The sequence below is a fragment of the Mesoplodon bidens genome (genome assembly GCF_964165515.1).
Source record: "Mesoplodon bidens genome assembly, chromosome: 4".
Classification (NCBI taxonomy): domain Eukaryota; kingdom Metazoa; phylum Chordata; class Mammalia; order Artiodactyla; family Ziphiidae; genus Mesoplodon; species Mesoplodon bidens.
In genome coordinates, this window is record NC_138160.1 from 148,827,549 (window position 1) to 148,895,940 (window position 68,392).

At 54.3% G+C, this 68,392-nt stretch overlaps 5 protein-coding genes across 11 annotated transcripts; 1 reads left to right on the forward strand and 4 right to left on the reverse strand.

The window, feature by feature from the left end:
- The first annotated feature begins 939 nt into the window (after positions 1–939).
- Positions 940–8,556, forward strand: TMIGD2 (transmembrane and immunoglobulin domain containing 2). The gene is made up of 5 exons (XM_081232367.1): positions 940–992; positions 2,856–3,215; positions 7,574–7,603; positions 7,693–7,794; positions 8,128–8,556. The coding sequence occupies exons 1-5, from the start codon at positions 947–949 to the stop codon at positions 8,199–8,201; spliced, it is 612 nt and encodes a 203-aa protein (XP_081088493.1). The 5' UTR covers positions 940–946; the 3' UTR covers positions 8,202–8,556.
- Positions 8,557–9,319: 763 nt separating this feature from the next.
- Positions 9,320–14,677, reverse strand: SHD (Src homology 2 domain containing transforming protein D; the record flags this gene model as incomplete). The annotated part of the gene is made up of 6 exons (XM_081232723.1): positions 9,320–9,724; positions 10,298–10,417; positions 11,542–11,665; positions 12,917–13,105; positions 13,184–13,289; positions 14,381–14,677. The coding sequence occupies 6 exons, from the start codon at positions 14,675–14,677 to the stop codon at positions 9,538–9,540; spliced, it is 1,023 nt and encodes a 340-aa protein (XP_081088849.1). The 3' UTR covers positions 9,320–9,537.
- Positions 14,678–20,208: 5,531 nt separating this feature from the next.
- YJU2 (YJU2 splicing factor homolog) lies at positions 20,209–37,687 on the reverse strand. 4 transcript variants are annotated; one of them, XM_081233666.1, is made up of 8 exons: positions 37,577–37,687; positions 35,502–35,602; positions 33,324–33,468; positions 31,235–31,369; positions 28,503–28,684; positions 26,863–26,983; positions 23,447–23,591; positions 20,209–21,133 (listed from the first exon to the last, which is right to left on the reverse strand). In XM_081233666.1, exons 1-8 carry the CDS (start codon positions 37,598–37,600, stop codon positions 20,832–20,834), a joined length of 1,155 nt encoding a protein of 384 aa, XP_081089792.1. In that variant the 5' UTR covers positions 37,601–37,687; the 3' UTR covers positions 20,209–20,831. The 4 variants fall into 4 exon arrangements, with proteins under 4 accessions (XP_081089792.1, XP_081089795.1, XP_081089794.1 ...); XM_081233669.1 differs by lacking the exon at positions 20,209–21,133 and adding an exon at positions 21,830–22,441; XM_081233668.1 differs by lacking the exon at positions 20,209–21,133 and adding an exon at positions 21,830–22,476 and having other exon boundaries at positions 23,434–23,591.
- A 1,107-nt stretch (positions 37,688–38,794) lies between these two features.
- EBI3 (Epstein-Barr virus induced 3) lies at positions 38,795–46,996 on the reverse strand (the record flags this gene model as incomplete). 4 transcript variants are annotated; one of them, XM_081232826.1, is made up of 7 exons in its annotated part: positions 46,849–46,996; positions 46,643–46,742; positions 45,899–46,019; positions 44,045–44,223; positions 42,235–42,392; positions 40,149–40,293; positions 38,795–39,853 (listed from the first exon to the last, which is right to left on the reverse strand). In XM_081232826.1, exons 2-7 carry the CDS (start codon positions 46,713–46,715, stop codon positions 39,699–39,701), a joined length of 831 nt encoding a protein of 276 aa, XP_081088952.1. In that variant the 5' UTR covers positions 46,716–46,742; positions 46,849–46,996. The 4 variants fall into 4 exon arrangements, with proteins under 4 accessions (XP_081088952.1, XP_081088953.1, XP_081088951.1 ...); XM_081232827.1 differs by lacking the exon at positions 46,849–46,996 and having other exon boundaries at positions 38,795–39,045; positions 46,643–46,831; XM_081232825.1 differs by lacking the exon at positions 46,849–46,996 and having other exon boundaries at positions 46,643–46,831.
- An 876-nt stretch (positions 46,997–47,872) lies between these two features.
- On the reverse strand, positions 47,873–63,406 carry ANKRD24 (ankyrin repeat domain 24). The gene is given in 21 exon segments (XM_081232829.1): positions 47,873–48,191; positions 48,390–48,455; positions 48,684–48,809; positions 50,006–50,173; positions 52,701–54,104; positions 54,281–54,399; positions 54,632–54,704; positions 55,546–55,644; positions 55,734–55,778; positions 56,393–56,500; positions 56,642–56,722; positions 57,344–57,372; positions 57,848–58,035; positions 58,211–58,317; positions 58,500–58,570; positions 60,101–60,158; positions 60,657–60,721; positions 61,731–61,819; positions 61,897–62,027; positions 63,053–63,238; positions 63,241–63,406. Coding segments are annotated over 21 exon segments (3,435 nt in total). The 5' UTR covers positions 63,385–63,406; the 3' UTR covers positions 47,873–48,113.
- Positions 63,407–68,392: the final 4,986 nt, after the last annotated feature.

Genomic DNA, 68,392 nt, shown 5'->3' on the forward strand with positions numbered 1-68,392 from the left:
TTACATTTACTGAAAAGCCAAAGTCTTTTGCCCAAGCGGATGTTCAGCTTCCAATGCCGCCTTTCCCTCCCTAAATCACAACTGAACTCCTATGCATCCCACAAAGCCCCAGGCTCTCACATCTCCTCCAGAAGCCTCTCTGCCTGCCCAGAATCCATAGGGCTAGGAGGAGGCTGGGAGGCACTTCCTGGGAAAGTGTGGGCAGAGCGCCACCGCAGGGGCCTCCCTGTGGTTGACAGGAACAATTCTGCCAAGAACACTGACCCTCTTCTTTCTCGTTGAAAAAAAGGTCACACTGTGGTTGGGGGTGAGACATTGAGGCCTAGGAGTATGCCTCCTCCTCCAGGGTGGGTACTGCCGGCTGTGGGGTGATGCGTGCAGGGCTGGGAGAAAGTCCAGAGCTTGTGAACCCCCTCGACTGGGCCCCCAAACTTCTCCCCAGGCTGTGGAGACGGGGAGCCACCCTACCTGCCGTGGGACTCAAAGCCATCAGCAGAAATCCCTTCCTCTGAACCCCAAAGGAAGACAACTTGGAGGCAAAATAACTGAGGCTAGGATTCTGCCATTCTGTCCCCTGCTCAGGCCTCTGCCACCTGCTCCCCTCCCCTCCCCTTGCCTCACCTGCCCTTCAATGTGTCCCCTCCAGCCTAGGTGTGTTTGTATAGTCTTTTAGAAGGATTTTCACTCACATGATCTCCATCACATACGCATACTGCTTTTCAGATTTAAAAAAAAAAAACTTCTGGGAAACTGAGGCAGGAGGTGACAGGAAGTGGAGCCCCAAGCAGCAGTGGCCACCAGACGTCTGCTGGCTGCCCGGGTGTCACATATACTTCTGTGGTGGGGGTGGAGTGTCACATATGTCTCTGTGGCAGGAAGTCCGTCACGTAGGAGGGGGAGGGGGGGCAGGATGCCAGCTGGGAGAGGGGAGCCTGATGGGCCAGGAATGGGTTCCCTGGGCATGGTGCTGCTCCTCCTGGCACAGTTTTGGGGTGAGTACTTGGGCCTCCCTCCCCTCTATCCCCACCCTGTTGCGACCCATCACCCCAGCTTCCTGCCCCTCCTATACAGAGCCCCTCGAAACCTCAGTCTCTCTGCGCTGCCAAATAGGCCCCATCTCTCTCCCTGATACTCAGAACTTTACAAGGGTTGGAGGGTTCTAGCAAGGATCCTCAGAGGGGCCCGCAGGATAAAATTCACACCATGACCTGCGTACGAGTCTTGCGTGACCTGGCTCCGCTGGCCTCTCTCATCTCCTCTCTCCTCTGCATTCTCTCTCTCCCCCGTGGCCAGCCTGCTGACTCTTCTCTCCTTTTTTCTTTTTTCTTTTTTTTTTTTGCGGTACGCGGGCCTCTCACTGTTGTGGCCTCCCCCGTTGCGGAGCACAGGCTCCGGATGTGCAGGCCTAGCGGCCATGGCTCACGGGCCTAGTCGCTCCGCGGCACGTGGGGTCCTCCTGGAATGGGGCACAAACCCGTGTCCCCTGCATCGGCAGGCGGACTCTCAACCACTGTGCCACCAGGGAAGCCCACTTTTTTCTTTTTTTTATCCCAGCACATCAAGCTTGATCCCACCTCCGGGCCTTTGCACCTGCTGTTCCCTCTGCCTGTTCCCTGGATCTCCTCTCTCTAGCGTCAGCTACAACTGCACCCCAAAGACCAGGAACTTGAAGGGGAGTCTAACAGACACCCCAGACTTCTCATGGCCCAAAGCAAACTCTTTCTTTCCCCTCCAGCCCTGCTTCTCCCTCGGTGTCCCCCATCTTGGCCCAAAGCCTCCACCATTCACAAAGTCCCTCAGGTTAAACCTTGGAAATCTACCACTGTCCCTCTTTCCCTCTCTCTCAATTCAGTTCTTCTTGTAGTCCTTCTGGGGGCAACTTTCAAAATGTATTCAGACTCTGACCACTTCTTTCCAGGGTCCGGCCCACATCACTGGTCTCCTGGACCCTCACTTCCTGGCCTCACCTGATCTCCCTGTGTCATAGTCTGTTCTCACCATGGCAGTCAGGGTGATTTTTTTAAAACTTAAATTGGACCACATTTCCTCCCTGCTCCCCTGGTTTCCCATCACACTTAGGTTAAAAACTAAACTGCTCCCATTTCCCCGCCCCCACCTCTGTACCTCCACCACACCCCACCTCCATGGCCTGCAGGCCTCGAAAAAGCCATCCCCTGCTGACTTCTTGGATCCCACTTCCTCTCACCGGCAAGCTCTTCTCCAGCCACGGGGCCTCCTCACTGTTCCTGAAACTTACCAGGCACGGTCCAGCCCCAGGACCTTCGCACGGCCCATTCCCTCTGTCTGGAGTGCTCTTCCTGCATATCTTCCTTCCCACGACTGACTACTTCTTACCATTCAGATCCCTGTTCAAATGTCACCTCCTCTGAGAGGCCTTCCCTGACCATCCTCTATAAGTAGATCCTCTCACTTCATCCTTATCCCCTATTGCCACTCCCCTTTCCTTCCCTCCATCAGGATTCTCATTTCACGACTTCCAGTGTCTCTCTCTCCCCACAGAACCTCAGCTCCACAAGGGTAGGGATTTTTGTCTTAGTCACCTCTGTGTCTGTGTCTACAGTGGCCAGGACAGGGTCTGGCTCACGCGAGGCAATATTTGTGTGGCTGAGAGCCGGACACGTCACACAGTCCACCTTGAAATCTCGCCAGTGCCAGGAGACTTATCCCCATTTCACAGATGAGGCCATTGAGCCTCAGCAAGAACCTTGCAAAGATCACACAGACAGCAAGCTTTCAGACTCTTACTGCCTCATCCCTGTGGGCTGGCTAATGCAGTAAGTCACACACACTTACACACACTGAGAAAGGCCTCACTCACCTCTTCTGTCCCTCAGCCCTGCAAGGAGCCACAGGCCTGAGTGTGCAGCAGGCACCCAAGTTGCTGCAGGTGAGGCAGGACAGCCAGGTGACCTTGGCCTGCCAGGTGATGCAGGCCCAGGCCTGGGAGCGGCTACACGTTGAATGGACCAAGGATGGTGACATCTTGTGCCAGACACACATCATCAACGGCAGTCTCACCGTGGGTGTCTGCGGGCCTTGGGGCCGTCTCTCCTGGCAGCCGCCTGGCAATCTCACCCTGCAGCTGGACCACGTGAGCCTCAATGACGGTGGGCTCTACGTGTGCTGGGTGACCGTGGAGATCCCTGATTTGGAGGAGGCCCAGGGCAGTGGGACACAGCTCCTGGTGGAGACAGGTATGAGAGCGTGTGCGGGCAAGCCGGGGACTTGGAACTTCTAGAAATCTTAAAACTGTAGAATCTCAAACTCCTAGAAACATAAATTCTGCAAATCAGATTCCTAGGAACAGAAAGTCTGCAGATGCAAGAAGTTTGTAAACCAGACAGCCTCTGTTGCAACAACTCCACTCTGCCGTTGCAGCATGAAAGTCACCAGAGGCAGACCTACAGGAATGGCGGGCCTGGATGCCGATAAAACTTTATTGAAAAAAATAGGCAATGGGCCGTATTTGCTGAGCCCTGTTCCAAGATATCACAATTATAATAACCCTTGAGGGCTTCCCTGGTGGCGCAGTGGTTGAGAGTCCGCCTGCTGATGCAGGGGACATGGGTTCGTGCCCCGGTCCAGGAAGATCTCACATGCCTTGGAGCGGCTGGGCTCGTGGGCCATGGCCACTGAGCCTGTGCGTCTGGAGCCTGCACGTCCGGAGCCTGTGCTCCGCAAGGGGAGAGGCCACAACAGTGAGAGGCCCGCGTACCGCAAAAAAAAAAAACCAAAAAAAAACCCCCTTGAATATATATAATTCTGAATTCTGATTCAAAACAATCCCCTAAAACATGCTATTCAAGTACATCCTACAAACAGAGAAATGCACACACTGTAAGTGGCCAGCTCAATGGATGTCTTAGTCTGTTTGGCCGCTGTTATAACAAAACACTACAGACTGGGTGGCTTATAAACCACAGATTTATTTCTCAGAATTCTGGAGGCTGGAAATCCAAGATCAAAGTACCAGCAAGGTTTTGTTCTGGTGAGAACCCTCTTCATGTTTCACAGCTTGCACCTTCTAGCTATGTCCTCACGTGGAAGAAGAAGCCAGGGGACTCTCTGGGGTCCTTTTTTGGGGGGGGGCATGCCGCATGGCATGTGGGATTTTAGTTCCCCAACCAGGGATCGAACTTGTGCCCCCTGCACTGGAAGCATGGAGTCTTAACCACTGGACCATCAGGGAAGTCCCCTGGGGTCCCTTTTATAAGAGCACTGATCCCATTCATGAAGGCTCTACCCTCGTGATCTAATCACCTCCCAAAGGCCCCGACCTCCAGTTACCATCATATTGGGGGTTAGGATTCAACATATGAATTTTGGAGGGTTGTATACAAACCACAGCAATAGATTCTCACAACCTGAACACACTTGGGTACCCACCACCATGCTCAACACACGTATCTGCTTCCTCATAGATGCCATCCTCATGCCCACCCCACCATCCTGACCTCTAACAGCATAAATCTATTTTAACTGGTTTCACATTTTACTTAAATAGACTCACAGAGTATATTCTGTCTCCGACATCTTTCACTCAACATGATGTCTGGAAGATTCCTCCATGTTGGTGTGTGGAGCAGTGGCTCATCCTTGCTGCAGAGCGGCCTCCATCACAACCAATCATTCCAATTTCCTACTGATGACCATTTGGGCATATTCTGGGTTTTAGCTATTATGAATAAGGCTACTGTGAACAATCTAGAACTTGTCTTTTGGTCAACATATGGACACATTTCTATTGTACCGAGGACAATTCCAGAATCTCAAACCACAAGATAGAATCTTGCAGTTCTAGAATCCTAGGGACATAAATTCTAAGCTCTGAGAATTACAGCATATGTTCTGCATGGGACTGTCACTCCTAAGGAGGCAGTCCTTTGTTCTTGGGAGCAAAGAAAATCTTACTCTTGTTATGTACAAAGCATCTATATGCAGACAGCCCATAAACAGAGTTACAGAATGTCTGCAGTATTAACATTTCATCGGGGAACAAATTAAGGTTCTTAGAAAGTCTACTTAGGGGAGTGATAATGAAAAAAGTTGAGAAACACTGAAATAAAGGAATGGAAGATTCTAGAATCTTAGAGTTGTAGTCTTAAATACTTTATTTACTTATTTTTAATATTAATTAATTAATTAATTAACTTATTTTTGGCTGTGTTGGGTCTTTGTTGCTTGCACAGGCTTTCTCTAGTTGCCCTGAGCAGGGGCTACTCTTCGTTGCGGTGCGTGGGCTTCTCATTGTGGTGGCTTCTCTTGTTGCGGAGCAGGGGCTCTAGGTGTGTGGGCTTCAGTAGTTGTGGCTCGAGGGCTCACTAGTTGTGGCTCGCAGGCTCTAGAGCGCAGGCTCAGTAGTTGTGGCACACGGGCTTAGTTGCTCTGCGGCATGTGGGATCTTCCTGGACCAGGGCTCGAACCTGTGTCCCCTGCACTGGCAGGTGAATTCTTAACCACTGTGCCACCAGGGAAACCGGTCTTAAATACTTTAAAAAGAGAGACTCTTAGATTTTTTTTTCCTAAATATTTATTTATTTATATTTTGGCCGTGTTAAGTCCCAGTTGCAGCACTCAGGTTCTCTAGTTGTGGCGCATGGGCTTAGTTGCCCTGCGGCCCGTGGGACCCTAGCTCCCTGAACAGGGATCGAACTGGTGTCTCCTGCATTGCAGGATGGATTTTAACCACTGGACCACCAGGGGAGTCCCAGAGAGACTCAGAATTTTGCAATCACAAAGTGTGTAGGAGCAGAAAATTCTAGAATTCCAGAATCCAGAATTGAAAACCACTGACTCTCGGGAATTCCCCGGGGGTCCAGGGGTTAGGATTCCACGCTTCCACTGCAGGGGGCACGGGTTCGATCCCTGGTGAGTCGGGGAACTAAGATCCCACAAACCGTGTGGCGCGGCCAAACAAATAAACGAAAAAGAAAGCCATGGACTCTCAAGGCTGGAAGCCACTTTCCCGATCAGCTAAGCCAGCTGCCTCACTTTACAGAGGATAAAGCTGAGGCTCAGCAAGGGCCAAGACACATCCAACCACACACACAAGCCGGGGATGCAGCCAGCTTTCTCCAGAGCCCACCTCATGCATTTCCCCCACTCTGCATGACACCCCATTATAGGCCAAACCATAAGGGCCGGAGACCCAGGTTGACCCGATGGGGTCCTGCTCTCTCTCAGCGGTTCCCGAGGGCCTTGGGCACATGCCTGGCCCATATCAGGCAGAATGAAGCACCACCCGGGCTCCCAGGCCCAAGAGACGCCCATTTGTCTCCAGCTGGCAGGACCCACCCACTGCCTGCCTCCGGGGCGGTGTGTTATGGCTGTCCTGCCTGCCCCCCACCCCTCCAGTGATGAGGGGGCCAATTACCAATTAGCAGAGGCAGGGTAGCAGAGGCACCAGGCTGTGAGTTGTTGGCAGCTGTGAGGGAGCGAGAGTGAGCGGGCACAGGTCCAGCTCCCCACAGCTGGCTTTCCCATCCCTGAACAGCTGCTTGGAACCCTGGGACCACTGCCAACTTTAGAACCTGCAAGATGAAGGGCTTGGGGGCTCTGGGTCTCGTCTTAGTCACAGGAGAAGGCGCCTTTGGCTGGGGTTCATGTCAGTTATACAGACCTGAAAGCACATCCCCATTCTGCCATTCACTTGCTGTGTGACCTTGGGCAAGTGACTTGACCCTTCTGTGCCTGTTTCCTTAGTCATCAAAATTCAGCTAATAGTGCTTTCCTCATCGGATTAGGTGAACTTAAAGTGATTATATCTAAAGAGTTTATTGCAGGGTCTGGACATAGTAAGTCCTCAGTAAACATAAGTTTACTGAAGACTTACTATGTTCTATGATACTGATTATTCAGCAAGACTCAAAAATTCAGGCCCGTGTAAGTTTTTGTTTGTTTTGGTTTGGTTTTTTTCCTTTCCTTTCTTTCTGAAACAGGGAAGGGAGAGGGAAGCTGAGGGGAGAAACACCTTTGTTCAAAGCAGGGCCCAGCTGTTGCTTGTGTGTGTGTCTCCAAGCAAGTGACTCAGGCTCTCTGAGGCTCAGTTTTCTTGGGATTGACACAGTGTAGACGCTCAAAAAACAGGAGCCATGAGGACGATAGATCCCATGATCAGGATGATGGAGCTCATGGTGGTGTTGGTAAAGTTCCTGGTGAAGATGGTGGAGCTCAAAATGAGGATGATGGAGCTCATGTTCAGGGTGATGGGACTAAGGGTGGGGATGATAAGGCTTGTGATGGGAGCGGTGGAGTCTATTATGGCAGCAATGGGGCTCATGACAAGGGTGGTGCAGCTCATGGTGGGGATGATGGAGCTCATGATGAGAAAATCCCGCAGTTACTTCACAATAACCCAGGAAGATAGGAATGATTAGTATCCTTTTTTCAAAAGAGGAAACAGTTCAGAGCAAATCCCTGCCTGAACTCACACAGCATGGCAGGGGCAAGAACCCTGAGGTCCCACACGGGGTAGACGGCTCTTACCCTGAAGGAGTGCAGGAAGCTGGACTCGAAGGTGAGCTCCCCTGAGACGTAGGTTTCTTCTCGGCAGGTGGCTGGCTACTGAACCGGAGCTTCTCAGGTGAGTTCCGCCCACGTGTCCCTCCTCCAGCCCCGCCCCCGTGCCCCGCCCCCAGTCAGACCGCCCACAAACCACCACCGCCTCCCCAGGGCTCTCCTTCGCACTGCTGGTGACTGGGGCCGTGGCCGTGGCCGCTTTCGCTCTGGGCGTCTGGATCTGGGGCCGCCGCCGCTGCCGGAACAGAGACGCAGGTAGGGAACGGCGCAGGTAGCCGCTCGGAGGGCGGACGGTTCCCACGAGCACCGCCATCCACTGGCGACCCCGCCCCCGCGCGGCGGAGGCGGGAACTGCAGCTGCTTGACAAGGATGGAACGCAGACCCTTCTGACTTTGATACCTGCCCCTTTTGGGAGGAGCGAGGGTGAGGCTGAGAGGCAGAGAAGGGGAATAGATGGGGAAGGCTGGCCCCTACACCCATGTTTTTCAGAGGCATAGACAAAGCCTCCAGAAAGTGGGCTGGAGAGGGCCAGGCTCTCTTAAGTGATTCTCCCCTCTTGGTGTCATACCCCCCTCCTTCCAATGCAGGGAATCCAGTCTACAGCAATGCCCTATACCAGCCCCGGAAGGCCCCAAGGAAGAGTGAGGCAAGGCCTGTGTAGGGGAAGGTGCTGGACATCTCCAGCAAGAATCAGAAGGGCCAAAGCTTCTATTCGATCTCTTTCCCCTGGCCCCCCACCCCCAAGTGGCCTCTGGCTCCCAAGTCTTCCTCCAGCCCCAGGCCCAGTCACCCCATCTCTGCAGTTGGAGTCCTCCCTCCTGGCCCAGGCTCCTCTGGGCAGCCAAGGCCAAGAGGATTCCTTGAAGTGGGAAGACGAATCAGAACCCCCAGAGACCCAGAGAGGACCCCCCAGCAGCTACATAAAGATGTGACTTATTCCAAGAGGATCACGAAGTCCAGCAGTTCACCCTGAGACACACCCCCTCCTCATTTCTATGAGGCTGGACCTCTTCCTTGCCCACAGAACACCCAATAAAGGCTCATGAAGAAAGCAAAGCCAGAATTTGTGGCAATTTGGGAGTGCTAAAGAGATCTAAGGAGCCATCAGGGGGGTCTCAGAGGACCACTGTGGTGAGGGGGCTCTGACGACTCGCAAGCCTTCCGCCTCTTATCCTTGGAGAGACATGTCCAATTAGCAGAGAAGTGATGCCCCTGGCTTCAAAACAGTGCCCGGAGCTGGACGCACCACCCCTCCCCAGCTGGTATCTGCCCCCCAGGCAGGCTTGGAGTTGGGTGCGGGGGGAGATCGGGGCTTCCTGGCATTTATCAGCCCCCGGGGTCTCCTGCCCGACTGTCACCTTGAAGTGACACCAGCTGGGCCTGGCTCCCCTCCCCCACTTCTGCTGTTTCCATGGGGACAGATGTCCTTTCTGCAGCATCAGCCCTTGCCCGCCCGCCCGCCCCGGATAGGGAGGAGGGGCAGGGTGGGGGCAGGGTTGGCCTGAGAGCCTCGCCCCCTCCGTTTCTCCATCTTTTTAATCTGCTGGTCTCCATCCACTGTCTCAGGGTTTTTATCTGCCTCCATGCCTCTCTCTCCCTGCCTGTCTCCAGCTCTCTGAATTCTGGTCCCTCCCCGTGAGCCATTCAGGCTCCAACCCCAGCTCCATCCCCAAAACGAGGAGCTGGGGATGCTCTTCCCCCTCCAAGGGTCTGCCTCCCCTCTTCCTTCTGAGGGGCTGAGATCCCCACCTCCCAGAAAGGACACTTGAAACACACAATAACTTATTTATTTTCCAGGCCAGAGGAGGGCTTCGAGACCCAATTCTGATCCGTAGAACCCAGAAGGAGGCTGAGCAGGGCGGCTCTGATGAAGACCCAGAGCCTGGAGGGGCACAGGGGTCTCTCCATACAGCCTTCCCCAGGACTGGAAAGACCTCCACCGTTTGCAGCCACTGATCTGGGTCCTCACAGCCCAGGGCGGGGGCGCTGAGGTTCAGTCAGGGGGTCTGTGAGACCACGGGGTACAGCAGGGCCAGATGCTCAGCGCCCTGCACGGGCAGTGGGCGGGAGCTATAATGGAGCACCAGCTCCGGCACGCTGGGGAAGGGGCCGCTGTACTGACCCAGCACGAACTGGTTCTCTCGGATCCGAGCAAACTTCAGATGCAGGAAGCCCTGGCTGCTCCTGGAGACAGGAGTCAGAGGGGGTTCCCAGCACTCCAGACCCGCCCACACTCTCCAACCCTAAAGCCACCCCCTCATGGCCCCCAGGAGCCCGACGCTGGCATCCCCTAATATTTCTGATTAACAGCCGCTTGGCGTCAAGCTCTTGGCTAGTTGCACACTGCGGGGATGCCTTCCGAACTTGTCCCCTATCAAGACAGGCTGGAGCTCCTACCAGGTGGGGGTCCCTCCCCAGGAACACAGAAGGCACTTTCTCTCCAAACCTCTTGAAACCTTGTGCTACCTGTCCTGGGCTCCTCACTAGTTACCCTCAGTCTAGGGTCCCTGGTTCCCCTCAAGCCCTAGATCTACGGTATGACTTCCTCTCCATCTTCTTGCGTACCTCCAGTGACAGGGAGTTCATTCTCAGTCGGAACCAAGCCGGTGGCCTCTATGGAAGCCCCGCCCCCTGGCCTGGAAGCTCTGTCCATCAGCCCTGGAAGTCCCGCCCACTGGCTGCTGGAGACACACCCCTCTGCTCCGGAAAGCATGCAGTCCTGTGACCCTCTGTCCCTCCAGGGGGCTGCGGTCTCACCTGAGGGATAGGGAGCAGTCCTGGGGGCTGGTCTCGCTGAGCCGCACGAGGTAGCTGCCTTCCTTGCAGAGCGACAGGAGGTTCTCGGCATCTGCCCGGCTCAGCGGGCCGTGAAACCACCTAGGGGGTGGGGACAGAGGTCTCCTGAAGGGCAATCAATCCCCCTTTCCAACACGTCCTGGGGCTGGATGCAGGCACAGCTCTTTCAAGGACTTGCGACGTCCAGGCAAACAAGCGAGACAAATTCCCTTGGATTTCTCAAGAGGAGCCTGATTTTCAGGCAGACAAGGTTCTCCCTGGGAGGGAGCTGAACCCAGGTCAACCTGGAGCTGCTCTTCCAACTCAGCACATACCCCGACCTTGATTTTTACAGCCTCCCTCAGCTGAGTCTCCAAGTGTCCTCAGCCCCTCCCTAATCCCCCAACTCGAATCACTTGCATATCACTTGCATGAGATTCACCACATCCTGTATCCCCAACCCACCTGTACCATTTGTTACATAACATTTTTCTTTAATGTGCTCAAAGAGAAGTTAGCAGTGGGAGCGAAGTGTCAAAGACAGATGAGCACCAAATAGTTGTTTGTATTGAAAGAAAATCCCCTGTGCTTGTGTTAGTTAGGCAGTTCTGTACTGCTTACCTAAGAGGTTTGGGAATGACTGTGATAAACACACCCTGGTACTCACAGGGCTGGGCTCTGGGGGCTCGGGGAGTTCCCTGAGAAGCTCCTAGACTGGAGAGACACAGAGAACACCCAGACTCTCCCAGCTTGTGAGCTTCACCCCAGCCTAAAGTTGGGACCCCTTCAAAATCCTGCTCCTCTCACTTTCACCACAAGATCTCCTGGGGGTGAGAAAGATGTCTCTTTGATCTCAGCCTTATAAACCCCACTCAAGGGAAGGGAGGAAATCCCCTTTTATTCTGTGTGAGGCAGGCACTGTCTTGGAGGTGTTGAGCCCAAGGTTTGGAGAGGTTAAGTGACTTGCCCAAGGCCACACAGCCATAAGATAGAGAAGGGATTTGAACCCAGAATCTGACGCCGGAGGGAATGGAGACGCCATCTGATTCTGCTTTGCACCGAGCTGGGTGTCTGGCCCACAGAAGACACTGTCACCCAGCGAAGATTAGTTGAAAAAATGAATGAAGTGGATGAGTGAAAGTTCCTCCAGCCCCCCTGGCCCGAGGAATCTGTGGCTGGTGTGGGGCAGGGAGGAATTCAAGTGCACCTTCAACTTCCCCACTTACGGCTGTTTTTCCAGAGGCAGGGCCGGGTCCACGCGCTCTGCAGGCTGGGGGCTTCTGGGCGGGAGTCTCCGGAGTTCCTTGGCTGAGCCTGAGGTTCTTTCCCACTCCGGACCGTCAAACTGCACTGGAGAAGGTTTAAAGAGAAAATGGTTAAGTCCCGCCTATCTCGAGGGTGGGGTGGGGGCAAGCCAGTGGAATTTCAGTAGGAAGGAGGTGCCAGCTTAGGGCAACCTATCAGAACCCAGAAGAGGAGGGGTTGGGCTTAAGGCTGGGGCGGGATTGGTATGCAAGCAACCAATTAGCCTTCAGAAGAAAGGGGTGTGGTCATTCTTGAATCTGGTGGCATGGGAGGGTGGGCAGTTCCCTGAGTGATAAATCAGAGAGCAGGGGGTGTGGCTAGAGGGGTGGGTGGGAAGTTCTGCCGGATTTTGGCCAACTCATAGAGCTAGAAAACCACCCTCAATATACAGACAGGTAGACTGAGGCACTGAGCTCCAATTTCCCTCACAGTCATACAACTTCTGGGGCAGATTTGGGTACGCACAACTCTTCCTGGTCCAAGTTATTTTTTTCCTTTTTTTTTTGGCCACACCATGCAGCATGTGGGATCTTAGTTCCCCGACCAGGGATAGAACCCGTGTCCCCTGCAATGGAAGAACGAAGTCTTAAACACTGGACCGTTAGGGAAGTCCAAGTTATTTTATTTCTTAAAGCTGACCTTATTATTCCCTCTTTACAGAAGAGGAAACTGAGGTTCAGAGACTTATCGAAGCTTACCCAACTCAGTTACGAATTGACTCCAGGAAATGCCACCTTCTTCCACAACGGCTACTGTGTAATTGAGCACTTTAGAACTCAATTTACAAGTACCCTATTCGATAGGTACTAGAATGATCCCCATTTTACAGGTAAGGGAACTGAGACTCAGGGAGATAAAGGGATTTGCCCAAGTGACACAAACCCAGATCTAGTCTGACATCAAACCTATTCCTGCACTATACTGAGCAGAATGAGTAGGTTCTATTGCACTCTGAAAGGGGTTTCAGGGAATTCCCTGGCAGTCCAGTGGTTAGGACTCTGCACTTTCACTGCCGAGGGCCTGGGTTCAATCCCTGGTCGGGGAACTAAAATCCCGCAAGCCACACGGTGTGGCATCAATCAATCAATCAATCAATAAATGGGGTTTCAGTCTCCAAGGCAGTTACAGATTCTTCTGGGAAGATTATGACTATCAGTCATTCACACTTCAGTGAGAATTAACAAACTACCAAAGTGACAGGTGATGGGGATTTACTCTGTAAATTGAAACAGGGGATTTGACCAGAGCAGGAAATAGAGGGACACAGGCATTCAGAGGTCAGGGTCAGAGAAGCACCTGCAAACGCCTTGGAGATGTGGTCTTTCTTCCACTCCCAGGGCTGGTCATACTCGTCTGCTGGCCGTTCATCCTCCTGGGGCAGCCGGCTCTGCCGAGGTTTCCACCCTGAAGGAGGCCCATCTCCCAGATCTTGGTCCTGCTCCTCATAGGGAGTGTCATATAGCTGCACCCTCCTGTATGGCAGTTCTGGGAGGCCGAGGACACTGGTCAGCTCCCACTCCCACCTGGGACCCTATCACCTTCCCCCAAGCTCTGCCCACTCACCGCTCATGACTCGCTGGGCATCGTAGGGCTCCATGTAGCCGTCATCCGGGGGTGACGGGTGAGGCTGGGCATCAAAGGGGTCTGAGTACTCGGTGTCGACTTCCAACTGAAGACAGAAAGGAAGGGGAGGGAGTCAAGGGCTCAGGGGGACCAAGCCTAGCTCTGAATACCCCTGCTGGGCGATACTACACCTCTTGCCTGCTGTCTCTGTGTCATCTGATACATCCCCTCCAAGCAAGTAGTTTTCTCTTCCACCCGCGAGTGTTTGCAGATAGAGCTTCCCTTGCTCTCTTCCTCTGTGCTGTTCTGATTCTCCCCGACACAGGTCCTACCTCCCTCCTTCAATCATTTTAATGATTAGGTGCCAGTACTGTTCTAAAGGCTTCACATATATTTACTTGTAGTACCAATACTCAGTAAGTACCTTATCCCCATTTTACAGATGAGGAAACCAAGGCATAGAGAGGGCAAGTGACTTGCTCAGGGTCACACAGCTGATAAGTAAGAAGCAGCGTTTGATCCTAGGTTGTCTGCTTCCCCGAGTCCCTGCTTCCTCCTACCTTTCTCTGTGCCATTAACCACTACCTGACACAGCCTACCGTAACCCTCTTTGAAGCCTTCTCTGTCTCTCCACTGAGGGTTTGGGGTGGACCCCGTGATCCTCTAGGAAAAGTACTGGAAAAAAAAAAAAAGCATGGGCATTGGAGGCAGGTTTGGGTTCAAGTTCTAACAAGCTACAGCCATGTGACGTTGGGCCAGTCGCTTCTCTTCTGTGAGCCTCAGTTTCCACTTCTGTAAAATGGGAGTAATAAGAGAGGAAGGGTGGAGAGTAGTGGTGAGGATGTTTAAGTGCCCGCAGGAAACTGACTCACTCAGATCTGTTTAAGGAAGATCCCTTCAGCTGCTAAGAGGAAGGGAAGCTGTCCAGAGGGATCCAGAAGGGGGGAATCAGGAAGCAGGAGGACAGGGGCACAAAGCCAGTCATAGAGGGAGGAGGACAACCAGTGCTGTGCAGTAAAAAGGGGCAGATATCAAACTCCACCAAGCGGATGGAGGATTGGGGAGTGTCCGGCTGGTGCCCTGGTCTTTCCCTGGGGTAACACATAAAACACGCTCCCCAAAGTCCTGGGGAAACCTAGCCTGGCCGCCCCACCCAGTCTCCTGGGGCCACCCAACCTCTGGGCCTTAGCCACGCACCTCTTCCCGGGGGCTGCCCAGCAAGACCTTGGCTCTGGCCACGTCGACTGCCTCCACCTTGATGAGCCGGTGCTTTGGAGAGTCGTACTTGGTGTCTCCAGGGCCCTTGGAGTCCCCGGGCCCCGCGGAGTCGGTCTCTAGGCGGCCATCTGCATCCTCATAGGGGTCCTCGAAGTCCAGATCCTTCTGTTCCCGGTAGGCCCGCAGGATGTCGCTGTCCGTGTAGTCGGGGGTGGGCGGCTGCGGAGGGGGCCTCCGACCGCCAAAGCTCAGGTAGTCTCGTAGCCACTTGGCCATTTGAGCGCGTGTCACCCCAAACCTGGCCACTGTCAGAAGAGGACCCACATGCCCTCTTCTGGGCCCCCTTCCTCGGCAGAGTCCCCAGGGAGGAGCAGGGGGAGAAGGAAGGGAGGAAGGAGGAGGAGAAAGATCAGGTGTGACCCTTGGCTGGGCTCAGAGGAGGGGGAAAAGGCGGGGGGGGGGGAAAGGAGGAGACAGAGGAGGGAGGAAGGGGGAGGAGAAGCAAAAGCGCACCTTAGCCCGGCTCTGGAAGGACGGCGGGGGAAGGGGGCGCCGCGTAGGGCTCTGAACGCCGAGCGCAGGGTCGTCCAGCCAGAGCGAGGGGCATCCGCGGAGTTTCCGCGGGCAGCGCGCTCTCCTTGCACGGCTCGGCCACCCGTTGCCTCCGGGAAGCTCCGGGATCCCCTCCTGGGGGCGGGGGCGGGGAAAGCGCCGCCTGCGGACGCCCCCAAGCCCTGGCTCAGCCCGGACACCTGGGTTCTCAGGGCAGCGGGCAGGCTCCCCGGGGGCTCGGGCGCCGCGCGCAAAGTTGGGCCGCGGGGACGGTGACCCCGGTGCGGCGCATCCTTTGTTGCGCTCCTCGCCGCTCCGGGGGGAGCCCCAATCCCGCGGCCCCCGGCCCGGCCGCCTCGATCCGGCCCCAGTCGCGGGCACAAAGGAAAATAAAATCTCCAATCCCCCTTCACGCTTTCGGAGAGACTTTAGCCGCAGCCGCCGGCGCGCGCCCGGGAGGTGGGACTTTTGGGGAGGGGGCTCTCAGACGGACGCCCCAGCCCCTACCAGCCCCGGGCCGGGTCCCGGGCAGCGACGTCAAGGCTTCCCCGCCCCCTCCCCTCCCCTCCCCTCCCCCTGCGCTCCCCCCGGAGGTGACTGAGACCTTCAGCTGTTCTGGGGAGGGAGGGGAGCATCTGCCCGGGGAGGGAGGGGGTATGCGGGGCGGGAGGGGCGGGGGCCGAGGCCGCGGCGGCTGGACAGTGACCCGGAGGACCGAGGCTGGCAGGAGCGAGCGAGGAGCACGGGAGGTGGAAACCCACAGGGGCTGACCTTGCCCCGGAGAGCGAGAGGTGTTGAGATGGGGAAGGGGGAGAGGGAGGGGAGGTGGAAATTGGCCGGGAAATGGAGGGCTGGACTTGACCGCGAGCAGGGGTGAAATTGACCAGCAGAGGGGGTGAGCGTGACCACTATTGAGGGTTGAAATTGAACCAGGATCTGGCGGCGAAACTGACCAGGAGATTGGGTGTGTGGAAATTGTTCCAGAGGTCACCGGCTAAAATGGATATTGACGCAGCCGAAGGAAGGGGGGTTTGCAACGGAAGGGACGGGGTTCTGGCTTCCCCTCCCCCAGGAGGGCTCTTCTCCGTCCCCTCTCCCCAGGGGACTAATTGCAGGATGGGGGAAGGGGTTTGGGGCAGCTGGCCAGGGGAAAGGAGATGGTATCTGTGCCTGGAGTGTGCCTTCGGCATCTGTCCCTTTGTGGTTTCTGGGAGTGGAGGCCGGGAGGGGGACAGAAATGAGAGGTGTCTCGCCTAGCCTGGCTGCCTGTTGGCAGCTGCAGCTGTCAGGGGGCGAGGACACTAAAGGATTTGGGGGGAGTAAGAGAGGCAAAGGGAGCTGCTGGCCAGTTCCAGAGCAAACACATTTTTTTTTCTTTCCCCATAAGGGGGCTTGCTCAGTGACCCCTAATAGAAAGAGTAAGAGAGGAGTAGTCAGGAAGGATGGAACCTCAGATTCCCTTCTCCGAGCCCCCTAGGTTGGGCGTGTGGCTTGGAGGGGAGGCAGGACCAGACACAAGTCAGAGCTGACACTGCTGTGAGCTCTCCCCCACTCCGCCCCCCACCAAAGAATAGTGGGGCCTGGGCAATGTCTATGCAGGCCACGCTTTGCTTTCCTGATTTGAAAAATGGGGTTTCTAATAGGAAAAACTCAGAAAGCTGGAGGAAGGATCGTCAGGAGGATGTGGCATTTTTTCCTGATGGGGAAACTGAGGCACAGAGAGGGGATCCACACCCCGCAGCTCATTTCTGCCTGGATGCTGTGATATGGCCTGGCTTGGGGTGGCATTCGACCCCCATCAGGTCTCTTCATGGAATCAGAGGTTCTCCATCTCCCCTCCACTGTTAGCCCCATTTTCCAGATGGGGAAACTGAGGTCCAGAGCCGATGAGGCAAGGCGCCTCACGGCAGCAGGGGCATCCGTATGTCCTCCCCTCCTCTTTCCTGCTTTGGCTGAGTTGGCCTCCACACGAACCTGTTGAACTCGGTCCTCCCTCCCGAAAAGCACTCACACAGACCCCCACCCCACCCCGCCCTCTCTGATCAGCGACAAGGCAGCATCCCTGGGGACTGCCCCGGGAGCACTGGCAGGTAATTGTCCTGTTTTCTGTCAGCTGCAAGGCAATACCCGGCTCGGGGATGAGCTGTTGACAGATCTCATCAAATCCGAGTCCTCTCCCTGTCAGATAAATATGCTATGTCTAAGGTATAAATATTTGAAAGGGGCCTTCTAATTCCGGTGTGTGTCAGGAATAGCAATTAGAGGCCCTGGAGGCAGAATCAAACGGCGTTTGACTTTCCTGCGCTTTTGAGCTGGCTTCTCCTGGGGCTGCCCCCACTCCCACTGCAGGAGCAGGGAGGGGGCTTGAGGAGGGGCGGGAGATGGTGGATGAGGGTTAGAGCCAGGCTGGAGGTCCTGTGGCCCTGCAGTGGTATGACCTTGAATAGCCAGTAACCTCTTGGGTTTTGCCTTTCGGATTGGGGGAGGAGGGAGCAAGAGAGCAAAGCCAGGAGGCGGGGACTGCATGAACAAAGGCAAGAAGGTGAGTGGTCTGGGGGTCCTGGGCTGAGGGGACCTCTTTTCCCCCAGTATTCAGGGTCTGAAAGACGATCTATCAGGGTCTCCTCCACCAAGGTCTCCTCCTGGGTAGCGCTGGGTTTCTGGAACCCCAGCCCACCTGACCTTGAGTAAGTGACCTGGCCTGTTTTCCCATCTATGAAATGGAACAACAGCTAACCTCTGTTGAGTGCTTACTGCCTGGCACTGTTTTGGGTGCCTTAAAAATTTTTTTTTTTAATAAATGTATTTATTTTTTACTTATTTATTTTTGGCTGCATTGTGTCTTCGTTGCTGCGCACGGGGCTTTCTCTAGTTGCGGCGAGTGGGGGCTACTCTTCGTTGAGGTGCGCAGACTTATTGCAGTGGCTTCTCTTGTTGCGCAGCACAGGCTCCAGGCGCATGGGCTTCAGTAGTTGCGGCACTTGGGCTCAATAGTTGTGGCTCACAGGCTCCAGAGCACAGGCTCAGTACTTGTGGCGCATGAGCTTAGTTACTCCACAGCATGTGGGATCTTCCCGGACCAGGGCTCAAACCCGTGTCCCTTGCATTGGCAGGCGGATTCTTAACCACTGCACCACCAGGGAAGCCCCTGGATAGTATTTTCTTGTATGGCATACAGTAAGTGCTCAATATATGCTTAGGGTGGATGGGACCTCAGGAAGAAGCCATAGGAGGTCCCCGGCTGGGGGCTGTGCCTGCTCTTGTCTCACGGATCCCCATGTCTGCAGGGGAGATGGGAGCCAAGGCACCAGGACAGGAGGGAACCAAGTGGGGATGACCCATGGTGGGGCCTATAACCTCCTGATCTGATGGAGGAGACACGGCCCTGATTTAGGGGCTCCTAGTCTGATAGGAGAGATGACCTCTGCTCTCAGAAGCTCCTGGACACAGCCCTGCCTTCAGCTCACAGTCTGATGGGAGAGACATGGTCCTGCCCTCAGAAGCCCCCAGTCTGACGGAGGAGATGTGTGCAAGCGTTAACAGGCTCCCAGTTGGAAGGGAGAGGCACGGCTCTGACCTTAGGAGCTTCCAGTCTGTTGGAGGAGGCATAAGACTGACCTTCGAAGTACCCAGTCTGACACAGGAAATATGTGCTTGCTTTCAAGGGCTCCCCGTCTTAACACTGGCCTTCCAAGGCCCCAACCTGATGGGGGAAGCACAGACCATTCCCTGGAAGCTCCCAGTCTATAGGGTGTGGTGATCGAAGGTTTAGCCCTGGAGCCTCGCAGTTTCAAAGCCAGGTCCAGCCCCTCACCCACTCTGAGCCCTTGGCCAAGGAGCCTCCTGCCATCTGTAAAATGGGGCGGTGGGTAAGGGAGCATGTGCCCGAGGGCGTGGGTTTCAGAGCCCTGGCATGGAGGGAGCTTGGGGCAGCGCTTGGCCCTCAGTGAGAGCTTGGGAAGCAGGAGCGGCCCCTTGTCTCCTTTGTGAAGCCCAGGCTCAGGAGGGAGGGGGTTCCTGCATAGGGGAGACCACCCCCCCAGTCCCTCTGATGTGCTCCGGCAGCCAGGCAGCCCCCAGGGGAGCTGATGGCGGAGATTCCGGATGAGGCCTGACAGCTCCCAAGGACCAGATGACAGACATGGAACTCGTGGGGAATGGGGGCTGTTGGCAGCGAGCGGGGAAGGGCAGGCTCCAGAGAGCAAAAAGGGGGTGTGGATCTCGGGGTGGCGGGCTCAAGGCAGGGAGCGAGGGGGCGTGCAGGCTGAGGCCCTGGAGGGTCAGCACACACAAGAGACCCCCTGCCCAAAGTGTTGCTGTGCTGTCCCTCTGCCTGCTCGGCCCTGGGAACCCCTGTAAGAAAATTGGGGGCCAGGAGCCAAACTGTTCCCAGGACATGGGTGGGAGAACAAAGCGTAAAAGCCTGCAGGGAAAATAAGAATTAAAGAAACAATTCCAGTGCACTGTGGAGGAAAGGGGAGGGTGGCGGAGAGTGGGCAGAAGCGTGGGGCTCCCTGGGCCTCAATTTCCTCAACTGTGAATGGGGAGATACCCACTCAGGCTACATACATTAATTGAGCACCTACTAAGTGCCTGGCTGGTCTTAGGTGCTGGGGACACACTCATCAACACATGGACCCTTGCAAAGCTCACTGGGCAGGGGGGCCTGCAGGTAGACCCTCAGGTGGCCCCCATGACCCCAACCTCCTGGTTGTCACACCCATGTGAGCCCCTCCCCTGGAACGTGGGAGGGATTTGTGGCTTGCTTCTAAACGTGGAACACGGCAACAGTGATGGGCCGTCACTTCTAGCAGACTCTCCTCATGAAGCCAGTCCGTGCAGGCAAGGAACTGAGTGTGGCCTCTGGCTAACGTTCCGTGAGTAAGTGATTCTGCCAACAACCACGTGGGTCAGCTTGAAGCGGATCCTACCCCAGTCGGGCCTTCCAGTGAGACCCCAGCCGCAGCCAACATCTCAATTGCAGCTGTAACGGACCCTGAAGCCAAGAACCCAGTGAAACCACATCTAGATTCCTGTTGTTTTAAGCTGCTAGATTTGGGGATCACTTGTTACACAGCACTAGGTAACTAATACAGGGAGCCACAAGCAGTATGCACACCTCCTAAGGTACTCCCATCAGAACTACCTTACCCTGCCTTAATTGCAACATTAGTGCCACCTCTAGTACCATTTGTTTACATCTTATTATGATATATGAGTAAATATTTTGGCTTTGCAGGTCACAGAATCGCTTTATTATTATTATTTTTTTTTTGCGGTACGTGGGCCTCTCACTGTTGTGGCCTCTCCCATTGCAGAGCACAGGCTCCAGACGCGCAGGCTCAGCGGCCATGGCCCACGGGCCCAGCCACTCCACGGCATGTGGGATCTTCCAGGACCGGGGCACGAACCTGTGTCCCCTGCATCGGCAGGCAGACTCTCAACCACTGCGCCACCAGGGAAGCCCGAATCCCTGTTTTAATCACTCACCTCTGCCACTGGAGAGCAAAGGCAGCCATGGGTGATATGCACACAAATGGGTGTGTAGGTGTGCCAATAAAACTTTATCTACAAAAACAGGCCACAGGCCACCTTTGGCCTGTGGATCACAGTTTGGTAACCCATGTTTTAGAATGGAGTCAGGTTAACAATAATGTTAAGTAAATAATAGCAACGGATGGTGCATGTACATGGCAAAAATTGTGGTGGATTAAGAGCAATGGCAGTTCAGGAAAACAGTCTGAAGGAATGAATTGAAATGAAGCAGAGAGCCCTCAGCCCCCCAAGTTCTTTTCACAACTACTTAAGCTGGGTGACTTCTTTACTTTTTTTGTTTTTATTTTTTATTTTTAGGCTGTGCCGAGCAGCTTTTGGGATCTTAGTCCCCCCACCAAGGATTGAACACAGGGCCTCGGCAGTGAAAGCTCCGAGTCCTAACCACTGGACCGCTGGGGAATTCCCTGGATGACATTTTAACCCAGAGTCTCTGAATGGCCCACGTCCAGGGCACTGTCTGCAGGATGCTGAGTTGGGGGGAAAACGGGCAGTGGTGCGCTGGTATGGGCTTCACAACTGGCTCTGGCGTGGGGAACTGGTTTGAAGCATCTGCCGATTTCCATGGTGTAAACACTCCGTGGTGGCCAATTTTAAGCCATAAATATGATGCTGCTGGGTGCAAAACTGGGAAGAGATGCACGAGCCATCAGTTCTCACTAGCTGCCAGTGTGGGCTGGCTTCAGTCCCCACCATAAGGGCTTTTTTTTGTTGTTGGTCACACCGAGAGGCACGTGGGATCTTAGTTTCCCAACCAAGGATCGAATCCATGCCCCTTGCAGTGGAAGCGCGGAGTCTTAACCACCGGACTGCCGGGGGAGTCCCCATCAGGGCTTTGGAATCAGACCCACCCAGGTCCTGTCTTCGCAGCCATGGAGCTGTAATATAAGACCCCCAAGCCCTCATCAGAGGCCCTGGCTGGACCCCGGTTCACCTCGTTGTGCTGCCCCTAAGCAAGGAAATCACCGTAGGAAAGCAAATCCCCAAAGTGGGGGCGTTTCATCCCCTAAACTCTGACAGTGAAAAACACAAAGCCTCATTATCGAATGCCAGATGACAGTCTGTGTGTGTCTGTGTGTGAGAGGAGGGCTAACATCTGTGACCCCGGGAGGGGCGGGAGACCAGAGATGGGGGCTGATCAAGTTGGGAAGCAGTCTGGCGGGGACACAGGACCTTCAACTAGAAAATACTGCAGCAGGAGGGGAACACATGAGCTGGAATCTGGCAACCTTGAAAGAACATGAGCTTTGGAATCAGACTTGCTGGTTTACATGACCGTTATCAGCTTTCCACTGCTGCTTCACAAATTATCCCCAAACTGAGTGTATGAAACACTGAACATTTATTATCTCGCAGTTTCTGAGAGTCAAGAGTCCAGGACTGGCTAGGTTGCGTGCTTCTGCAGCCCCCTCCTCAGATGCTGGCAGAGAGAAGGCACCCCCAGGCCAGATCAGCAGGTTCCTTTCATGGGTTCCAGATGGTTCTGTGGCGGGAAGGGATGGAGCCAACCACTGGTGGGTGGGCTCACCCACGTGCCCAAAGCATCTCAGGATGTCAGCCGCGACGACCTCGAAGTCCTGCCAGAAGCTGCTCCGGGGATGTCGCCATGTGAGCTGGGGACCCCGAGCTCCGGAGCAGGGAAGGTGGGGGGACGGGAGAGAAACTGAGTCCCTCAGCTGAAGCCCCTGCTGACCCCACCAGCCTTGGAGGTCATTTGTGCTTGTCCAGTGGTGACTCTGGTTGGTCCCAGGGCCTCCTGCCCTGACTATGGGCTGGAGCTGGCTGTGTGATCTTGACCTGGGGAAGGGCCTGGGGGCAGGGCTCAGTTGCTGCCACTGCTGTCCTCGCTGTCGGAATACACACCCAGCTGGCTCAGGGAGGAGGTGCCAGACTTCTGGGGCGCAGGGCCAGCCACCTGCCCGTTCTTCATTGCATCTGGGGGAGAGGCGAGAGCTAGCCCACCGTGCCTCCTCGTCCCGGCAGCCCACCTCGGGACAGTTCCAGGCGGGCTCGGCCTGGGTGAGGCTGGGAGAGTGGGCTCGGCCATTCCTGCTTGTTTGCAGCCTTTGTGGAAAGTGCCTGGCAGACCCATCACGGTTTAAACCCGCACACCCCTTGACCCAGCAGTTCCGCTTCTGAAAGCTGATCTAGGTGGGCAGAGGTGCCCGTGCCGGGGGTGCAACACAGAAAACGGAATCACTCCAAGTCCCAAGTGACAAAGAGGGGCAGACCCTGGCTCCACCACCCACCCTGGCTGTGTGGCTTCACCTCTCCGGGCCTCAGTCTCCTCATCTGATAAATGGGGTAATAACTGTTCTGATAACAATGGCTCATGTATCCACAAGGCTCACTGGGATCTACTGCAGGCGCCCGACATGGAGCAGCTCATGGAATCAGCCCCCAAACCCTACGAGGCCCTACGAGGTTGGTCCCGTTGTCATAAGCATCTTCCAGGACAGGAAACTGAGGACCGGGGTTGAGGGCCCCTGACCGAGGCCACAGAACGAGCACGCGGAGGCGGAGGGATGCCTGCCCTGGAAGCCTGCTCTTTGCACCTCGTCGGGCCGACCTCACCCTAATTCTCCATCTCCCGAGAGTCCGAAGAGCCACACACACAGAGCATCGGCGACACAACCACCGAGGTGCGGACGTCCAGGAACCAACCTGGAGGCTGGGGCTGGTGTCTATGTACAACGGAAGACTGGGATATGGGCGGCCGTGGGATCGGACAATTTGTCCTACACGCCTCTACCTGACTCGTTTTAAAAGCAAGCACTTGCTCCTTTTGTAATTACAAGAAAAAAGGGAACGGCAGCCTTTCTCCCCTTACCCCTGGTTGGGGGCACACCTCACCCCGCACCGGAACAACACCGGAGGTGCTGTTGCCACCTGGTGGCCGCCCTTGGCACTGCATGAAGCTAAGGGACTGCAGGAACCTACCTGGGGTGGGCAGGACTCCTCCTCGCTGGATGCTGCGGCCCAGGTCTGTTTTCTTCACCACAACCAGGCCAGACAGCTGGGGACTGTTGCCAAAGGTGCCCACACTGCGCTCCCAGCTCTCCGCCTTCCTCTTGGCTTTTGGGGCCTGCAGTTTGTGGCGGGGGTAGCAGGGGGCAGGCATGACTGGGGGGTCTGTCCCAGATCCTGCTCCTTCCCTGGCAGCCCGGTTCCTAGTCCCCAGCTGAGTCAGGATCTTTACCATTCCCACTCCCCCTGCTGTGCTGACCAAGTCTCTTTCTCCTGCTCGAAACTCCTCTGTGGCCCCCCACACCCTGCGCTTACACTTCCTAAATCACACCGTGACCACTCACCTCCACGCCTTTACCCATGCCATTCCCTCCACCTGGAATGCCCCTTTTGCTTCTAGTTCACTTGGTGAACTCCTACTCATCCTCCAATACCCATCTCATGTATCTGCTCCCCTGGGAAGCCTTTCCTCACATTTCAAGCTCAAGTGCGTGCTGCACATCTGTGCCCGCAGTGGCCTCCACTGCCTTATTAACTGCCTCCGCAACCAAGCTGCAGGGTCCTACCTTGTTCACTGCTGGGTCTGTAGTAGGTGCTCAATCAACATGTTTGAGGGAATGACAGAAGATGGGGGCACCCACTTGGGGGACCAGTTAGCGGGAGGCAGAGAGGGGCTCAGCCCCACCTCCAGCTCTTCAGTCGCACCAGAAGGGACCCCTTTTATCTGTCTGATGTTTAAATAGAGGAACTGGAAACCACTAGATGCAGGAGGCCCTGTCGGAGCTGGGAGCTGAGGGTGCAGGGGGAGCATGACGGCAGGGGGCTGCCCGCACAGAGCTCACCATCTGGGGAGAAAGAGGGTGGATGAGCAAGTAGATGCTCAGGACACCACTGTCTTTTCCTTTTTTTGGCTGCAGGGCATGAGGGATCTTAGTTCCCCGACAAGGGATCAAAATTGTGCCCCCTGCATTGGGAATAGGAAGTCTTAACCACTGGACCTCCAGGGAAGTCCCCAGACACCACTGTCTTGATCAGTGATGTGAAAGAAAGAAGTCAGGGTGGTGTGACAGCGTTGGGGGACAGCTACTGCTGATCGGGGGCCAGCAGAGCAGAGGTCAGAACGCAGTGCTGAGGTCAGCAAGCAGAGATGGGAGGCAGGACTGAGCCTGGCCCATCCGAGGGGGCTGGCACAGCTGGGGCGGGGAGTGGGGGCAGGAGGAGGACACAGCAGCCTCACTGCCTCCCCCCTGTGTGGTAACCGAGACAGAGGCCGTCCGCTGGTGGCGCAGGGAGAGACCGGCAGTCCTAGCCGAAGCTTGCTTATCTGGCACCACTGAACTGACTGGCGGAGCTAGCTGCTATCCTTCACCTTTCATCAAACGCCATTACATGTCCCCATTAAACTAAACCCAGGGAACAGAGGAGTGAAAGAGAGATGTTTCCGTAAAAGTTATGGTGAAGTTTGTGTAAAGCAAAACACAAGAAGTCCACCATCAAATTAGCTACGAGCAAGGTAACTGTAAGAGACTGGCAGGTAGGCTTCCCTGGTGGCACAGCGGTTAAGAATCCGCCTGCCAATGCAGGGGTCATGGGTTCGAGCCCTGGTCCGGGAAGATCCCACATGCCACAGAGCAGCTAAGCCAGTGTGCCACAACTACTGAGCCTGTGCTCTAGAGTCCGCGAGCCACAACTACTGAGCCCGTGTGCTGCAACTACTGAGCCTGCGAACCACAACTACTGAGACTGCGTGCTGCAACTACTGAAGCCCACATGCCTAGAGCCCGTGCTCCGCAACAAGAGAAGCCACGCAGTGAGAAGCCCGGGCACCACGACGAAGAGTAGCCCCCGCTCGCTGCAACTAGAGAAAGCCAGCGCAGCAGCAGCGAAGACCCAATGCAGCCAAAACTAACTAACTAACTAACTAAATTTATTAAAAAAAAAAAAAAGACTGGGGGGAATCATACAAGGCCAGACTGCTTTGAAAGTACCTTCAATCTCTTGTTCCACTTGGAAGAAAAAAAGAAGAGGAAGCTTTAGACCATGAATTCTGAGGCTGGTTTATGCAAGAGAGACAGTGTGAGAACTCTGATCAAGGACACAGCCTCAAGGAAAACACTTTGGTTCTATGTCAAAAGGTTAATGGGTGAGAGTGAGAGTACATGACCCCCAAACCCGCTCTTTTCAGACACTTACAGAATTCCCAGCTGGAACATGGCTGCCTCAGTGAAAGACTACATTTCCCAGCCTCCTTTGCAGCAGGATGTGGTCAGGTGGTTCAGTCCTGACCAATGGGGTGTGAGCAGAAGGATGTACTCAATCAAGGGTAGAGTTACCCTCAATGTCTTCCTCCCTTGTCCCCACCTCTTTCCACTGGCTGGGATGCAGACGTGGCACTGAGCTGCCTTGCAATGAGGGCATCATCCTTGGGATGGCAGGACAGTGAGGACCCAGACACCAGGGTCCACCTTCTCTGTTCTGCACAGCCCCGCACAACTGTTATTCAAGAGAAAAGTAACTTCCATGTAGTTGAAGTGGCTGTCACTTGGGTCCTGTCCAGTAGCTGGACTTGTATTTAACTAATACAGACCAGGAACATGTTTTGAATTAAAATAGTAAGTTTCTGGGGGTGTCTGTGCTATTTATGATTTTCCACTTTAACCCCCTCCTTCGATTAACAAACCAGAGTGGCCTTGACCACCTTGGATAAGACACCTGTGGCAGAAAATGCTAGCTCCCTCCCCAAATCCTCTTCTTTCTTTCTGCCAGCAAGGGCAGCTAGAGGAGGCAGCTCCCAGCCTCCCTTGCAGCAGGATGCAGCCATGTGACTATGCCCGGCCATTGGGACTCGAGGGGAATGGAGGTGGGCTGCATGTGAACCCGGGCCTCCAGGCGCTGGCTGGTGGTCCTCCACACATGCTCCGCCTTCCTGCAGCTGGAACCCCAGGGTGCTCTGAGCCAGCTGTGACCGTGGAGTTGGTATCCATGTTCTAGGACGGGGCAGAACTAGGAGATGGGAGGAGCCTGGATCCCTGAGTGACTGCATGGAGCAGGGCTGCCTGGGAGTCCAGCCCAGGACTGTGAAGTGACTGAGAAATAAACATCTGCCTGATGTCTCTAAGTGTGGGGAGTCTCCTTGTTTCTGCAGCTGAAGCAGGGGTGGAAAACTACAGTCCAGGAGGCCTGCCACCTGTTTTTGTAAATAAAGTTTTATCGGCACCCGGCCACGCCCACTCATTCATGTACTATCTACGGCTGTTTAGTGCTATGATGGTAGAGTTGACCACTTACGACCCAGACTGGCCTTTCAAGACAAAGTTAAGCCAACCTCTGGCTTACTCTGTCCCTGCTTCACCTGAGAGCATGTGGAGATGCAGGCGGGCCCCACTCACCTCATCCAGGATGGCAGTGGGGTTGGGCAGGAAGGCCTGCTGGGGCTGGGTGGGAGCATCCTCCTCCTCTGAATCGGAGTCTTCCAGGAGTCTTCGTTTCCTAGATTCTTCCACTAAGGCCCTGTGGGAAGGAACATGGGACTTGGGAACGTGCTCTGTTGTGGGACAATGGCCGGGACCCCCACACACACACTGAGGTGCACTGCCTGGCTGCCCTGTCCTGATCTCACTGAGTGGGGGATGGGGATGCACAAATAACTTAAAAAAAATTCTTTGTCCGGGGGCTTCCCTGGTGGCGCAGTGGTTGGGAGTCCGCCTGCCAATGCAGGGGACGCGGGTTCGAGCCCTGGTCCAGGAAGATCCCACATGCTATGGAGCAACTAAGCCCGTGCGCCACAACTACTGAGCCTGCACTCTAGAGCTCATGAGACACAACTGCTGAGCCCATGTGCTGCAACTACTGAAGCCCGCGTGCCTAGAGCCCATGCTCCACAAGAGAAGCCACTGCAGTGAGAAGCCCGGGCTCCGCAACGAAGAGTAGTCCCTGCTCGCTGCAAGTAGAGAAAGCCCGCGCACAGCAACGAAGACCCGACCCAACACAGCCAAAAAAAAAAAAAAGTTCTTTGTCCACTGAGCCCAGTGGGGTGGTTAAGTGCCTGGAGGCCAGAACCAGTCCAGGTTTGAACCCCAGCTGGGGGGCCTCAGTCAGGGCTGTGCTGGGAGCTCCTTGAACCTCAGTTCTCTTGACCACCGTTAACAACAGAGCCAAACTCAGAACAGTGCCTGGCACCGAGGAGGGGCTCGATAAATGCAGACTCCTCTCACTGTTATTTATGGTATCACTGACCTGCCAACCCAACAGCAGTTAGTATGTGCCTGACCGTGTTCCAGGCCATGGATGCAGAGGTCAGACCAAGTCCCTGTTCAGAGTTTAGATGAGGGGAGATAGATAATAAATCAGGAAAGGGGCAAATCAACAAGAAGTTTCCAGAGAGTGGGAGGTGCCGGGCAAAAGCATGAACACAGCAGGACTGAGCCCGTATCCTCAGAAAGCTTGGCTCACCAGGCCAGCCCTTGGGGTGGCATCTGGATCTGGACTTGGGGGCTCCTGCCACCCTCACTGACGGGGGGCCCCCTGTCCCGACACTGTCTGTGCAGACACGGGGTCCGCACGGGCACCCGCTCTCCTCCTGGGCCTGGGGTCTCGGCCGTGCCGGGCCGAGGTGCCCAGTGAGAACCCCGGGCTGGGTCTCGTGGGCCTCGTGGGCCTCCCCGGGGACCGCCCCTCCCTCTGCTGTCACGTCCCACCTGGGGGGATTAAGCCTGTCCTGTGGGACTCCACCCGGAGAGGCGTCTGAAAGTCTGCGCCCGGTCCGCCAACTCTGCCCCACCTGCCTTTTCCTTCTGCTGACTTTTCCCTGTAACTTTTCACTGTAATTAACTCATCAAACCTGGGGGTGATCCTGGGGGCCCTAACACAGACGCCACGAGACACAAAGCGAGATGGGGAGGGGGATGCGGGGAAGGCCTCCCTGAGATGGTGACGCGTGAGGGAGCTGTGGAAAGATCCGGAAGGGGAGGTTCCAGGCAGAGGGAAGGGCCCTGTAGAGGCTTCAGGGGGCAGGCACGCGGGGACTCACGCCGCCTCCCGCTCATCCTCCGCCTGCTCGTGCTTCCGCTGCTCCTCCTCCGACAGGCGGTGCTGCCGCAGCATGGCCTCGAAGTCCACGTGCGCCTGCCGCTGGTTCAAGTCCTTGAGCTCCTGCAGGTTCTCCAGAACCTCCATCTCCAGCTTGGAGTCCTTGGTTCTGTTCTCCAGCACCTGGCAGGTGCGCAGACGCAGGGCTGAGTGAGCTGGGATTCCACCCCTCCACGCGGCCTGCCTGGCCTCTGGGGTCACCACAGGCAAGGGGAGACCCCCCCACCCTGGGGCCTCGATCCACAGCACCTGGTCCCGCAGCTGTACCCATTTCACAGCTCGGAACACTGAGGCTCGGGGAGGGAAAGTGACTGCCCAAGACCATGCGGCTGGGTCAACGGTGGAGCCAGGTGGCCTGGGCTTCCAGCCTGGCTCCGTCACTAAGCGAAAGTAATAAAGATTAAAAAAAAGACGATCTGAGCAACTGGTGTATGCCAGGCTCCAGGCCGTTTCCAGACATAATCTCGTTTAATCTTCGCAATAACCCCCACTTTACAGACAAAGGAACTGAGGCTCAGAGAGGTGAGGTCGGCCCCTCCAGGTCTCAAGAGAGGTGGCTTTGGAGCCAGGCGGGGCTGGGAATGAATCCTGCCTTGGCTACTTCCTGGCCATGTGACCCTGTTGAACTAACCCTCTGGGAAATGGCAGTTGTGGTGGTTTGAAAATACGTCCACAAAATCTTTCACGCTCCTCCCTTCCAGAGGTGGAGCCTAACTCCCCTCCCTGTGAGGGTGGGCTGGTGTAGTAACTTGCTTCTGATGAACACAACACGATGAATGACGGTGTGTCCCTTCCGAGACAGGTCATAAAAGGCCTGGGCCTCCTCCTTGTTCTCTCTGGGACTCTTGCTGGGGGAGAGGGAGAAGCCCCCATGTTGTGAGGAGGCTCAAGCAGAGCTGTGGAGAGGCCCACGTGGACAGGACATGAAGCCTCCAGGGAATGGCCACGTGAAGGGGCCACCCTGGAAGTGGCTCCTCCAGCCCCAGTTGAGCCATCAGATGAGGCAGCCCTGGCAGACAGCTTGACTGTGACCTTGGGAGGGATCCATAGAACAATCTAGCGAAGCTGCTCCTGGATTCCTGACCCTCAGAAACTGTGGGATAATAAATGCTGGAAGTTGCAAGGTTTTGAGTCGACTTGTTACACAGGGACAGCTAACCAGTACCAGGGTAATAACCCCATGCTGGCCAGTGTAGCAGTAACTAGAGCAGCACATGGACAGCACTGAGGGAGCTCCAGGAATACAGCAAACTGCCTCTAAGGCCTATTTCCCTCCCTGCTGCTCCGCACGGCTGCTGAAGACATCAGATCAGATCTGACATGGCTTGATCAGAAAACATAGCTGGCAGAGGTGTGAGGGTCCAGGAAGAGATGGGAATTATGGGGGTGGGAGGAGACAGAGGAGAACATGGACTTTCTACTATTTATGAGAAAGACGAAAAAAAATGTCCAGTTAAAGATGAAAATAACTTCTTTAAGGGACAACAAAAGGAGTATAAACATTTATGAATTACTATGTGCCAAGCTGTGTTCTAAGAGTTTTATGCGTATGAACTCATTTAACCCTCACCACAAGTGTACAAGGGGGGCACAATTCTCATCTCATTTTTTTTTTTTTTGCAGTACGCGGGCCTCTCACTGCTGTGGCCTCTCCCGTTGTGGAGCACAGGCTCCGGATGCGCAGGCTCAGCGGCCACGGCTCACGGGCCAAGCGGCTCCGCGGCATGTGGCATCTTCCCGGACCGGGGCACGAACCCGTGTTCCCTGCATCGGCAGGCGGACTCTCAACCACTGCGCCACCAGGGAAGCCCCTCATCTCATTTTACAGATGAGGACGCTGAGACACAGAGAGGCCAAGTGCCTTGGCCAAAGTCACACAGCCAGGATATGGTCAAGAGAACGTTTCCTTCTCTGTTTCTAGTCTTAATCCAAACTAGCCTAATGGGAACCTCCTTAGAAAACTGCGGGGCAGCTGGCTGCAGGAAGCACCTGGCGTTCTGAAGTCCAACTTCCTGACTCCCTGTGTTAGTTTTCTCTTGCTGTGCCACAACTTGCCACCAGCCCAGTGGCTTAAAACAACACAAATTCATTGTCTCCTGGTTTCTGTGGGTTGGGAGTCTGGGCCGACACAGCTGGGTTCCCTGGCAGTCTTGCTAGGCTGAGATCAAGGGCCCAGGGCCCTCTTCTGAGCTCACTCAAGCTGCTGGAGAATTCAGTTCCTTGTGGTTGTGGGACTGAGGTCCCTGCCTTCTTACTGGCTGTTGACTAGGGGCTGTTCTCAGCTCCTAGGGGCTGCCTGCTGTTCCCTGCCACGTGGCCACCTCCACAGTGTCGGTCCTTCATGTCTCTGACGTCCTCTGTCTCTGACTCTAGACCCGTATTAAGGGGACCATCCGGATAATCTCCCTTTTACAAGGGCGACTGTGCCACAGTCTAACCTAACATAACTCAGTCACAGGAATAGGATACTTGTATGCACAGTCTTGGGCCTGGATGAGGTGTGTGACCAGGAGTCAGGGCTCTGGGCACATCTTAGAGTTCTGATGTCCACACTCCCCACCCCATCACCCTGCCTGGAGGCCTGAGGCAGGAAGGGGCACTGATTCCACCAGCACCCAAGCACAGGCACACGTGTGTGCACGTGCACGTACACACACACACACACACACTCACCTTCATGGGGTTGTTCAGCTCCTCGTCCTCCCGTTCCTTCTGCACCCTCTTCTCCTCCTCCTCCAGGAGCTTCTCAGCCTGGAAGTTCCGCGTGGCTCCATGTTCCATGGTGTAGTCTGTGTTTTCGGGGTCTGTCTGGGAGGGAAGATTGGGCAGACATCAGCTCCTACATCTCTGAGCATCAAGAGCTTCTGCTGAACAGCAGCCAGCAGCCTGGGACACCTTCTCTCCGTGTTTCACTCCTCTTAATACCAATTCTTTCTTTTTCTTGCCTTACGGCTTTGGCGAGTACATTTCTTTCTTTCTAGTGCTCCTGTCCCCTTCTGCAGAATCGCTGAACTCCCCAGCATAGACCTGCAGACCCTTCTCCACCTGCCCACTCCCTCCCTGCTGCCCTTCACCTTCTACATGTTTGCAAATAAAAGTCTCTGGGCCTCTTCACATATCTTTTCTGGTGTGTCTGTGTGTGTGTGTGCACACACTTGACCTTCTTCCCTTAATTATGAATTACATATCAAGTATGTATAGAGCATGCTCCTATTTGTGTTTATAAAATGGAGAAGCAAAAATATAACATGGTATCCTGGATGAGACCCTGGAACAGAAAGGTGACATTAGTGGAAAGATTGAAATCCATGTCATGTCTGGAATTTGTCTAACAGTAATGATCCAGTGTTGGTTTCTTATTGTGGCGGATGCACTGTGGAAATGGAAGACGTTAACACGAGGGGAAGCTAGTGAGAGGCAGATGGGAACTCTCTGTGCTATCTCTGCAACTTCTCTGTAAATCTAAAAGTATTCCAAAATAAGAAGCTTACTATTTAAAAAGAAAAAGCAGGGAAGATAGTGATCCCTGTGTGTGCATGTGTATGCAGGGCACTTTTTTTGAAAGCCATACAAGAAACTGTTATAAATGTCTCTATGCATGGGGGCTGGCTGGGCAGAAGGGAGCAGTAAACAAATTTTCCAGTGTTAATCCTGCACTACTGTGGGAATTCTGTTTTTACTATATGCTCGCTCACACACACACACACACACACACACACACACACATACATATGTATATATACACACATATGCAATCCAAGTTATTTGAAATTCTTCACTATAAAGGCCGATTTATAACATTTTGCCATAGTTTCTTTAGTCTTTAAAAAAATTCATATGTATTCATTAATATCTAAATATATACATACTTCATAATTCAGGTAAAAAAACCATTTTCTGGAGACAACCCATATGTCCATCAGCTGGCAAATGGATAAAGAAAATGTGGCCCATCCATACAGTGGAATATTATTCAGCCCTGAAAAGGAGTAAAGCACTGATACATGCTACAACATTGATGGACTTTGAAAACATGATGCTCAGTGAGAGATGCCAGACACAAAAGGCTACAGAGTGATTCCACTGATAATGAAATGTCCATAACAGGCAATCCACAGACACAGAAAGTGGATTTGTGGTTGACAGGGGCTGGGGAGAGGGATGGGGAGTGACTGCTGATAGGGTTGGGGCTTAATTCTGGGGTGAAGAGAACATCATGGAATTAGAGAAGACAGCTTGGTACGTCAGGAATATAAACCACTGAATTATACAATTTAAAAGGGAGAATTGCATGGCATATATAAAAATCATATCTCAGAAAACTGTTGTTAAAAAAGTAATTAAAGTATCATTTTTAATGTACTTTTTGTTTATTTTAACCAAATCTTGTTTTTTAACCGAAGGAAAAAAGTCCCTAGCAAAAAAAAATGCTCAAACAGTACAAAGGTATGTGAAGTGAAAACTATAAATTCTCTTCATCCTTCCCCCAAATCTTTAATACCACCCTTAGAGTAACAAAGTGAAAAGGTGACTGCTACTGGCTGTGCAATATTCCACTGTACAGTAGTTTGTCCCTTGAATCCCCTGTCACCGTACATCTAGGTTGCTTCTGGTTTTTTGCCTTTATAAACAACACTGCTGTGAACTTCTCCCCAAACCTTTGCTGTTTCCTGCGGAGAAGGTGAAATGGGATTTCCCTGGAGGGAGAGGACAGGAGCACTGACCCCCAGGGGAGGAAGGACCAGCCTGGCCGGCCACCTACCTTGAAGGTGATCTCTGCCAGGCAGCGCGTGCACTTGATGTAGAAGCGGAAGATGGGCAGGCCCAGGTAGGACTCATTCTGCACTGTCTCTTTGCGGGCGTTGAACTTCTTGCCCTTGTAGATATATTCTCCACATGTCTTACACCTGTGGGTCAGGACAGGGACTCAAGCCATCTCGGTACCCTGGTTCTTACTGGTAGGATGCTTTAGCATTCTGGCAGATGGCTGCTTGCATACCTCCAGGGACGGGAAGCTCCCCCCCCCCAAGAAGACTGCCCCACTGTGTGTACTGATTCCCTTAGACGGCATACTCTTCTCATTAATATCTGCCTGGGTCTCGGCTGAAGTGTTGCCTTCTTGGGAAGCACCCAGACTACACAGACTAGGTGAGACTCGCCTATCACCCATTCCCGGAAGCAAGCCTGGAGTTCATGGGGCATCCTGACCTCCAAAGGGCGGATTCCACCAGGAGGGGTGCCACAAGGAGCAAGGCAGAGCTGGCGCACCCTGCCCTCCCGCGGCCCCTCCTGCTCAGATCCTGTGCTCCCTGGCCTCCTGGCTGTTCCTACAAACACCCCAGCTCGGCCCCACCTCCGGGCCTTCACCCTTGCAATTCCCATAGCCCGTGACACCTTCCATCCCTCAGATCCCGGTTCTGCTGGCATTTCTTCCGACGTTTGCCTGACCACCCAGCGAAGCGCCCTCCCTCCCTGGCCACCGTCCAGTCCCTCTCTCTCTCTCGTGACCATCTATGTGTCCTACATGCACCTTTCGTGAATACGCCTGAGCCCTTGTGTATTATCTCTACTCCCCACCAGACGGTTCGAGGGGGTCAAGTCTTATTTATTTATTTATTTTATTTATTTATTTTATTTTTGGCTGCGTTGGGTCTTCATTGCTGCGTGTGGGCTTTCTCTAGCTGTGGCGAGTGGGGCCTACTCTTCATTGCGGTGCTCGGGCTTCTCATTGCGGTGGCTTCTCTTGTTGCAGAGCACGGGCTCTAGGCGCACGGGCTTCAGTAGTTGTGGCACGCGGGCTCAGTAGTTGTGGCGCACGGGCTTAGTTGCTCTGTGGCATGTGGGATCTTCCCGGACCAGGGCTCGAACCTGTGTCCCCTGCATTGGTAGGTGGATTCTTAACCACTGTGCCATCAGGGAAGTCCCGGGGCGGGGGGGCAAGTCTTGATGCCCACAGTGTCCCTGGCACCCAGCCAAGGCCCTGGTGCACAGCAGGTGCACAGCAGGTGCCCAGTAAGTGACTGCTGAGGGAAAACGAATGAAGGAGGGGAGAAAGAATACGTAAACACGCGCTGAATTTCACTAACAAAGGCGGCTTTGATTACCACTTCATTTCAGATGTGCTAAGATGTGAAAAACTGTGGTGAGGTACAGTAATTCCGAGGCGGTATGAAGGACGAGGCCTGGGGACTGTGATGGGGTGGGAAGGATGGAGAGAGTTGGGAGGGGGATCCGGAGGGCCTCTCTGAGGGGGTGAGATCTAAGCCAAGTCTTGAAGGGTGAAAAAGAGCCAGCCAGGGCTTCCCTGGTGGTGCGGTGGTTAAGAATTTGCCTGCCAATGCGGGGACACGGGTTTGAGCCCTGGTCCGGGAAGATCCCACATGCCGCGGAGCAACTAAGCCCGTACGCCACAACTACTGAGCCTGCGCTCTAGAGCCCACGAGCCACAACTACTGAAGCCCGCACACCTTGAGCCCGTGCTCAGCAACAAGAGAAGCCACCATAATGAGAAGCCCACGCACCACAGCGAAGACCCAGTTCAGCCAAAAAAGAAAAAAAAGAGCCAGCCATGTGAGAGCAGAAAGAAAAGTGTCCCAGGCAGAGGCAACAGCTTGTGCAAAGGCCCTGGGGCGGGAACGGACAGGACTGCTGGAGGATGTGAATGTACATACAGGACCCTGTCTCGTGTGCTCACTCTTACTACCAGTGACTGAGATCTCAACACAGGTACCAGCTACCAGCTGGGAGCTCCGAGACATCAGGGAGATTAGTCCTGAACGGCAGGAGGGTGAGGTCTGGCACAGTCACTCGCTCACTGGGTCCACGTCTGAGCCAGGACCGACGACCTGGTCTGAGCACTGGGGACGGGACGCTCTCTGTGGGTGCCGGGCACTGGGTCTGTCCACCACGACCAGTGCAGGGGCCCCGCGGGGTCACTCACCTCATGTTGAAGGGAGCCATCAGCCGCACCACGTACTGCCGGTCTTTGGGCAGCTTGAGCTTGGGGATCTTTGAAGGGTCGAAGTCGGGTGGGTAGTATTTCTGTGGGGAGGAAGGAAGGGTCAGGGGAGCTGCTTTCAGATGCAGCGGCAGGCCGGGGGCAGAGGGAAAGGGCTCTGGGGAGCTGTGTCTGGGGCCCCAAGACCACTCCCACGTTTGAGGATTTGGTGAGAGGACTCCTAGGACTCGCATACACTTGTCCCCATGGCTACTATTCATTACAGCAAAGGGATACAGAGAAAAACAAGTCAAGGGAAAAGGCATGTGGGGAGGGGCCCAGGGAGACTGGACACAAGCTTCCAGAGACTTCTCCTGATGGAGTCAATTCTCCCAGTGATATATTGTGACAACGTGTGTGAAATGTCCCCCAGGGAAGCTCAGGAAGACCCAGCACCCAGGGTTTTCATTGGGGGCTGGTGTGTAGGCACCTCTACCCGGCACGTATGACAATTCCAGACTCTAGACTCCCGGAGGGGAGCAGGTGCTCAGCATAAACCGCACTGTTTGTACAAACAGTTTAACCCCAGGGAGCCATTCTTTTCAGAGAACATTGGGAATCATCCCAAAATTCAGGTTCCCGGATACCAGCCAAAGTCCAGCATTGCAAGCCAGCCTTTCTAAGGCAGCAGCCTCAAGCCTGTTGCATTAACTCTTTCTGCACAGGAGCCTGAGATGGGAGATGTGGGGAAGGAGAGTTTGGATTATGAAAGAGAACTACATACGATAATCAGAAAATAAAGCACTTTGCGTTTGGAGCACTTACCAGGCTCCACGTAGTACACAGAGAGCTTTATGTCTCCTGCCTCATAGAATTCTTGCAAAGACGCTATGAGACAGAGAATGGTGTACCCATTCCACAGAAGAGGAAACTGAGTTCTGGTGGTTTCAGCTACTCAGGGTCACACAGTGTGAGCAGCAGAGCCAGGATTCAGACCCAGGGACACAGCTCTGGGGAAACTGTGGTACAGCGATTAGAAGCATCAGTTACAGAGCTGGCGGGGAGGGGTGTCTGGGTTTGATTCCTCTACTCTCTGGCTATTACATAACCTCTCTGGGCCTCAGTTTCCTCATCTGAAAAAGGGATAACCTGTCCCCCTGAGAAGACCTGATGAACAAGGCACTTAGAGCTGTGCCTGACACAGAAGTATCTACCAGCAAGTTATGGAAATAACTGGGCTGCCAGTTGGATCCTCGGGATGGAAGGACTTTCACGGACTCGAAGTAGGGCACACTGCACTGGGGCTGGCTGGGGCTGAATTCCTAATATAGGTGTTTAAAAGATTAGAGCACTGAGTCACTGCAAGGGACATCATGCTGGGCTCCAAGCCACCAGTCTGGAGGTCTCCTCTCTACTCCGTCCAGACATCTTAGGCTTACACACTCCCAGGCTGGGGGAGCTCACCCCCTTCCTGGGAGCACACACCCTGCTGAAGGGCGGGGAACAGGGACTCAGAATTCCGGAGCGCTCTTCTCCAGAAGCTGAATCCTGCCTTCCAGAGACCAGCTCCACACCCCAAGAGTCTCAGTTTTCCCCAACAGAACTGGGAGAAGTTGAGGCAATTGGAAGGGTCCCTGTCAGCGGAGCAGAAGACCTTAGCAAAGCCTAATCCCTCCAAGGAACACGATTGGCTAGAACCCCAAGCGGGGAGAGACTTAACTAGAGCCACGCCTCCTGGAGGGGAGGATGTAAAGTGGGAATACCAATATCCTAAGGAAGCTCCTCCCCCAAGGGAAGTGATTGGATAATTCCATTCAGAAAATCCAATCAGAAGTGATGGGGTAAATAGCCTAGGCTCCGCCCCCACAGGTGACTGGGTACACCCCAGTCTCGAAGGGAAGGCTTAGTGAAGGCCCACCCCGCGCAGAAGGTGATTAGGAGGAGTCTAGAGAGCCCCGCCCTGCAGAAGGCCTTTGGGGAAGAAAGCAAAGGCCCTAATAGAGTTTAAATCGCCCTCTTCGGCCCGAGCTCCGAGATGTCCCGCCCCAGGTCGAAAACCCTAGTTGCCCAACGCTTACGTTTAAAACTTTTCGCTCCGACATCTTTACCTCCTACTCTTCTCACGATCACGAGAGTACTGATTAGGCTGAATGCTTGTCGAACTTCCCCGACTATCTATCCCTTGTATTTCCGCTTCCGTCACTTCCTTCAGCCACTGTTATTGGCTGCTGCGTACACAGCTTGCCTTTTCATTGGTTCAGATCCCCGCCTGTCAACATTCGAGTCCGTCTGTATTCCCTCCCCAGTTGCAACCTCGGTAAGGGCGGAACAAAAGGTTCCGGCGAGGGCTTCCCTGGTGGCGCAGTGGTTGGGAGTCCGCCTGCTGATGCAGGGAACATGGGTTCGTTCCCCGGTCCGGGAGAGTACCACATGCTGCGGAGCAGCTAGGCCCATGAGCCATGGCCGCTGGGCCTGCGCGTCGGGAGCCTGTGCTCCGCGGCGGGAGAGGCCACGGCAGTGAGGGGCCCGCGTACCGCAAAAAAATAAATACAATAAATTTAAAAAATAAATAATAAAAAAAAAGGTTCCGGCGTCGCAGTGAATTTGAAGTTCCGAGGAGAAGGCGCTGCGCCCTCGCCCTCTAGAGGTGAGCAGCGACTAGTTAAAATTTCGTCGTCACGCGACGTGGCTGCTGGTCGCTACATTACCTGTGGTTTGTTCTTTTATTCAGCAAATGTAGAAGTCAGCGTCGAGCGCTTACCTTGTGTGTTGGGCTCCGGGAACCTACACATCGTTCCCGTGTCCCTAGCGCTCACCTGAGGACTGGGGCAGTTCTTAACGATCCACACAGCTCCACAAAGAAGCACCCCGGACGGCCCCGCCCCCAAGTTTATCTTGAGTCACAGTTAGAGACTCAAAGACCAGGCTCCAAACCTACCTCCCCCTACAAACACTCGCTCCCAGATGTCCCCCCCGTTGTTGGCCTCTGAGTTGTCCCTCTAAAGAGGTCGTTCCTTCCCTAGCCTCTTCCCTTCCTTTTACAAATGTTTGTGTCGGAGACGTGCTCAGTCACTGGGGACACATCAGAGAATAAGATGTAAGATTTCTGCCCTCAGGGAGATCACAGTCTGTCTGGTGGGACTGATGGGACAATAAACACACACAAAAACCCTTTCGGGTCCTGGTAAATGATCTGAAGATAATAAAACAGGGAGACATATGGAAAGTGATGAGAAGGGGCTACTTGAGATGTATGAGTGTCCTATGGCTGCTGTAACAAATTACCACAAGCTCAATATTTTTAAACAACACATTTATTAGAGTTTTGGAGGTCAGAAGTCTAAACTGGGTGGCAGGTTCCTTCCGGAGGCTTCAAGAGAATATCCATTTCCTTGTCTTTTCCAGCTGCTAGAGGCTGCCAGAGCTCCATGGCTCGTGGTCCTGGATCACTCTGACGTCTGCTACCACTGTCATATCACCTTCTCTGTCTCCCTCTGACCCGCCTGCTTCCCTTTTATAAGGTCACTTGTGATTACCTTGGGGCCACCTGGATAATACAGTATAACTCTACTTCATTTTCATTAACTTTAAAAAATATATTTATTTATTTGGTTGGTTGCACCAGGTCTTAGTTGGGGCAGGTGGGCTCCTTAGTTGTGGCTTGCTGGCTCTTTACTTGTGGCATGCAAACTCTTAGTTGCAGCAGGCATGTGGGATCTAGTTCCCTGACTAGGGATAGAACCTGGGCCCCCTGCATTGGGAATATGGAGTCTTAACCACTGCACCACCAGGGAAGTCCCCATTTTCATTAACTTAATGAAAGATCCTCAATCTTTTAAGGACCCTCAAGATTGTTAAATTAATCACATCTGCAAAGTCCCTTGTGCTGTGTAAGGTATCACATTCACAGGTTCTGGGGATTAGGACATGGATATCTTTGGGGGGGTCTTTATTCTGCTTGCTCTAGATGAGGTGGTCAGGGAAGGCTTCTTGGAGGAGGTGACCTTGGAATTGAGACCTGAGTGAGATGTACAGAGAAGCTCCTGGATTGAGAAAATCCTTCAAAGCCTGGCTGTGTTGTCCCCTCCTCAGAGAGAGCTTCCCAGACAAACTCATGTCCCATTGGTGTCCACCCACAGTGGGGCTCACAACTGGGCAGCTTTTGAGGTGAACCAAACTGAACTGAACTGAATGGATTCATCATTCCATCCCAGGCGGAACACCCACGACCCCTGCCCTGACTCCCCCAGCCCCATCTCTTCCTCTGGTCCAGCCCTGACCCCATGTGTGGCAGTGGGGATTCACTGTGTGTGTGTGTCCTGGTCTGTCCTCTCCTCCCAGGGTCTCATGTGGATCTGTTAAAAGAAGGAAGAGTCCTGATTCTAGTGACAATGATCCTTTTCTAATTAAACAATTTAAAAAATCTCATATTCACAGTTCACAAAACATTGCACTGTGTCAAAGGAGGCAGGGAGTACATCCCCATTTCACAGACTGAGAAACTGAGGCTCAGAGAGGCAAAATCACTTGTCCAAGGTTGCCAAGCAATTCGGCAGCAGTGAACCCAAGCCAGTCAGGTCCCATCCACCCTTAGGTGGATGTCAAGGGCACAGACCCTCTTTGGGGGTGCAGGGAACCCCCACTACTTACCCAGGGTCATGGAGGCAACGGCGGGGAGACTCCAGGCGCTTGATTCCCCATAGTCAGTGAGGTCCAGAGCAGCCACCTGGATGCAGTACTTGGCTTGGGGCCTCACAGCCTTGAGGGTGAAGGATGTGCCTTCAATTGGTCCCACCTGAAAGCAGAAGGAGGTCTGGGTCAGTGGAAACAAGGAAGCTATGTGATCAAGCCTTCCGTCCCCATGTTCGAGCTGCTGCTCCAAGACTCAGGCACCAATGTCAATCCTCAACGGCATGCCCTCTGCGGCCCCCTGTACATCTTCGGACATCTTAAACATCTTGCTGAGCAGGGACAGCCTGTCCCTCCCTGGCCAGCCAATTCTTGGTCGACCAGGAGCATGCCTTTCATATAAAAACCAATCCACCCCGAGTCCACACCCCCATCCATCCCCTCTCTCTACTGGTCACACACCAGCCCACATCCCCACCCTGCCCTAAATCACCCCAGGGCCAGATGCCAAGCAACTAGAGACCACCCTGCAGCCCAGAGCCCACTGGAATTATTCAAACTTGTTTACCCTAAGCTGTTCACCTGCCCCGCCTAGCCTTCCCCGAGGAAACCCCAATCCACCTCTGGCCTGGGCTCTCCCCTGGCTCCCACTTCAGCCTCCTGGTGTCCCCAAGTTGCCCACATGGCCCCGCGTGGCGTGATGTGTCCTCTTTTCTGGGGAAATGTAATAAATTCTTCTTTCGATGGCCTTGACCTCTCCATGTCCTCACTCAGGCACCTCCACAGATTAAAATCCCTGGGCACCAATGAGACACTGTCTCAGCTCTGCCTTTCGGGTTCTCCTCCCTGTCCCCTCTGTCCCCGCCACTCCACACTCTCCCTCCAACATCGGGGTCCCCCTCATCCTTGGCATGTCCCATGTCAGCCACCACCGGCAGCTTCCCAAGTTCAGGTCTGACTATGTCCCTCCTTCCTCTGCACAAGCTGTCCCATATGGCAGCCGGATGTGACGCTTTACGTTTTAAATTTAGATTAATTAATCATTGCACAATCTTGCGAATACACCAAAGTTACTGGCTTGTGCACTTTAAAACAGACAGCTTCGTGGCATGTAAATTCTGTCTCAATTTTAAAATTGCAAGCATTTACAAAATTAAATTAATGAATACTACATCAACTTTAAAAGCCCATTCCACACTCCTCACCAGGTTGCAACCGCTTGGCAGCCTCACGCGGCCCGAGGCTACCGTCTTGGACGGTGTGGATGTGGAACATTTCTACTGTTGCGGAAGGTTCTAAGGGACAGGATTGCAAAAGCCTACACCCTGCAAAGACTCAGCTCCTCAGCCCAGCATCCAAGGCTGCCCAGGACACAACTGCCCTGCCCATATGCTCACTGACTGATACCCTGCCTTTATTTTTTAAGAATGGAAAACAATATATTGGTGCTCTCAATTGAGGTGAAATTCACATGACGTAAAATTAACAATTCCAAGGTGGATAATCTAGTGGCATTTAGTACATTTACAGTGTTGGGCAACCATCACCACTATCTAGTTCCAGAACATTCCATCCCCCCATAAAGAAGCCCCATCCCCATTAGCATTCACCCCCTCTGCCTCCCCCAGCCCCTGACAACCACTAATCCAATCTCTGTCTCTGTGAATTTGCCTGTTCTGGATGTTTCCCATCAATAGAATCACACACAGTGTGTCCTCCTGTGTCTGGCTTCTCTCACTGAGCATCGTGTTCTCAAGGGTCCATCCACGTGGTAGCGAGTGTCAGGGCTTCTCTCCTTTTCATGGCCGAGTGATGTTCCCATGTGTGGAGGGACCACATTGTGTTTATCCATCATCCGTTGATGGGCACTTGTGTTATTTCCACCTTTTGACCATTGTGAGTGGTCCTGCTGTGAACATTTGTGTACAAGTAATTGTTCAAGGCCCTGTTTTCAATTCTTTTGAGTAGATGCCCAGGAGTGGAACTGCTGGGCTGCGTTCACGTCGCACACCAGCACCCCAAGCTGTGACCCACACCCCACTGTACCTTTGCACATGCTCTTCCGTTTACCCGGGAACCGCTCTCCCCGTCACCTCATCCTCCTCACCTGGCGGAAGCGGGCAGCTCCGTGACGCTTGTAGCGGATCCGGTACTTGAGTGAGAAGATCTCTGGAAAGGGCCAGGACCGGGGGGGTTCCCATTGCACCCAGAGCCGCTGCCCAGGGAGGGGGCTCAGGCGCACACCTTCTGGAGGGTCTGGTTTGACTGATGGACAAGCAGGAGGCAGGGTTAGCGGAGGGCACATTCATTCATTCATTCAACCAACCAACCAATAAATATTAATTGAGGGTCTGCTGAGTGTCCAGGGATGTTCTGGATATTGGGGACACAGTAGTCCTGTCACCTTGGAGCTCAATCCCCCCAGGCAGAAGATAAGACACAAGAGGCAGATCCGAAGGTCATAAAGAGGAGGGAAGAAAGCTCAGGAGTGTAAGGAGGGTAGTGGGTTGCAATGTTTTTGGAGACATAACGCACATACCAGAGAATTCACCCTTTGAAAGTGTACAGTTCAGTGGTTTAGTATATTCACAGTGTCATGCAACCATCACCACCATTTAATCCGAACATTCCATCTCCCCAAAAGAAGCCCCATCCCCGTGAGCAGTCAGCCCCCCATTCCTCCCTCCCCAGCCCCTAACAACCACAAACCCACTCTCTGTGTCTGTGGATTTGCCTGTTCTGGACGTTTCCCATCAATGGAATCACACACTGTGTGTCCTTCGTTGTCTGGCTTCTCTCACTGAGCATCGTGTTCTCAAGGTCCATCCATGTTGTACCAAGTGTCAGGGCTTCTCTCCTTTTCATGGCTGAATAATATGCCATTGTGGGGATGGACACGTTTTGTGTATCCATTCATCAGTTAATGAGCATTTGTGTCGTTTCTAATTTCTGCCTATTATGGATAATGCTGCTGTGAATATTCATGCACAAGTTTTTCTGCAAACGTGCTTTTTCCATTTTCTCTTAGATATATACCTAGAATTGGAATTGCTGGATGACATGGTAACATGTTTAGCTCTTTGAGGGACTGCCAGTCTGTTTTCTAATAACCACCAGCAATGTATGATGGTTTGCAATTTTTAAAAAAATGCTTAGGGAGGACTCACTGAGGAGATGACATCTGAGTTGAGAGCTAAAGGAGGTGAGGGAGTGAACAGTGTGGAGACCTGGGGGAAGAGCCTTGCAGGCAGGGGGAACAGCACAGGTAAGGGTCCTGGGGCAGGACTGTGCCTGGTGTGGTGGAAGAACAGCGAGGAGGCCCCTGTGGCTGGAGCAGAGTGAGCGAGGCGGGGAGAGGGAGGAGGGTAGGGCAGGGAGGGGACAGGAACAGATGGTGGGAGCCTTGGAGGGCGGTAGGCAGGGCAACAATGGGACCTGACTCAGGTGCTCACAGGCGCCCTCTGGTGGCTGCTGTGGGGAGGACAGATTGTGGGAAAGAGGGCAAGAGCCCACGGGGGACCCGACTGGAGTGCTCACAGGCACCCTCTGGTGGCTGCTGCGGGGAGGACAGACTGTGGGCAAGAGGGCAGGAGCCCAAGATGGGACTTGACTTGAGTGCTCACAGGCGCCCTCTGGTGGCTGCTGTGAGGAGGACAGATGGGGGTGAGGGCAGGGATAGGGGACCAGGATGGAGGGGCTGCCACTGGTCCAGGTGGGCGGTGATGCAGGTTGGACCAAGTAGGGGCTCAGGAGAGGGGAGAAGTGGGCGGATTCTTGCTGAATTGTGAAGGTAGAGCCCACAGGATCCGTGAGGGACGGACAGGATCTCATCCTGACAGGTGGGAGGTGGGCATGTGTGTGGGGGAGGAGCAGAAGCAAGGGTGACCCTCCACACCCCCACTGCTGCCCCTACTCACTGACGTGCTCTGGGACGAACGGCACGAAGCTGCTGCTGACGCCCCGGGGGTGGACAGCCGTGATGTTGAGCACATAGGGCACCATGGAGAATATCTGGATGTCAGGGATGATACAGCTGGTGGCCTCCGGTGTCTGCTGGAGGCAAGGCCAGCTCTCCCCATGGGCTGCCACGCCAAGCCTGGACACCGAGTGCACTGTGAGGGTCCCAGCACTTCCTGCTGGCCCCCTGTGCCCTGGACCCCAAGTAGGGACAGCAGGTGAGGAGTCCTGCTCTTGGCTGTGTGATCCTAGGGACCCCTCACTCCAACATCACAGAGCCCGGGGGACCCAGGGTCGGGGGTAAAACCCCACAGGGAGATGCTAGGGTCCGGATTCTAACACTTTCTGGGGGGACTTCCCTGGCGGTCCGGTGGTTAAGAATCCGCCTTCCAATGCAGGGGACGCGGGTTCGATCCCTGGTCGGGGAACTAAGATCCCACATGCTGCAGGGCAACCAAGCCCACGCGCCACAACTCCTGAGCCTGCGTGCTCTGGAGCCCATGTGCCACAACTAGAGAGAAGCCTGTGCACCACAGCGAAGAAGAACCCGCATGCTACAGCAAAGACCCAGCACAGCCAAGTAATAATAATACAGTTTTTAAAATAAATAAATAAAGCTTTCTGGAATGTCAACATTCCAGCCTTAGAATTCCAACATTCCCAGGTCTACGATTCACAGATTCTGGAATCCGAAATAATAAGATTCCAATTCAATCGAGTTCTGACACCCCAAGATTTCAGACTCTAGAGCCTGGAGCTCAGCACCGTCCACAGAAACTTCCACAGCATCCAAAGCGTTCTGCTTCTGCCCTGTGGATATGAAGCGTGGCTAGTGCAACTGAGTGGGACTTTTTGATTTATTTCATCTAATCTGAATGAAAAGTTTCCACCTATCAGAAAGCGTGGGAAAGTTCCTCAGAACAACTCAGGTGTGTGAATCTACTTTTCCAAACACAAATGTTATGAAATCTAATCAGAGATCAAGAATATCCGATTGGGGGACTTCCCTGGTGGCACAGTGGTTAAGAATCCATCTGCCAATGCAGGGGACACAGGTTCGAGCCCTGGTCCGGGAAGATCCCACCTGCCGCGGAGCAACTAAGCCCGTGTGCCACAACTACTGAAGACTGTGCACCTAGAGCCCATGCTCCACAACAAGAGAAGCCACTGTAATGGGAAGCCCGCGCACCACAATGAAGAGTAGCCCCCACTCACCACAACTAGAGAAAGCCCGCGGGCAGCAACGGGAAGACCCAAAGCAGCCAAAAATAAATAAATAAATTTATTTTTTTAAAAAAAGAATTTCTGATTGAATGTTTAGCATCTGAATTGAAGTGTGACACATGTGTAAAGCACACATGGAATTCCATGACTTAGTATAACAAGATCGAATGCAAAATTTCTCATTAATTTTTAAAGTATTGATTACATGTTGAAATAATACTTTAGATATCCTATTAAATGTTATGAAATCAATTTCTAGTATGTTTAAATATATGAATCGTATATAAGCATGTTAAAGTACATTGCATTCGATCATATTAAATGATAAACATTTGGAATATTTAGATACTATTTAAATAAAATATTAAAGCCAATGTCACCCATTTCTTTTTCTTTTTTAAATGTGGCTTCTAGAAAATTTCACCCTCCACATGTGGCTCGCAGTACATATTTTAGGGAGTATATTTCTAAGGCTTGGTGGTGCTCTAGAATTCTGAGGGGTTCAGGCTCTCACTAAGTCCCCAGCTGCCCTGATCCTAGGGGGTCAGCCCAGATGTAGAATCCCCAGGAAGCCCTCCAGGCTCTCTGACCTGTACGTGGCAATGAAGGATGTGGGCCTGGAGGAGTTTGGAGCAGGCGGCAGGGTCCAGGAGCAATCCACTGCAATCGGGTACCTAGAGGCCTGGCACCGCACCCTGGGCTGGGTGGGAGCTGCTCGGGGGCCCGGAGAGAGAGGGAGAGCGTGAGCTTCTGACTCACCCGGGACTGTCAAAGCCCTACCGTGGCTTGGCCCCCACTCACTGCCAGCCAGTGCTGGGCACACATTAGGAGCCTAATAAAGGTTGTGGAATGAATGAGTACATGAATGAAAGGCACCTACATCATCTCTCACTCTCGCTACAACCCACCAAGGCAGGAACTATTAGCCCATTTTCCAGATGGGGAAACTGAGGTTGAAGGAGCCACAGAGGGGACCTAGGGTTGGCGGGGATTTCTGGTGGGAGGGAGATGCTTTACCGGACCCCCTCTTTGTAATGGTTTTGTTTTGAATCACATGAAATGAATGGATACAATTAAAATTTCTTTCTCTCCCACCCTCCCTTCCTCCGGGCTGTGGCTGCCACTTCCTGGTCCCTTTGGGGTAGCTCTTGCTCTCTCTGTGCCTCAGTTTCCCCCACCCATGCAATGGGATGGTAACCCCCTCCCATCAGCGGTCATACAGAAGGTGTGTGAGCTCCCACCCCACCCAGAATGTTCCACGGCAGACAAAGTCCAGTCCTCAGAGAGTGTCCCTCTGCCCTGGCTCCCCCTACCCACCCTGGATCCCCACATACCTTCTCTCCCGCAGCAAAGTGAGCAACCCACCCAGAAGGTGAGGGTGAGGACCAGGACAAGTCTTGGGGCCATGGCTCAGGCGGGATCTGCTTTCAGGGGCTGGGGCAGGGAGCACCCTCAGGCAGGCAAGGGACTCAGGTCCCACCCAGGGGAAAGCCCAGCCCCCAGTCGAGGCCCCCTACTTCCCCTTCCCCTTCTGACTCACTGCCTGGTTCATGGGGCTCCGGAGGAGGAGTCCCCAGTCCCTTCACCGGCCACCCTCAGTCTCGGGTGCGGAAGGCCCCAAACGTGGGGGCAGAAGGAGGAGGCCACGAAAGGGAGAAGTGGTGACCCTGTGGCCTTTCCCAGAAGAGACTTCCTTCCGGCTGCAGCGAGGAGGGGGCACACCGGGGAGGGCGATGATGACAGGGAGAAAGACAGAGAGAGGCCAGGGCGGGAAGGAACAGAGAGCAGCTGGCACCGACAGAAGATGCCGGTCACTCATCAACCACAGAGATGGGGACCACCCCCCCCGCCAGCCACATTCCACACTCCAGGCCACAGAGAGGCAGAAACCCAGGCTCTGGGAAGGCGGCCCTGAACCGTGGACATTCTCCAAGGGCCTGGGACGCCAGGGGACAGGCAGAGCTACTGCTGGATGCTGAGGAAACCTGGGGAACAGGCTGGACACGGAGCTGCCTTCCTGCCCGAGCTGGAAAGAGCCAAGAACCCCCAGGGGATTTCAGGGGGTTGGCCCAGGGGCAAAGAGGCTGTGGGAGGGTGTGGGACACTCCCACCAGGGCTGGGTTTAGGGTGAGGACAGTGAGGTAAGTCGTGCAGCCTCAGATTCTGTCTTCATTTGACATTTGCAGATTTTGTTCATCATGAACTTTTGGGAACCCATTCTGACTTTTAAAAATAGGGCAGTAACTGGGGAATTCCCTGGCAGTCCAGTGGTTATGACTTTGCACATCCAAGGCAGGAGGCGCGGTTCAACCCCTGGTCTGGGAACTAAGATGCTGCGTGGCGTGGCCAAAAAAAAAAAAAAAAAAGAAAGAAAGAAAGAAAAAAGATATTCCAGTAACATAGTAACATGGTGCTCCTCTCAGGGGCTGAGTCCTGCCTTGCTCTCCTCACCCTAACCCCCAATCCCTGCTCTGGGCCGCCCCTTCCCCGCTTTGCAGTGGGAGCTCAGCAATCAGGCCACACGATGCTTTCATCCTCTGCTCCGTGAGCTTTTATTCCTGGGGTGGCGTCTGATGATAAGACCAGACGTGAGGGAAGGGACTCACAAATTCTCCGGCGCAGGGAAGGGTACACGGTCAGGGCCGGGGTCTAGACTGACCAGCGCATGCAGGGACCAGTGGGGCCGTGGAGGCAGTGAGGGATCCTTGGGAAGGAGCCCAGGCTGGTCTCCAAGTGCAGATGGTCAGCGCGTGAGTCTGGAAGCCCCGACTCGGGGCCTGGAAGGCGGAGGGCAGTGCTCTGATCTCAGCGGCCCTGGGCCTGGAGTCTTTGCATCTGCAGGATCTGACTCAGAATCCGCTGTACGTCTTCATCCATCTGACCCTGGGGCGGGAGGTGGAGGGAAGCGGAGAGAGCCTGGGCGTTCCCCACCGCCCCCCACCCAGCTTCTCCATTCCCCTCCCCGCCCCTCCTGGTCCCGGAGGCCATGAACCTCTTCCCTCGACCAGCGTCCCATTGTACAGATGGGGACACTGAGGCCCAGAGAGCAGCAGTGGCGCACCCAAAGCCAGGGTGACTCACCTGAATGGCGTAGAGGAGGTGGCTCCTGTACAAGGCCACCACTGCACTGTGGTCCCTGGCAGCTTCCTGTGGGTGTGGGGAGGGCGCTCAGAAAAGCCGAATCCCCTCCAAGATATGCCAGAAAGCCCCCTTTGCACCCCGAGCCCCTATTTTGATGGCAGGCGCTGGCATGAGAGTGTTGCTTGCTAAAATACTGAACTGTTTTCCTTCCACACCTGGCCCATGTGCCCAACCTCCTGCCTGCCCGTCACCCTCCTGGGACCCCTGTGCCCAGCGGGTGGGCGAGGCTCTCACCTCCAGCTGCTCCCGTAGAGCCTTCACCTGGCCCCGAAGGGTCTCCACCTCCAAGGAGCCTGGGGCTCCCGGCTGGTCCTTCAGTGCCTCCTTAAGACTGAAGACTTCCTTGGACAGTTCTGTGATCTGAAGTGGGATGGGGGAGGGTCAGCTACCACCCTGAGCCTGGGGCTGGGAGCCTGCGACCTTTCCAGGCAAAGGACAGGCCTTGGAGGGAAAGTCGCCTCCTAGAGGTTAGCAAACTCTGCCCTGCAGGCTGAGTCCGGCCCATCGGCTAAGAATGGTTTCCACGTTAAATGGTTGAGGGGGAAGAAGTCCAAAGAAGAATGACATTTCACGACATGTGCAAATTAAACCAAATTCACATTTCCATGGCCAAATGTACAAGCCCATTCATTGTCACAGCGTCTACAGCTCCTGCATCGGCGGCAGAGCTGAGCGCCGTGGCGAAGTAAGGCCCAAAACATTGACCGTCTGGCCCTTTACAGAAAAAGCTCGTGGATCTTGGAGTCCCGGAAAGTGAAAGCGGAGACAGACAGAACAGGAGGGCCGAAAGCAGCCTGGCCTGGTTGGGCTGGGTCAGACAGGCCAGGGTTTGGGTCCTTCTCTACCCTTCCCCTGCTGGAGATCTTGGGAAGATGACTTAAACCCTCTGAATCTCAGTTTCCTCATCTGTAAAGAGAATCACACTTCTCATCTTGGTAGGCTGCTGTGATTAAGTTTAAACTGTGCCAGCAAACAGCAGGCGCTCAATAAATGCTGGGCTTTACTGTTATTTCTATAGATCAGAGGTTCTCAACCAGGGGAGATCCTGCCTCCCGGGGATGCCAGGCAATATCTGTGTTTGTCACCACTGGGGGTGCTCCTGATATCAAGAGGGTAGGGGCCACGAATGCTGCTCCACACCCCACAGTGCCCGGGATGGTCCCCCGCAAAGAATAACCTAGCCCCAAATGTCACTAGTGCTGAGGGGGAGGAACATTGCTACAAATAAACCATAATCCCTACCACAATTTTATCTTCATTTTACAGAGGTGGAAACTGGGGCTCAGAGAGGTCAAGTGACTTGCCCAGGGTCACACAGCAGGTTGGGGCTGGGTTCCTCTGTGTGCTAAAGCATCTGGGGCTCTGGGGGTCACATCCACTGTCTAGTGAGGTGCTGTGTGACTTCGAGACACTCAGTTTGCCTCTTGGAGCCTCTGTTTGCTCATCTGGAAAATGGGTTGATTTCCCAAGGCTCTTTCAGTTGGGACATTCTTAGATTCCCTCCAACTTCTGTCGAGTGGGGGGCCCCCGACTGAGCACAAGAAAAGGGGACCCACCTTCTTGTCCTTCTCCTTGGCGCTCTCCAGGGCCTCCTGGGCACGGCTCTGGGCCTGGCGTGCCCGCTCGGCCTCAGTACGTAGCCCCCGCAGCTGCTGCTCCGCGGTGGCCAGCTGGGCCTCGGCCGCGTGCCGTTCACTCTTCATGAATAGCGCCTCCCGCTGCACCTGCGGCCCAAACCCATGTGTGACCCTGAGGACGTCTGGACCCCAAAGATGCATGGACACCAAAGATTGTGACCCTTCTATTTTGGTCTGAGGCTATTCAAGCCCATTTGGCCTCAAGGAATTTGATTCAGGTAAGTTCTGGATTTCTTTGGGCACGATGAACATTCTGACTCTGCCAAGCTGTGTGTCCTTGGACAAGTGACATAAGCTCTCTGTGTCTCAATTTGCTCATATGTAAAACGAGGACAATAAGAGCCTCCACGTCACAGGGTGATTGTGAGGATAAAATGAGAAAATACATGGAATACACTTAGAATGGTGCTTGGCACACAGTAAGTGCTATCTTCAAGTTTGTAATGTTGTTGGTGGTGTTATTATTACATAATGAATGTTATTACCATTATTATTACAATATAACCAATGTTCTTTTCTCTGCCAGTGGTGTGAAGGTTTGTAGATTTCTTACGAAATGAAGGAAAAACAGAAGAGTCTGGATGAAAAGCAAACAAATGCCCCAAAATTGATGACTGCATTTTCACAAAAATATCAAGATTGGAGCAGTGTTAGATTTGCAAAAATTGATCCTGGGGGGATCATTGGCCTTTATAGAAATAATAGGTCAGGGAAAATGGATAATAATTAGATGTTCCACTTAGTACAGACTGGCTACACCTTAACAATTTAAAAAAAACCAAAAAACTAAGTCTGAATCAAATCAGACTTGCAAAATTTACCCACAAAAGAAGTGATCATGAAGGAAGGTAAAATTTAGAAAATAGGGCTTCCCTGGCGGTCCAGTGGTTAAGACTCCACGCTTCCACTGCATGGGGCACAGGTTAGATCCCTGGTCGGGGAACTAAGATCCCTAAAAGCAGTGCAGCCAAAAAAAAAAAAAAGTAGAAGAGTATGTTCTTGGAAAAACAATAATCCTGGCTGCAATTATTAATCACTTGTACCATCACTGTCCTAAGTAAAATTAAACCATTTAATTTTCATGTGAGGACTAAGAACTATTATTAGCTCCATTATACAAGTGAGTAAACAGAGGCATGGAGAGAAAAATGCTTTCCTGATGACAATTGACAAATGTGGCTTTTTATTCACATATTTGTTAAAAACAGTTGCTAGGTTTTTTTGCGGGATGTGTGTGTGTGTGTGTATTTAAGAGAAGAGATGGGGTCAAAAGATCCACCTTCAGGACTTCCCTGGTTGTCCAGTGGTTTAGAATCCTCCTTCTTCCACTGCAAGGGGTGTGGATCAATCCCTGGTCAGGGAACTAAGATCCCACACGCTGCGGGGCAACTAGGCCCACGCTCTAGAGCCCGCGTGTCACAACTAGAGAGCCCGTGTGCCGCAACTACTGAGCCCGTGCACCGCAACGGAGATCCCACATGCCGGGGACTTCCCCCGTGGCACAGTGGTTAAGAATCCACCTGCCAATGCAGGGGACAGAGGTTCGAGCCCTGGTCTGGGAAGATCCCACATGCCGCGGAGCAGCTAAGCCTGTGCGCCACAGCTACTGAGCCTGCGCTCTAGAGCCCACGAGCCACAGTTACTGAGCCCACGTGCCTAGAGCCCGTGCTCCGCAACAAGAGAAGCCACCGCAATGAGAAGCCTACGCACCACAATGAAGAGTAGCCCCCGCTCGCCGCAACTAGTGAAAGCCTGCCCGCAGCAACAAAGACCCAACACAGCAAGAAAGAAAGAAAGAAGGAAGGAAGGAAGGAAGGAAGATGGCGGGCTTCCCTGGTGGCGCAGTGGTTGAGAGTCCACCTGCCGATGCAGGGGACACAGGTTCGTGCCCCGGTCCGGGAAGATCCCACATGCCGCGGAGCGGCTAGGCCCGTGAGCCATGGCCGCTGAGCCTGCACATCCGGAGCCTGTGCTGCGCAATGAGAGAGGCCACAACAGTGAGAGGCCCGCGTACCGCAAAAAAAAAAAAAAAAAGGAAGATGGCAAAAAGGGCTAACCATTAGAAAAAATGATGGGGTCGGGCTTCCCTGGTGGCGCAGTGGTTGAGAATCTGCCTGCCAATGCAGGGGACGTGGGTTCGTGCCCCTGTCCGGAAAGATCCCACATGCTGCGGAGCAACTGGGCCCGTGAGCCACAATTACTGAGCCTGCACGTCTGGAGCCTTTGCTCCGCAACAAGAGAGGCCAAGATAGTGAGAAGCCCGCGCACCGCGATGAAGAGTGGCCCCCGCTTGCCACAACTAGAGAAAGCCCTCGCACAGAAACGAAGACCCAACACGGCAAATAAATAAATAAATAAATAGATTGTCTCCTATTAAAAAAAAAAAAAAAATGATGGGGTCAAAATGGCCAAAAGGCTTTTAAAAAGAAAACACCAGTTGAAACACCCAGGAGGTCAGAATGGCTGCAGGGTCAAAGGTCCACCTGGATATATCGCAGCGTCAAGTCTCTGCAGGATTGAAACCGATGGGGTCGAAACATCGCACGGCTGTGGGGTCAGAACAGACCACCAACTGGCTCCTGGCTGTGCCCGATGAGGATCTCACCACACTCACCTGGAAGACCTCGGCGCTGGTCTTCTCGTGGCGTCGCCCCAGCTCCTCCAGCTGCCCCTGCAGCCGGGCCACGTCGGCCTGCAGGGCATCCACGATGCGCTCGTGCTCCAGGCGGGCCACGCTGCCCACACGCTCGCGCTCCAGCTCTGCCCGCAGACGGGCGGCCTCCTTGCCCGTGGCCACCACCTCCTGCTCCAGGCTGGCCGCCCGGCCCCGCAACTCCAGGGCCTCCTCCTGCAGACGGTGATGCTCCGAGGCCGGCACCACTGACTGACGGAGCACCTCGGAGGCCTCACGCAATTCCACCAGGCCCCGCCGAGCCTCCTCACAGGCCGCGGCCAGCTCAGCAGCCCGGGCCTCAGCCACGTCCCGCGCCTGGCCCAGCTTGATGGCTGTGGCCCGCTGCTGCTCCCCGGCGGCTGCGGCCGTAGCCAGCTGCTCCCGGAGGGCCTGCAGCTCCCGGCTCAGCTCCAGCCGCAACTCCTCCCGCTGGGCCAGCTCTGCCCGCAGGCCCCGAGCCTCCTCCTCGGCCAACAGCCGGCCGGCCTGGGCCTCGTCCAGTCGCGCCGAGGCCGCTTCCAGCTCCCGGAGGCGGCAGTCCCGGTCTCGGAGGTCCTCCCGGGCCTGCTCCAGGGCGGCCCGCAGCTGGCCTGTGTCACCGCTGCTGACCCCGCCAGCCCCACTACCCTCGGCCTCCGCAGGCTCGCACTTGCCGTGGGCCGCCTCCAGCTCGGCAGCACTGGGGTGCAGGGCGGGGCCTGTGGTGACCCTGGGGGTTGTGGCCTCCACTCCCATGGCCTCCGTTTTTGTGGTCCCTGTGCCTGTGAGCTCTTCCTGCACAGCACCTGTTCCACTGGCCTTCCATTCTGGTTCCTCTGTTTTCATATTTGTGGACTCTGCTCCCGTGGCCTTTGCTTCTGAGTTTCCTCCTCCTTCTAGAGTTTTCGTTTCTGTGACCTCAGCTCCTGTGGCCTTTGTTTCCACGCACTCAGCGCCCACACCCTCTATTTCCGTGGCCTCAGCGTCCGTGGGTCTTGTTTCCGTGGCCTCAGCCACCATGGATGCTGCTTCCAAAGCTCTGGCTTCCGTGGTTTCTACTCCCGCAGCCTCCTCATCTGTGCTCTCAGCTCCATTAATTCTGGTTTCCAGAGCTGCAGTGCCGTTAAGCTCTGTTTCCACTGGTCCATTTCTAGCGGTCTTGGCTCCTGGGCCGTTGCCCTCCCTAGGGGCTGCCTCTTCTCCAGGGCCCTCCTGTGCTTCCTGCTGCTCCAGCGCCTGCAGGGCCTTGGCATGCTGCCTGCGGAGCTGGTCAAACTCAGCCCGGAGAGAGTCGTACAGCGCCAGAGGGACGACCTCGGCCAGACTGTCAGCCTCCATCTCGTCCTTCTCGAAGTGCTCCAGGATCTGGTGGGGGCAGGGGAGCCGGGCAAGAGTTGAAGTGGCCATGGGGGGCACAGGGGAGCCATGCCACTTTCCCTGTCCACAGACTCAGCCACGTGCCCGCCCAACCCCCCGGGGAACAGCCCCTCAGGTCCTCAGGTCTGTCCCCAGCCAACCCTCCCGGGCCTTGGTTTCCCCACCTGGACCTTCTCCATCAGTTCCTGGTTCTGTCTGGTGAGCGTGGCCACCTGCTCCTGCAGCGAGGCCAAGAGCTCCTGGGCCGATGGGCTTAGGTGCTTGGAGAGCAGCGCCTCAGCCCCTGGCAGGGGACACAGAGTCAGGCCCCAGGGTCCTGGCCACGAGGAGTGGGAGCTGGGGGTCTGGAGCCATGGGTCAGGGCCCCTGGGGCAGGCAGGCTTTGGGGAGTGGAATAACTAATGGGGCAGGCCAAGCTCCCTCCCAGATGCAAACTCTCTCTATGCCTATGGGTCAAGGCTCCAACTCCTGGGGCCCCAGACACAACGAGTGGGGGAGGGCAGGTGGGAGCTCACCTGGGAAGTCGGGCAGCTCACCCTCCTCGTCCTGCAGGGTGGCCACGTCATAGCTGGTGTTCTCCCTCTCATTCTGGTTGGGGGGTGATCAGGGTCCGGCTTGGGGTCTTGCCCTCCCTCCAGCCCCCACGTTTCCCCCAAGTTTGTGACCATAACTCCAACAACTAGGGGTGTACGTGCCACCTGGTCCCAGGGGACCAAGAGAGGGATGGGAGTGAGTCCTTGAAAGGGTGTGTCTACAATTCTACATGGGGCCACGGCTGTCTGCCTGTGTGTGAGTACCTGCAACAGTGGTTCAGGGTCTGTGGGTCTGCGGTGAGTGTGTGTGTGCGCGTGTAGGCATGCACAGTGGTCCCGGTCTCTCCTGTGTGAGTCCCCGTGACTGTGTGTGATTTTGCACTTGTATTTTAGTCTGTGGTGTGTGACCGTTCTGTGTTTCTGTATGTGTGCATGTGTGTGAATATGGTTGTGTACATGTATCTATGTTTGTGTAATTATGTATTTTGAGAAATACTTGTGTGTGTACATGTATTTGTGGGTGTGTTGCCTAGGTGCGTGATTGAATGAGAAATATCTGCTGTGTGTGCCCAAGTATTTGTTGTGCATGTGTGATTATATACCCACAGATGTGTCTGTTGTGTGTTTGCCTGTTGTATGTGTAAGACCACATGTATACAAGCGTGGTTGTTCATCTCTGCATATACGTATGTGTGATTCTGTGTTTTTAAAAGTGTCTATTACGTGTACCTGTGTTTGTACGTTTGTCTGTTCTGTGTTTGCATGTGTGTGAGACTATGTGTATTAGACTGGTTACCATGCAGCTGCAGAAGAGAGGCCCTTCCCCCTGGTGGCCCCGCCCATGGTGGCCCCGCCCCTAGAAGCCCCACGCCTGCCCTGCTCCCCGCTGGGCCCACCTCCAGCAGGGACAGCCTGCTCTGCAAACTTTCCACCTCCCGTCCTAGACTCTCCTTCTCCTCCTGCTTCTCTGCCAGCAGCTGCTGTAGCTCTTGCACCTGCAGGGAGGCAGTGGGGGGCTCAGTGGGTCTCTGGGGGAAAACACTGGGCAGCTGGCCGTCCAGCTTCCCCCCACCTTCCACCCTACCTGTCTCTCCAGGCTGTGGAGGGAGCTGGCCTCCGCCTCTGGCAGCTGACAGAAGAAAGGGGCCTGGGCTTGGATCTGGGCTGAGGGGCCTCCCTGGCCCACCTCCTGCTCAGTGGCTCTCCATCCCAACCACAGACGTCCTCTGGCCTATTTTGTGCCAGACCCCCTTTAGGGCCACTAATTCATTTATTTATTCATTCACTCACTTACTCAAATATTCATCCATCCAGTAAATACTTATCAAGCATCTACTGTGAGCCAGGCACCGTCAACCATGTCTGCCCTCGTGGGCTTACAGTCCAATGGGTGAATATGAACAAAATATATGGTACATCCAATAGCAGTAAGTGCTTTGAATAAAAATAAAGGGAACTGTGAAGTGAGTGGGGGTGTAACAATTTTAAATAATTTGGGTAGGGGAGGTGTCTTTGAGCAAAGACCTGAAGGAGGGGAGGGAGGGAGTCATAGGGACATCTGGGAGAAGGTGTTTCTAGCAGAGGCCACAGCACATGCAAAGGCCCGGGGGCAGCACCGTGCCTGGCGTGTTGGAGGAATACCGAGGAGACCCGTGTGTCTGGAGAGGGAGAAGAGGTAGGGTACCCCCAAAATGGTACCTGCTGCAGGCTTAGCCCGAGGCCCATGTCTCTGAGGCCCCTCACCTCCTGCTTCCTCCGTTCCTGGTGCTGCTCCAGGCCCCGGATCTTCTGCAGCAGGCGGCCCCTCTCCTGTCGCAGCCGCACGATCTCCTCATAGGCATCTTGATCATCCTGTCCCCCGACCCCGGGAACCCACCACTTTTACATGAGGCCCAAGGACTGTACCCTCGCATACCTGAGCCAGAGCTTTCGCCCCATCCTGCCTGGAGTCCCTCCATGCCTCCCCCCTTCCAAGGCCAGGGCATCTCTCACCGGCATCGGGATATTGGCAGGGGGCTGAGGTGCCTTTCGCTTCTTGGGGGCCCCTTGCTTTTCATGGCTGGACACAGAGTTCTGGGGGGAGGGGTAGAGGGGGTACATGGGGGACATGCCAGCCTCCCACCCAAATAAACCAACACAGCCAACCCACTCTCTGTCACCAGCCCCAACTGTGCCCTCACTTCCTGTGTGATCTCGAGTGAGTCCCTGCCTCTCGCTGGTCCTCACTTATCCCAGCATAAAAGGGGGCAAGACCACATCTCCTGAGAGTTCTAAATCTTATGTTTTACCCTCTGCCCCTCTCCATGCCCTGGTACTTTCCCCAGCGAGACCCAATTGTTTACGATTCTTTCCCTATGGAGCTGAGACGCTGTAGTGCCGGAAGAGGGAAAGAAGCCAGACCTGACTCCTTCACTGACTGCACCAGCCCTCACCCATCTCAGTTCCCTCTACCATCCCACCCTAGCCCCATCCCCCCAGTGTTCTCACGGAGTCTTGGGAGTTATGCTGTGGGTGCTGCTGCTACTGGGTGGCAGCGTACCCTGAAGGCTGCATTCCTCCCAAACCTGGTCCTTCCAGGTACTAACCCTGAGTCAAGGGTCCATCTCTTCCTTCTCTTCCCAGGGAGCTTGGGGCAAGGGGGAAGGTCGTGTGTGCACAGGGAGAGGGACTTGTTCGCTGCTTAGGGATCCGTACCTGAGATGATGCCTCGCCTGAGTCATCCTCTGGGAGGGCAGGGGAAAGAGGGAAGCAGGGTCAGGCACTGTTCTAGGGATTCCACTCCTAGCCCTAGGAAGGGCATTAGTGAGCCCAGGGGACTTGAGAGGGCTCCCAATTCCCCCCAGAATCCGGACTTTTAAGGTAGGAATCAACCATTTTGACAGAATACTCATAGGAGGGGCCTTGAAACTCTCAAAAAGAGAGAACAGTGGCATCTCCAGGATGGGGCAAGTGGAAGGGCCAATTCTTAGGTAAGGTAAAGATCCAGGAAAACAGAGTTGACCCCTAGGCTATTCTAAAAGCCCTCGGGTTCCTCAAAACTGTCCTGAGTAGTGTGATGGGAGCAATGAAACCTCCTATAATACAAATAGGGATACCTTGAAACTATCCACAGTAGGGAGGGAGAGAAAGGGGTGACAAGAAATTACCTAGAAGATGGAGGAGGGTGCTCAAAATTGTTCAGAGGTGGGGTTTGCATACCGCTGGGTGGTGAGGGGCGCTGGGCGGCCTCCTGCAGGAGGTGTAGGATGAGTTTGTCCCCTGCCAGGGCGCCGTAGTGAGCAGCGTCCTGGCCCAGCGCATCAGTGATGCCCAGCCGGGCCCCACCCTGCAGCAGCACCTCCACTGTTTCGGGGCTGGCTCCCTCACAGGCCAGCATCAGGGCCGTCCTACCAGAAGAGGAGGCTACTGAGGGGGTGAGGACATTTTCAAACCACCACACCCTCCTCAACACCCAGGCTGGGTAGGGGGAGGAGGACAACTAGATCACACACCCAAAGAGGTTAAGAGACTTGCCTAAGTCATACAGCACACAATGGACTGGCTGAGAGTGGAGATGCTCACCTGCCCTGAAGGTCCTGGTCATTTGCAGCAGCCCCTTGCTGCAGGAGAAGGCGGCACAGATCTGTGTGACACATCTGAGCTGCTATGATGAGGGGTGTTGTACCCAGCTGGGGGAGGGGGTTGGGAGAGGGATGAGACAAGGCGTGAGAGAATGACTCTGGGAGGTGGGGAAGCCTATGACGGCCCCCAAGCTTCCCTCCAAATCTTCATACTTTTCAAAGGGTGCCTGGGATGCTGGGCAGCATACCTCAAATGCAGTATCTTTCCCCACAAGATCCCAAAGACTCACCCGATCTCGGGGATTCAGATGTGCCTTGAAAGAGCAGAGCATTTCTGAGCAGGAGATGCAGCCGCCAGCGGCTGGAAAGAGAAAGGTGGGTAGGAAGGGCATGGCTTTGATATTTTCGGGGGGCCTTCTGCCTGAGTGTGATTCTTATGCTTTATTTCATGAGAAACTCCCACCTCCCCCAGAAGATCAGTGACAAAGACATGACTCCTATTTTACGGACGAAGAAACTGAGGTCCAGCCAGGCCCATGGTCACCCAAGGGGTCAGAGAAAGAGCCAGGATGAGGACCCAGGTCTTCTAATTCCCAGTCCCAAGCTCCTTCCACATTCCACTGTGGGTCCCTCTTAGGGTGGAACGTTTCACCGATTTTCATGTATTTAACCCCTTTTGATTCAACCAGCATTTATCGTGTATTGACTCTATACCAAACCCTCATACAAAGAGTGTTAATATTTACTAGAGAGATCAGACCTCTGCTGAGGTTGGGCAGGCTTCTTGGGGTTTGATCTGAGCTTGAGTTTTGATGGTGAAAGGGGGAGGGTAGAGGTCACTGCATGGACATGGACCCCGAGGCAGGGAGGAGCTTGGAAGGACTTGGTCATCAAGAAAGTAGGACAAGGTGTGTTATGTCCAGAGCCTCAAAGAGAGAAGGGTTTTGTGCAAGGAAGTGTTGCTGGAAAACCATTAAACTCTTGGACTTCCCTGGCGGTCCAGTGGTTAAGACTCCGCAATTCCACTGCAGGGGGCGCGGGTTCGATCCCTGGTGAGGGAACTAAGATCCCACGTGCTGTGTAGCATGGCCAAAAAGATAAAATAAGAAAAAAAGCTAAAAAAAATCATCAAACTCTATATGATTACCTGCTGTGTGCCCAAGGACTTATGGGGTTTTGTTTGCTGTTTTAATCCCATTGCTTAGAACCGAGCCTGGCACACAGCAGGTACTCAATATTTATTGAAAGAAAAAAAACCATGGAGCTTCCATAACGTGATCAAAGGCTTTGCCACCACTAGGTGGCAGCGTACTCCAACTGCAGGGAATGTTTCAACAGTGAATAAAACTCCAGAGCAAATGTATTCCACGCTCCCAAGAGGATAGATGTTTCTTGAGTCATCAAGTGAAAGACATTCTCGAATGTCATGGGCACGGTGAACGGATGTTGGGCTGGGCCCTGGCTCAGGTGGGTGGGTCCCTTCCCTCCCTCGGGAAAGGAATTTGGATTTGATAACTATGAAGGCTGCCTGGACCTTTGGCCTTCCTGAGATCCCCTAGAAGTTCCTTGAAGCAAATTATACTCTGGTCACCCTCTGATTGTCCTCACCCAGCCCAGCATACAGTAGGCTGTGCTTCGGGGTCAGACGGCCTGGATCCTCCCCACTTTCTTGCTGATAAGCCTCAATCCCCTTGTCTGTCCAATGATCATCGTCCATGGCTCAAAGGGTCACTGAGGATAATGCAAAGCCCAGTGCCTGGCACACAGTAGGGGCTCCGTGAGGAAGGAGGTGGAATGTCCTAGGCAGGTCCCCAGAGCCCTAGGTAGAATAATTCCCAAGCCTAGCACCCTCTGGGCCATGGTGGCCAGGGCGAGGCCAGGCTGCACCCACCTGCGTGATGCAGGGCCGTCCACCCACTACTGTCCACAGTATCCACCACGCAGGATGCCTGGGGGGGAGAGGCGTGTCATTGGAGGTGGAGCCATCTCTGTTTAGGAGCCATCCCTGTTGCCTAATTTCTCTAGGAACTGCCCCTCCTTGGGCTCTGCTGTATTTCAGGCTCCTTGCCTCCCCCCTTCTCCCCTCCCACCTACCTGCTCTGTGGAACCCACTTCTCACAGGCCCCCAAATTACTCTCTTGGCTTTTATGAAAATTGGTGAGAAAGAGGGATTAGCTGGGAGCCCAGGGGCAGCCGGGGGTTTGGGGAGAAGCTGGGCTCAGGAAATAGCTGGTATTGGGAGTATAACTTGGGTGTGGGAAGTAGCTGGACACTCAGGGAGTATCTGGTTGTCCACGGAGTAGCTGGGACTCAGGAGTAAAAGGGGCCAAGGAATACGAAGGATTCAGGGGGTAACTGTGGGTTCAGTGAATTCCTGGAACTCAGGAGTAGTCAGGGCAAGGGAGTATCTGGGGCTGGGAAGTATCTGAGGCAGGAAAGGGCATGACCTGCAGTAGTTGCTTCAAGCATTGAGGGTGCCCATACTTGGCGGCCAGGTGGAGGGCACTGTAACCTGAAAGGGAGAAGAGAATGTACTGAGCTTCAGATACTCAGGGAACTTCCAGTTGCCCCCCAAACCTGTGTCAACTACTTGTGATGACTCTAACAAGTCCCCAGACCTGGGTACTTCTCAAAACCGTGCTACTCCCTGGGACCAGAGACTCTCCAAGCCTCAGCTAGTAGGTGTCCCAGACAATCTCATCCCAGCTACACTCCACATCCATCCACTCCTCAAGCACTACTGTCCCCAGCTACTCCCCAGGTCCTCAGCTACTCCCCAGGTCCTCAGCTACTCCCCAGGTCACCAGCTAATCCCCAGGTCCTCAGCTAATCCCCAGGTCCTCAGCTACTCCCCAGGTCCCCAGCTACTCCCCAGGTCACCAGCTACTCCCCAGGTCTCCAGCTACTCTATATAAGCTCAACTACACCAAAGTGCCAGCTATGCCGCTTTCTTTGATACTCTACAAATTCCCAGTACCCATACATCCTGGCTCCTATACTTGTTGCCCTGAAGCTTCAGATGTGGCTATGCCTCATGCCTAGCTATTCCCTGAGTCCCAACTACTCCCTCTGGCCATGCCTTCTATCACAGTTATCCCTCAGGGCCCTAGTTAAGTCACACACCTAGATTCTCCTTTTGTCTCAGCTACTCCCAGAGCTCTAGGTAACTCTAAAGCCCAGCTACTCCATGCACCTCAGATACTCCCCTCCAAAGAAACGGTACTTGTTATTCTCACGCCCCCAGATGCTCCTCTGTTTCCATTACTTCCTCTGACTCAACCACTACCTGAGTCCCAGCTCTCCCCGATCCACAAGTTGACTCACTCTGTTTGCTGCCAGCCATGGTCTCCATCTTTGGGTACCACAGCCTGACTCGCCCCTGTGCCTCCCTGGGGGGCACTGAAGAGAACCCCCCCTTTTCAGCAGGACATGGAGGCCATGAAGCAGGGCCTGGCTGGACCCTCAGGCTGGGCACCTGGTCTGAGTTCCTCTTCCCTCCCTCAGGGCCCGGCGGGTAGTACCTGCCCCATCCGTGCTCATAACGTTGGCGCCGTGTGTCAGCATCACCTCTAGACAGCTGGCTGCACCCCTCATGGCCGCCAGGTGGAATCTGGAGGCCAGAGGTCAGGGGTCAGCTGCAGGGTGGCCACCCCTCAGCCATCACACCCCCAGGACGTGGGCACTCACGCGGACTTGCCCTCGGGGTCCAGCTTCGTGGGCACCAGCCCCTTGCGGGCAATGAGGGAGGCCACCCGTGCGGCATCATTGTTCTCCACGGCCTGCAGCAGCCGCTCGTCACTTTTGCCCCAGTCCTGGCTCTGTGGGGCACACCCAGGGGAACATGGGACTGGCGGTCACTGCCCCTCCCCGCTCCCCCAGCAGGGGCTCCGGGCTCTCACCACCCGGCCTGGGCACTTGCCTGGCGCCTGCCTCTGGCTGCCGGCTTCGGGATGGGGCAGGGGCCGCAGGGTGGGCAGGAGCCAAGGTCAGTGGGGCTGAGCCGCAGCTGCCGGGGGGAGTGGTCCTGGGTGGGGGCTTGAGACAGCATCCCTCAAGCCTGGGTCCCCAGCATCTGCCCCCAGGTCCATCGCCCCAGCTGTCATACACCACTTCCACCGTCGTACCATTAAACCATCCCCAGATCAGCCCCCAGCATCTTTCCAAAAAGTTGTCCCCCAAACCTAGGCCCGCAGCCCATCCCTTAGTGAAAGCCACCTTTCCAATATCACCTCATCATATCCCTTTCTGAACTACCCTCCGAAGTCTTCCCATAGGAACCCCTAAAACGGTTGCTTCAATGTCCCCCAGCACCATCCTCGGCCATCTATCCTTTGACTGCCTCTGAGATGCCACAATTGTCTCCCAAACGTCCCAAGATCTGAAATGCATTCCAAAATGTCTTCCCCAAATTCCTGACATGTTCTCCAAAATCATCCCCCCAATGACCCCATCATCTGTCCCCAAAATGTCCTCCCCTAAAATCTTTCAGATGTCCTCCAAAACTGTTCTCCAAATGTCAATATCTTTCCCCCAAAAAGATCACCCAAAACAGCATCCAAATTGTCCCCACAAATGATCCCATCCAAAACTGTTCCCCAAAACTGTCCCTCTAAATGCCCTCTAAATTCTATGTCCCCATCTGTCCTCAGAACTGTCCCCCCAAATGTCCCATCCATCCCCCCCAGTCTCTGCCCCGCCCCCTCCCTCCTCCCTGATCATCCTTCGCGGGTCTGAGGCTGGAGGGTCTAGGCTCTGCGAGGTCAGGGGGCGGGGAGGGGCGGGACGGGGAGGGGAGGAAGGGCCCGCGCCCGCCACACTCCCGCGCCCCTTCCCCCGGCCCTACCGCGAAGGAGGCGGCGGCGCAAAGGCACAGCTGCTTCATGGTGTCCAGGGCGCCGGGCGGCCGGGCGGCCGGGCTCCGGGAGGTGACCAGAGGGAAGGGCCCGCGATGCCGGGGCTCGGCCGCCCGGCCCGCGCGGTCCCGCCAAGCCCCGCGCCAACCCTCCCCCGCGCACCCCGCCTGCTGCCCCCACCTCCCGGCCCCTCCCCTACGGGTGGGGGGGAGTGCCAGGGAAGGGGGCTGGGCTCTGGGGGAGGGGCACCGCGGTGGCCCGACCTGACCTTCTTGCCACCGGGAGGCTGAGGCAAAGAGGGCCAGGCTCCCAGGATCTCCATGGACCCGCCTGCGTTCGTCTCCGCCTCTCTGGGTGGGGGGGGGGGAAGAGGGGGAGTGTGGGATAGGAGGGTGGTCTCAGGTGACTCCCGGTCCGGTTCCACTGCCGCTGGGCTATCCGGGCTCTCCCTCACTCATTCATCCACTCATTCATTCATTCATCATCCACCAGTGGGGCTCTGCAGTTTGACAAACCTGAATTTGAATCCAGGGCACCCCCCCCGCCACGCCCCCTGCCCTCCACACACCCGGATTTACCATCTATAAGATCGGCCCAGATACTTACCTGCTTTGAACTTCACTTTCCTCATCCAGGAAATGGGTTTCATATTAAACAGTACCTACTGCAGAGGGTTACTGGGAAGACTAAATGAGATGCTATATATGTGGCCTGGAACATAGTGCGCCATAAACACGGATTCAAAGAAAGATGTGGTTGGGCTGTGTGCATATCTAATACTGAATCCTAGGGACGCAGGACATAGTAGGTGCTCAGTTAAACCACTGAAAGACAGAGAGGACACAGCCTTTGGCTCTAACTCCAAGGGGCTGGGAGGGTCTGTGTTCTGCTGGTTTTCTCAGACTGGGAGCCCCTTGAGAGCAGGGTCCCACTGAGGCCTCCCTGGCAGAGGCCAGGGTGGGGTGGGCAGTTGGTGAATGTTTGCTCCGTTAATGTGTGACTCACAAGGCCAAGCCCTTTGAGCCATGTGTATTTCATTCATTCAGTCCACTCGTGCTACAGAGTGCCTGACACTGCACTGGGCACTGGGACTCAGTGGTGACGAAGATAGATGTCCCTGCTATCACTGAGGTCCCTGGGGAGACAGATACACCCATGGATTTATGAACCAAGGTGATCAGGGCTATTATGAGGGAAGCCCAGGTGAGCTGGGAGCTCAGAGAGGACTCTTGATATCATCTGGGGAGTCAGGGAGGGCTTCCTGGAAGAAAGGACATCTGAGCTGAAACTTGAAGAATGGGCAGGAGTTGGGGAGTGGCAGGAACAAGATCATGTTTGGGAGAAATCATGAAATAAATTGCTCTCCTGGACCAGTGCGGTAGCCTCTGCCCTGGTCCAGGACCTGGGGCGTGGGGTGGGGCGGGGGTGTGCCTACTTAAGGGTGGGGCAGAGGAGAGGTGCTAGTATAGGAGCTGGAGGAGGGGGTCCTGGGAAGAAGGGGGAAACCAGGAGTGTGGGGTGTCAGGAGAGCCACAAACGGTTCCAAAAGTCAGGACGGTCAACTGTGTCGTGGATGCAAATTCGAGAAGGGACCAGGAGAAGGGAGAAGGCTGGGATTACAGGGGAGAGGAGGGATGCGTGAGGAGACAGGCCTTCAGGAACCCAAATTTAAGAGCAGTGACTGCTGACAGGCACTGGGGCTTTGAACCCAGCTTGGCCATTGTATAGTTGCTGTGTGACCCGGGGCCAGCCATTCTCCCTCTCTGGGCCTCAATTCTTTAACAAGGGGATAGATAATGGATAGAGCCGGGTTCCTCCACCCAGAGGCACTGCTGACACTTGGGGCCTGGTCATTCCCTGGGGTGGGGCCATCCTGGACTCTGTGGGGTGTTGAGTGGCACCCCTGGTCCAGAAACAACCCCCCCCACCATGTGACAACCGTAAACGTCCCAGGTATCACCCAGTGTACCTGGGGGCAGGATCACTGCTGTTGTCCGTGATTATTCTTAGACACCTTTAGGCAGATGGAGGGAGAGGTGGGGGCAGGTAAATGGAGAATCTGCTGATAAGCAATTGGGGAGTTGGAAGGAGGGTGTTAAGGGCTCCTCTCTCCTCTTACACCGAGGCGGGGTGGTGTGACCCTCTCAGGCTTGTCCAGAGAGGAGACTGAAATGGATCTCCCAGCTCAGGCCTCGGATTTCCAACTGCCCTCGGCCTGTCCTTCTGGATGCTAGAGAAGCTCAGAAGCCCCCCGCAGTGGGCCAAGGGCATCGCTGTCCTGGTAGGGGCTTAGGCCAAGTCTTAGCATCATCTCACTCCTCTCTCACCCCACACCCAACCCAGCAGCCAACCGCACCAGCTGTAAACTACGTCCAGGGACCCCTTCTCACCCATGGTCCAGCCCCATCACAATTCTATCTGGAGGTCACCTCCTCCCAGGCCTCCCTGCTTCTGTTCCCCTCCCTGGTCCACCAGGTTCCTAAAGCCTGCATCAGAGCATTTCTCTCTTCTGCTCAAAAGCCTCCAGTGTCTTTGCTCGGCATCAAATGCTAACTGCTCACAGAGCCCAGGAGGTTCTATGGCAAGGGGTCTAACTGCCAACTGACGTCCCCAGGGCTGGGGTGGGTGGCAAATCCCAGCCCACCCCACCCCCTCCTGGTTTGGTCCAGCTCAAGAGCTAAGAATGGTTTTTACACTTACAAGTGGTCAGGGAAAAAAAAAATCAAAAGAAGAGTAATACTTCCTGACACATGAAAATTATATGAAATTCTCATTTCAGTGTCCATAAAACAAGTGTTAAAAATGGATGGGGCTATGCCCATCCATTTTTAAATCGCCTACGGGAATTCCCCGGTGGTCCAATGGTTAGGATTCCATGCTCTCACTGCCGAGGGCCGGGGTTCAATCCCTGCTCAGGGAACTAAGATCCCACAAGCTGTGTGGCGTGGCAAAAAAAAAAAAAAAAAAAAAAATTTACTTTCTGGCCCTTTACAGGAAAAATGTGCCTAGCTTTGCTCTAAACAATCCTCCTTGTCAACTCTCTGAGCTCATCTCCCCCTTCCTTTCCCCTGGTCCACGACATCCTGTTGCCGTGGCCTCCTTTCTGGTCCTCAGACAGCTCTGCCCACCTCCGGGCCTTTGCCCTTGCTGTGTCCTCCACCCGGAATGCCCTTCTTCCTCCACTGCCCACAACGCTGATTCCTTTACTGTCTTTTGCACTGGAAGACACCTCTTCAGAGAGCCCTTCTCTGATCACCCCTTGTCACTCTGACCCCTTAGTGGGGGGTTATTTTTCCTTCATCATTCTTATCACTACCTGACGTCATCCTGTGTACCTTTCTGAAAATATTGTTTCTTCTTGATCTCTCCAAAGAATGTCACCTCTGCACAGGCAGGAATTTTTGTCCCCCTTAGTCACTGCTGCTGGATCCCCAGCAGGTAACGGGTATAGATTTTGAAGGACCCGGTGCAAAATGAAAATGCAGGGCCCCTTGTTGAAAAATTATGAAGAATTCCAAGATGGGGAGAAATGAGTATGAAACCAAACATGGGGCCCTTCTGAGTGGCAGGGTGTGTGTGTGTGTGTGTGTGTGTGTGTGTGTCTGTGAAGCCGGCCCTGATCTCCAGCCCACAGTAGGTGCTGAATAAATGTTTGTTGAATGAATTAAAGAAATAGTGACTCATTTAAAATAAGGTCACATATCTAATATATATCTATATGAACATTTGTTCATTTCAAGAGTACTTTTCAGGGCATCCTAATAATAAACTACAAGCTACAAAATTCAGTCAATCCCCTAGTGCCTGTGTTGATCTAATAGCAATAAACTACTTTGTTCAAAGTGAAAAAAAAAAGAAAAAGAAACAGTGACTCTGGGAATAAAAGTGAGGGAGAGACAGACAGACAGATTTTCCAAAAAGTGTTGAGGCACCGGGAGTTTACGAATCTCTAAAATTTTCTACAAATCCGCAATCTTCTTCCATGTAGGATTTTTCTAAAACCTGAATGAAATAAGGGCAGGAGATTGATGGGAATCCAAAGACTAGGCTCCCGGCTTCAGTTAACTCCCATCTTTTTTTTTTTTTTTTTGCGGCATCGCGTGTCATGTAGGATCTTAGTTCCCTGAACAAGGGACCAAACCCGTGCTCCCTGCATTGGAAGCGCAGAGTCTTAACCACTGGGCCACCAGGGAAGTCCCTCCCATCTTATGGATGGAAAAACTGAGGCCCAGAGAGGGTGCGAGAAGGCTCAGAGCAAGTAGGACGCTCTGCTGGGACCTGGCGGAGCAGGCTGTATCATGAGATAAGCAGAAAGGCGCGGGGAGGGCACGCCGGGCAGGTTGTGTGCTGAGAATGGGAAACGGAAGGTCCGGAGAGATGGAGACGGAGGTGGAGACAGACCACTGCAGTCGCGGGTGTTTGCTTTCTTCCCTCGGGGCAGCCGAACAAAAGCTGAACCTGACTCCTGCATTTGGCAGAGAAACTGGAGCCTGGCAGGTAGAGGGACTGACAGGGGTGGGGGGCGGTTTTCGGGGGGGAGTGGAGGACCAGCTTCTCCTCTCCTTCCTCCCCCAGGCCTCCCATCTGCCGCACCAGCTCCAGCCCAGGCAGGCTCTGCTCGCTGCTCCCGCCCTCCCTGACACACCCAGAGACCCTCACACCCAGGCTGAGGTTTTAACACCCCTCTATTCCTGCCCTCCTCATCTTGACACTGTGCCAGGCACCTATCAAAACACACCCACGTCCCAAATAAGGTGGTTTTTTTTTTTAATTAAGGGTACTTTAATTCATTTATTTATTTATTTTTGGCTGTGTTGGGTCTTCGTTTCTGTGCCAGGGCTTTCTCTAGTTGTGGCAAGCGGGGGCCACTCTTCATCGCGGTGCACAGGCCTCTCACTGTCGCGGCCTCTCCTGTAGCGGAGCACAGGCTCCAGACGCGCAGGCTCAATAGTTGTGGCTCACGGGCCCAGTTGCTCCGCGGCACGTGGGATCTTCCCAGACCAGGGCTCGAACCCGTGTCCCCTGCATTGGCAGGCAGATTCTCAACCACTGCGCCACCAGGGAAGCCCCTAGATGTTTTTTTTGTTTTTGTTTTTTTTAGTGGCACAAACGTTTTGAAGGATTGGATTTCAATAGGACTCTGCTTTTGAAGTTCAACAATCCTGTGGTTTGGTTTACCACTGGCTACAACTTCTTGGGAATTTTTAGCAGGAAATGTGAACACTAACTAGGAATCAATTTCAAACGGGATGAAAATTTTAGGATCGTTTCGCAGTGAACGAAGCTAACCCCATGCCACGTTTTGTAGGGATTAACAAACAACTTATTCC

Coding starts and splice junctions, on each gene's coding strand:
- TMIGD2 (XM_081232367.1), top strand. CDS start 947: ATGGGTTCCCTGGGCATGGTGCTGCTCCTCCTGGCACAGTTTTGGG. Junction 3,216..7,573: donor ACAGCTCCTGGTGGAGACAG/GTATGAGAGCGT, acceptor TCTTCTCGGCAG/GTGGCTGGCTACTGAACCGG. Junction 7,604..7,692: donor ACTGAACCGGAGCTTCTCAG/GTGAGTTCCGCC, acceptor CCGCCTCCCCAG/GGCTCTCCTTCGCACTGCTG.
- YJU2 (XM_081233666.1), bottom strand. CDS start 37,600: ATGTCGGAGCGAAAAGTTTTAAAC. Junction 35,603..37,576: donor CGGAGCGAAAAGTTTTAAAC/GTAAGCGTTGGG, acceptor TCCTCCCCACAG/AAATACTACCCACCCGACTT. Junction 21,134..23,446: donor AGGAGTCCTGCCCACCCCAG/GTAGGTTCCTGC, acceptor ATCTCTTCCCAG/TTTTGCACCCAGCAGCATCA.